This window comes from Aegilops tauschii, chromosome 4 (genome assembly GCF_002575655.3).
Source record: "Aegilops tauschii subsp. strangulata cultivar AL8/78 chromosome 4, Aet v6.0, whole genome shotgun sequence".
In the NCBI taxonomy this organism is placed as follows: domain Eukaryota; kingdom Viridiplantae; phylum Streptophyta; class Magnoliopsida; order Poales; family Poaceae; genus Aegilops; species Aegilops tauschii.
Genome location: NC_053038.3, coordinates 457,840,306 through 457,912,394, shown reverse-complemented (window position 1 = coordinate 457,912,394; position 72,089 = coordinate 457,840,306). Strand labels below are relative to the sequence as shown.

The 72,089-nt window shown below is 44.9% G+C and overlaps 1 protein-coding gene and 1 long non-coding RNA gene across 34 annotated transcripts; both read right to left on the bottom strand.

Moving 5' to 3' along the window:
* Positions 1-38,589: 38,589 nt before the first annotated feature.
* On the bottom strand, positions 38,590-42,101 carry LOC120963087 (uncharacterized). Of its 7 annotated transcripts, none has more exons than XR_012182414.1 (7): positions 41,992-42,101; positions 40,989-41,114; positions 40,685-40,788; positions 40,479-40,593; positions 39,929-40,043; positions 39,003-39,577; positions 38,590-38,915 (listed from the first exon to the last, which is right to left on the bottom strand). It is a non-coding gene; the product is annotated as an uncharacterized lncRNA (long non-coding RNA). The 7 variants fall into 7 exon arrangements; XR_012182415.1 differs by having other exon boundaries at positions 40,479-40,590; XR_012182411.1 differs by lacking the exon at positions 41,992-42,101 and having other exon boundaries at positions 40,989-41,244.
* A 612-nt stretch (positions 42,102-42,713) lies between these two features.
* On the bottom strand, positions 42,714-51,180 carry LOC109732524 (protein FAR1-RELATED SEQUENCE 5). 27 transcript variants are annotated; one of them, XM_073496929.1, is made up of 14 exons: positions 50,731-51,179; positions 50,436-50,657; positions 49,939-50,036; positions 49,627-49,764; positions 49,390-49,431; positions 49,230-49,322; positions 49,027-49,115; positions 48,707-48,892; positions 48,564-48,621; positions 46,215-46,302; positions 45,997-46,127; positions 44,061-45,784; positions 43,513-43,986; positions 42,714-43,085 (listed from the first exon to the last, which is right to left on the bottom strand). In XM_073496929.1, exons 12-13 carry the CDS (start codon positions 45,731-45,733, stop codon positions 43,515-43,517), a joined length of 2,145 nt encoding a protein of 714 aa, XP_073353030.1. In that variant the 5' UTR covers positions 45,734-45,784; positions 45,997-46,127; positions 46,215-46,302; positions 48,564-48,621; positions 48,707-48,892; positions 49,027-49,115; positions 49,230-49,322; positions 49,390-49,431; positions 49,627-49,764; positions 49,939-50,036; positions 50,436-50,657; positions 50,731-51,179; the 3' UTR covers positions 42,714-43,085; positions 43,513-43,514. The 27 variants fall into 27 exon arrangements, with proteins under 27 accessions (XP_073353030.1, XP_073353032.1, XP_073353012.1 ...); XM_073496931.1 differs by lacking the exon at positions 49,390-49,431 and having other exon boundaries at positions 42,714-43,081; positions 46,931-48,621; positions 49,230-49,336; XM_073496911.1 differs by having other exon boundaries at positions 46,931-48,621; positions 48,707-48,913; positions 49,230-49,764.
* Positions 51,181-72,089: the final 20,909 nt, after the last annotated feature.

Sequence of the window (72,089 nt, the reverse complement as noted above, 5' to 3'; positions counted from 1 at the left end):
TGGCAGAAAACAGCATCAGGTAGCAATGTTCAGAGCATGTAATCAACATGCTACAAGAACTTAACATAGCAAAACAAGGCATGGCAGTATTCTACTAAATGCATATGACAAAAGTCCCTTACTGACAATAAGCCAAAAAGGACCAGAAGATATGATGGCAAGCATGTAAACATAGCAAGTTTCGTTATCAGGTTTCATACTTAGCAGAAAACAGAGCATGGCAGAAACAATAATATGAGGGCATCTTTGAGAGCTTGATGCACTCACTACAAAGCAATGCATGACAAAAAAAGCATACCTACAGCAAGATGGCATGTTTATGAAGCTATCCATGGCAAGAACAAAATCATAGCATATATGGATCAACTACAACAAGCTTGGCAAAAATGAATATCATGTTAAGAATCTGCCAGAAATATTTTATAGCAAAAGTAGAGCAAGATTGAGTCATTCTATGGCACTCCATAATTGCACACAAGGGCAGGAATGGATCAATTACAATAATATCTACAAAAGATCCTTACTGAACATCTCCAAAATATGCATGGATCTCACTGTAGCATCAAGTTTACATGGCAACAAAATAACAGCAGACAAGGACTTAGAGAAATCATTAAGTCCCTGAAATCAGAAACATTACGTAGCCTACTTTGCATGCTTGTGCTAGTCACCACAGAGATCAAACAAATACATGGAATACACCCTTGGGAATATGGCATGGCATAAAACAAAACACATGTAGAGCTCATGCCCATAAGATGCACAGATTAAATGATATAAAAATGACAAATCTCCAAGTTCTGATAAGAACCAGAAGATAACAGCAACGAGCCCTCTTGCAACAGAGATTTGGGCATCAAGATGACCTCTAATGAAGATGGTGCAATTGAACGAAATGTAGAGCATCACGAGACGAACAATTTGACATATTACACGCGCGAAACGGAGCTACATGCAAGGAGTTATGCACTGTTGAACATGGGTACTTGCTGTAAAAATTCCAAGACTTAGAAAATATACGGGTCTCGGGAAAAGTCAACGCCGGTGGCTCACCAGATCGGATCGAGCGAGAGGAGGTCGGGCTCGCCGGATCCTCGGCCGGAGGAAGAGGAGAAGGGCGCTGGGGCTCGGGGGGAGAGGAGGAAGGAGGGCGGCGGCGTCGTGGAGGACCGGAGGCGGCGGCGAGGCGGCGCCGGCCGGCGGGCGGCGGAGAGGCCGTGGCGGCGCGGGCGAGGACGGCGGGGCCGGCCGGCGGCGGGGCGGCGCAGCGCCGGCGCGGAGGAGCTGCGGGGAGGCTTGGGCGCGGGGCGGGCCGCGCGGGTCCGCTACGGGCCCGGCGGGCCGGCAGTAGGTGGCGGCGGAGCGGGACAGGTGGCACGACGCCAGTGGCTGCGGCCGGCGGCGGCGATATGTCCGGTGACGTACGGACGTGTCCGGCGGCGGCGGGGAAAACGCTAGGGTTTCATCTGTGATCTATTTCGGGAGGGGAGGCAATTATATAGGTAGAGGGAGCTAGGAGAGTCCAAATGAGGTGCGGTTTTCGCCCACACGATCGTGATCGAACGACCTACAGCATGGAAGAGAGTTTGGTAGGTTTTGGGCTGGTTTTTGATGGGGTTTTTGTTGGAACACACAGAAGGCATCTGCGGTTAACCGTTGGAGTACCAAACAACCTCCAAATGGAACGAAACTTGACCGGTGGTCTCCGGGTGGTATACTAAGGCCACTTGACAAGCCTCGGTCCATTCCGAGAACATTTGACACCCGCACACGAAAGAAAACAAGAGGGGTGCGCCGGAGGAGATGGGAGCGTCGGATTGCGAAATGGACAACGGGGAAAATGCTCGGATGCATGAGACAAACACGTATGCAAACGCAATGCACATGATGACATGATATGAAATGCATGACATGAACAAAATGCAAAACGAAAGACAAAACTCGACCACAAGGGAAATATCATAACACATGGCCGAAAATGGCAAGAGTCGGAGTTACAAATATGGCAAGTTACATCCGGGGTGTTACAGCTGGCCCACTAGTACCTGATTAAGTTCTACGGGCCTTTGACTGGGCTGGCCTTTTTAACCTATATGGGCCTCTGTTGGGCCCAACCACGTGTCGACGTATCATAGGCATGTCTCCTCTAATGGACGGGCGACATCTGGCCCACTGACGAGCTGACAGGTGTTCCATTCGGCCAATCAGAATTTTACACGTGGAAATTTCCCATTGGTCAGGGCTTTTAACGGGTTATCGGATCCAAAATCCGACCCGATAGCTTAACGGCGTTCCGTTACGGTGGATGCCACGTGTCGGTCACCCTTGATGAAAGCACTTCTGTGACGCGCGATTTATTGTCATGGAAGTGGACACTTTCGTGATGATAATTTTGGTAATGTCATGGAACACTTCTACGACAGCACAGGTATGACTATCTTGATTGTGTCATAAATTTGTCATGGATGTACATGCATGACAAAAAACGCGACCTACTGTGACAAACACGTATCATCACGGAAGTGTATTTTTTTGTAGTGTTACAACCGGAAACGATTTGGCTTCTATAATTGTATTTTTTAGCACAACTGTACGTATAACCGTATTTGATCACTTGCCAGTCGCACATGACCTCATTTTGACGAGCGTGTGTGCCAAGAGGGCATATCCCCGACGGTTTCTGGGTCGTGTGGGAAGGACCTCCCCTATCGCAGTCACTCACTAGGCGACGGTTCAGAAAGTCGTCACGGGAAGGGGTTAAAAACCGTTTGTATAGCACCTCGCTGTACCAGTGTTTTCTCCTATATCTCTCGAACTACTCTGTCTTGCTCATATCCACTAGTCGTCGCCGACATTTTGTTCTTGTTCTCGACCCCAATATCCTCCGTTGTCGCGGTGTCGTTCGCCCCCACGGTCACCGCCGACCTTTTCTTTTGCCACGTTCGACCCCGGCCTTCTCATCCGTCATGGAGGGGGTCCATAGCGATGGCCATACTACTTCCCTCCTCCCCGTCGTGCGCCGGGGAAGCTTTAACGATGGACGACGGGGACAACTATGATCAGCACCGGTGTTCTTTTTTTGTTGCTGAGATTTGATTTTGCTGGAACCAGCGTTTCTTTTTACTGGAACTAGCTAATTCATTTGCTACAAATAGACTGTTGGAGTTTTCTGCCAATGAGATTTTTGCTGGAAACATCAGTAATTTTTTTTGGAACCAACAAATCTTTTTGCTTCAATCTAGTACTTCGGAAGTTGATTTTTGCTGGAACCATCAATAAATTTCGCTTCAACCAGCATTATGTTTTGTTGAAACCAGCTAGTCTTTTTGCTACAATATTTTTTCTTTGAAGTTTGTTCTTGTGGCTTGTTTATTGCAACCGGTGTTATATTTAGCTAGAACCAGCAAATGTTTTGCTTCAACTGACCATTTGGAGGTTTTTGTAATAAAGCTTCAACCTGGCACAGTAAAAACCAAAAAAGCTTCAACCGTTGTCTGAAAAAGCTTCAACTGTATATGTGAAAAGATTCAACTGGCGCTTGAGAAATCTTCAATCGAGCACAGTGAAAAGGAAAAAAGCTTCTAGTGACATGGAAACAAGCTTCAATTGATGGCAGGGCGGTGCTGCATCGGCGTGCTACGATGGCGTCGGGTGGCGGCGGGGTTGCTATGGGACGGCGGCGAGGGGCGAGTCGGCGGCAGGGGTGGAGGTGAGCAGGTGTGGGGGCAAGTGGGACATGCGTGCAGGGAGTGGGTCAGGCGGGGAGGAAATGTGGGGGAGTTCGTGGGAGCAAGGAAGGATACGACCGATTTCAGTGCGAACCGTTTTTCTGACGCGAGCGTGCGCGTGATCCAACAGTCGTTGCGGTTCTGTGCGGGTCAGATCCAACAGCCCGCAGGCGACCGGCCGAGTGTTTGGGCTGGCGCACTGGTGTAGATCACTGCCCTATGTTTTTCGGGAAATTCCTGCATGTGCTTAGCGCTTGTCAGTTGGGCCGGCCCATTTGCTCGCCACCACGAAATCTGGACTATTACGTATACGACCCATCATGCGTATAATTTGGTCAAAGGTCTCCATCGGGTATCATGGGAGCGTGATATCACATGTGGTCCGAGTTTCTCTGATGATGACCGTACTAAAATCACATCCATCATGTGGTCGATATGGCATTCCAGAAATCGGATCAAACATGGGGATGCAGGTCGGGACCCCATGGCTACCATTCGAGCAACGAAGGAGGCGATAGCTCTCCTTCACCTCCCACATCAGGCGGCTTCAGTCTTGCCAGGTTTCACATGGCGACCAGCTGATACGGGTGTTGTCAAAGTCACCACCACTAGTAGAAAAAGGCCCATTTGTCCCGGTTTATAAGGCCCATTTGTCCCCATTCGGGAACCGGGACTAAAGGGTCGGTACTAAAGCCCTATACCTTTAGTCCCGGTTCTTATACCAACCGGGACAGATGGGGCTCCACGTGGCCGCTGCGGCTTACCCTGGCTTATACCAACCGGGACCAATAAGCTACCACGCGTCAGCAGTTCAGGGGCTAGGGTTTTTTTCTGAAGGGGGGGGGGGGGTTGGGGTTTTGGGGGGTTTTGTAGGGTTAATTTAGGTGTTTCATATATTGTGTTAGCTAGGTAATTAATAGAGAGAAGTGTCCTCTCTTATCTCCGTGGTTGTTCAACGCTACGTACTATACGTATAGAGAGGACTCGACACGCTAGCTAGTAAGCAAATGAAGGAAACCATTAAGTACAGAAGATCGTCATGAACATATGTATACAGAGAGAAGTGATATCGACCTCTCCTTCTCTGAGAGATTGGTCAAACAACAAGTTTTCGTATATCTATCCGACGCTACTGGCTACATATATACAATATAAGATCTCTTACAATATAATCTCCTAATTATATATGAACTCATGTTCCACATGGTATTCTCCGTCTTTATTGATCACGTGGTCAAGAAAGAATCCCGCCAATTCCAGGACATCATGGATAGATAAGTGACCAAATTAATAGAAGTTCATCATCACATTAAAACCAAAGTACATACATAGTTCTCATTGAACAACATATAGCTCCCCAGAGCATCTAATTAAACCATACATTGAAACTATGTAAAACATTTCAATGCAACATCAAATGCGATCATAATTGCAACCAAGGTAACAATTGATCCAATGGCATAATGATACCAAGCCTCGGCATGAATGGCATATTTTGTAATCTTTCTAATCTTCAAACGCATTGCGTCCATCTTGATCTTGTGATCATCGACGACATCCGCAACATGCAACTCCAATATCATCTTCTCCTCCTCAATTTTTTTCCTTCAAGTAATTGTTTTCTTCTTCAACTAAATTTAACCTCTCGACAATAGGGTCGGTTGAATTTCCGGTTCACATACCTCCTAGATAAATAAAATCTATGTCACGTTAGTCGGCATAATTGTCATAAACAATAAATGAATCAAATAGTTATAAAAGATAATATATACCACATCCGAATCATAGACAGGACGAGGGCCGACGGGGGCGGATACCAAAACCATCGCACTATATAATAACAAGCAATAATAAAATTAAGAAAAATAGACAAGTATCTATCTAAAGTAAGTATTTTTTCTTTCAGAAAGAAGATAAGCACAAGAGGCTCACCACGGTGGTGCCGGCGACGAGATCGGCACGGGTGATCGACGGCGGTGAAGACGGGGACGGGACGTGATGGGCCGCTAAACCTAGACAAATCTCGGGGAAAATGGAGCTTGGAGGTCGAGCTTCGAGAGGAGAAAGATTAACTAGTGTGGCTCGAGCATTTCATCGAACACCTCATGTGTATAGGAGGTGAGCTAGAGCACCACAAAGCACTCCCCTCGCCGGCCAGAAAAAGCAGAGCAGTGTGGAGTGCTCTACTGCGGCGATGGGGTATGTATATAGGAAAATCATTGGTCCCGGTTCGTGGCTGGAACTGGGACTAATGTCCCCCCTTCTGTGCCCATTCTAGCCACGAACCGGGACCAATGGCTGTGGGCCAGGAGCAAGGGCCATTGGTCCCGGTTCGTGCCTGGAACTGGGACAAATGGGTCCAAACGAACCGGGACCAATGCCCCACGAGGCCCGGCCGGCCCCCTAGGCACATGAACCGGGACATATGCCCCCATGGGTCCCGATTCGTGACTGAACCGGGACTAATGGGCTGGCCAGGCTGTTGGGGAACATAGTAATTTCAAAAATTTCCTACGCACACACAGGATCATGGTGATGCATAGCAACGAGAGGGGAGAGTGTGTCCACGTACCCTCGTAGACCTAAAGCGGAAGCGTTAGCACAGCACGGTTGATGTAGTCGTACGTCTTCACGATCCGACCGATCTGAGTACCGAACGTACGGCACCTCCGAGTTTAGCACACGTTCAGCTCGATGACGTCCCTCGAACTCCGATCCAGCCGAGCTTTGAGGGAGAGTTCCGTCAGCACGACGGCGTGGTGACGGTGATGATGATGCTACCGACGCAGGGCTTCGCCTAAGCACCGCTACGATATGATCGAGGTGGAATATGGTGGAGGGGGCACCGCACACGGCTAAGAGATCAAGAGATCAATTGTTGTGTCTAGAGGTGCCCCCTGCCCCCGTATATTAAGGAGTGGACGAGGGGGAGGGGGCCGGCCTCCCTAGGAGTGCCCCATGAGGAGTCCTACTCCCACTGGGAGTAGGACTACCCCCTTCCAAGTGGGAGTAGGAGAGGAGAGGGAAGGGGAGAGAGGGGGAAAGGAAAGGGGGGCGCCGCCCCACCTCCTTGTCCAATTCGAACTGGAGGGGAAGGGGGCGCGCGGCTGCCCTTGGCCGCCCCTCCTCTTCTCCAATAGGGCCCAATAGGCCCATTAGTCTCCCCGGGGGGTTCCGGTAACCCCCCCCCCCCCCCCCCCGGTACTCTGGTATATGTCCGAAACTCCCCGAAACCATTTCGGTGTGCGAACATAGTCGTCAAATATATCGATCTTTACGTCTCGACCATTTCGAGACTCCTCGTCATGTCCATGATCATATCCGGGACTCTGAACTACCTTCGGTACATCAAAACACAAAACTCATAATACCGATCGTCATCTAACTTTAAGCATGCGGACCCTACGGGTTCGAGAACTATGTAGACATGACCGAGACACGTCTCTGGTCAATAACCAATACCGGAACCTGGATGCTCATATTGGCTCCTACATATTCTACGAAGATCTTTATCGGTCAAACCGCATAACAACATACGTTGTTCCCTTTTTTTGAATATTTACTGTGAGGCAAAGCCCCACAGCCCTTTATTAAAGAAAGCACAACTGTACAAACAAATTACAGACTATACAAGGAAAAAAGAAAAGAGTCTACCTATGGCTAAACATCCCTACCTGCTTTACAACAAAGAATCAACCCAAGCCAAGAGTTTTGGTTTAATACAATCCTTCATCCTATGAGCAAGCAAAGAAATATCATGGATGAATTTACACCTCCAAGCACTGAAAGTAGCTCTCTCAGCTCTGAAGGTTCTGCCATTTCTTAAAATCCAAACATTCCAGGCTGCAGTTAGCATAACTTCAAAGAAGAAAGGGTGCCTGAAGCTGGACCTAGCATGCATGATACATTGCAGTATATCTGAGCCTCCAGACCAATCAATGCCCAAGTAACTCCAGACTCTACAGCTGAAGGTGCAGTTAAAAAACAGATGGATTCTATCCTCATACACCAGCTCACTGCAAATGAGACAGAGATTGTCATCCTGGCTTGAGCGCCAGTGTCTCCTAACCAGCATATCCTTGGTGTTTAGTCTGTCAAAGAATAACAGCCACCCGAACACCTTGATCTTCATAGTGCACCTACTCTACCACAGCCATTTGCAGGGTTCTATTGTAGGTAGGTGTGTACGTTGTTCCCTTTGTCATTGGTATGTTACTTGCCCGAGATTCGATCGTCGGTATCTCAATACCTAGTTCAATCTCGTTACCGGCAAGTCTCTTTACTCGTTCCGTAATACATCATCTCGCAACTAACTCATTAGTCACAATGCTTGCAAGGCTTATAGTGATGTGCATTACCGAGAGGGCCCAGAGATACCTCTCCGACAATCGGAGTGACAAATCCTAATCTCGAAATATGCCAACCCAACAAGTACCTTCGGAGACACCTGTAGAGCACCTTTACAATCACCCAGTTACGTTGTGACGTTTGGTAGCACATAAAGTGTTCCTCCGGTAAACGGGATTTGCATAATCTCATAGTCATAGGAACATGTATAAGTCATGAAGAAAGCAATAGCAGCATACTAAACGATCAAGTGCTAAGCTAACGGAATGGGTCAAGTCAATCACATCATTCTCCTAATGATGTGATCCCGTTAATCAAATGACAACTCATGTCTATGGCTAGGAAACATAATCATCTTTGATCAACGAGCTAGTCAAGTAGAGGCATACTAGTGACACTCTGTTTGTCTATGTATTCACACAAGTATTATGTTTCCGGTTAATACAATTCTAGCATGAATAATAAACATTTATCATGATATGAGGAAATAAATAATAACTTTATTATTGCCTCTAGGGCATATTTCCTTCAGTCTCCCACTTGCACTAGAGTCAATAATCTAGATTACACAGTAATGATCCTTACACCCATGGAGTTTTGGTGCTGATCATGTTTTGCTCGTGGAAGAGGCTTAGTCAACGGGTCTGCAACATTCAGATCCGTATGTATCTTGCAAATCTCTATGTCTCCCACCTGGACTTGGTCCCGGATGGAATTGAAGCGTCTCTTGATGTGCTTGGTCCTCTTGTGAAATCTGGATTCCTTTGCCAAGGCAATTGCACAAGTATTGTCACAAAAGATTTTCATTGGACCCGATGCACTAGGTATGACACCTAGATCAGATATGAACTCCTTCATCCAGACTCCTTCATTTGCTGCTTCTGAAGCAGCTATGTACTCCGCTTCACACGTAGATCCCGCCATGACGCTTTGTTTAGAACTGCACCAACTGACAGCTCCATCGTTCAATGTAAACACGTATCCGGTTTGCGGTTTAGAATCGTCCGGATCAGTGTCAAAGCTTGCATCGACGTAACCATTTACGACTAGCTCTTTGTCACCTCCATGAACGAGAAACATATCCTTAGTCCTTTTCAGGTATTTCAGGATGTTCTTGACCGCTGTCCAGTGATCCACTCCTGGATTACTTTGGTACCTCCCTGCTAGGCTTATAGCAAGACACACATCAGGTCTGGTACACAGTATTGCATACATGATAGAGCCTATGGCTGAAGCATAGGGAACATCTTTTCATTTTCTCTCTATCTTCTGCAGTGGTCGGGCATTGAGTCTCACTCAACTTCACACCTTGTAACACAGGTAAGAACCCTTTCTTTGCTTGATCCATTTTGAACTTCTTCAAAACTTTGTCAAGGTATGTGCTTTGTGAAAGTCCTATCAAGCGTCTTGGTCTATCTCTATAGATCTTGATTCCTAATATGTAAGCAGCTTCACCGAGGTCTTTCATTCGAAAATTTTTATTCAAGTATCCTTTTATGCTATCCAGAAATTCTATATCATTTCCAATCAGTAATATGCCATCCACATATAATATCAGAAATGCTACAGAGCTCCCACTTACTTTCTTGTAAATACAGGCTTCTCCAAAAGTCTATATAAAACCATATGCTTTGATCACACTATCAAAACGTTTATTCCAACTCCGAGAGGCTTGCACCAGTACATAAATGGATCGCTGGAGCTTGCACACTTTGTTAGCTCCCTTTGGATCGACAAAACCTTCTGGTTACATCCTATACAACTCTTCTTCCAGAAATCCATTCAGGAATGCAGTTTTGACATCCATTTGCCAAATTTCATAATCATAAAATGCAGCAATTGCTAACATGATTCAGACAGACTTAAGCATCGCTACGGGTGAGAAAGTCTCATCGTAGTCAATCCCTTGAACTTGTCGAAAACCTTTTGCAACAAGTCGAGCTTTATAGGTAGTAACATTACCGTCAACGTCAGTCTTCTTCTTGAAGATCCATTTATTCTCAATGGCTTGCCGATCATCCGGCAAGTCAACCAAAGTCCACACTTTGTTCTCATACATGGATCGCATCTCAGATTTCATGGCCTCAAGTCATTTTGCGGAATCTGGGCTCACCATCGCTTCTTCATAGTTCGTAAGTTCACCTTGGTCAAGTAACATGACCTCCAGAATAGGATTACCGTACCACTCTGGTGCGGATCTTACTCTGGTTGACCTACGAGGTTCAGTAGTAACTTGATCTGAAGTTTCATGATCGATATCATTAGCTTCCTCACTAATTGGTGTAGGTGTCACAGGAACCGGTTTCTGTGATGAACTACTTTCCAATAAGGGAGCAGGTACAATTGCCTCATCAAGTTCTACTTTCCTCCCACTCACTTCTTTCAAGAGAAACTCCTTCTCTAGAAAGGATCCATTATTGGCAACAAATTTCTTGCCTTCGGATCTGTGATAGAAGGTGTACCCAACAGTTTCCTTTGGGTATCCTATGAAGATGCATTTCTCCGATTTGGGTTCGAGCTTATCAGGTTGAAGCTTTTTCACATAAGCATCGCAGCCCCAAACTTTAAGAAACGACAACTTTGGTTTCTTGCCAAACCACAGTTCATAAGGCGTCATCTCAACGGATTTCGATGGTGCCCTATTTAACGTGAATGCAGCCGTCTCTAAAGCATAACCCCAAAACGATAGTAGTAAATCAGTAAGAGACATCATAGACCGCACCATATCTAGTAAAGTATGATTACGACGTTCGGACACACCATTACGCTGTGGTGTTCCGGGTGGCGTGAGTTGCGAAACTATTCCGCATTGTTTCAAATGTAGACCAAACTCGTAACTCAAATATTCTCCTCCACGATCAGATCGTAGAAACTTTATTTTCTTGTTATGATGATTTTCCACTTCACTCTGAAATTCTTTGAACTTTTCAAATGTTTTAGACTTATGTTTCATTAAGTAGATATACCCATATCTGCTCAAATCATCTGTGAAGGTGAGAAAATAACGATACCCGCCGCGAGCCTCAACATTCATTGAACCACATACATCAGTATGTATGATCTCCAACAAATTAGTTTCTCGCTTCATAGTTCCGGAGAATGGCGTTTTAGTCATCTTGCCCATGAGGCATGGTTCGCAAGTACCAAGTGATTCATAATCAAGTGATTACGAAAGTCCATCAGTATGGAGTTTCTTCATGCGCTTTACACCAATATGACCCAAACGGCAGTTGTGACGCCCGGATAATTAGGCTACAGTAATGCCACGTTAACGATGCCATGTCACCCCGGTTACTGTTGATAAACTCGTGTTAGTTCAAGACGATTCAAATTCAAATTTAAAATATAGGCAAACAATAAATGTTTTCAAACATAAAAACTAAAATGTTCTTATTGTGGCAAATAATTCATAGGATATATTGGTGGAGAAATGACACCTTTATAAAATATTTAAATACTATTAGATGAATAAAACAGTAGCTAAAACCAATAATTAAATTCCTTTTATAATATATAAAATATTAAACTAATTTGTTTGGGTGCCCAAGTTATTGTGGCAGAGGTATATTTAGTAATGCAATTTGGGTGTTAATTACATATTTCACAAAAAAAGTAAATATATTGGGAAATAAAATAAAAACAGTAAAAGAATAATAAACAAAAAAAAGAGTAAAAACAGAAAAGAGAACAGACTCCGGCCCAACTGGGCCATCTCCCAGCCAGGCCGGCCCATCCCGGCCTACACATACCCCCCACCGAACCGAACCCTAGCCCCGCACCCCCCCCCCACGATCCCCATCTCTCCCCTCGTTCCCCTCCACCCAGCGCTGCCACACACGACACACACACACACGCATCTTGCCAGGGAGAGGGGCGCCCCTGTTCGTTCCCCTCCTCTCGGCGCGCCCGCGCCCGAGGACGGCCGCCGCCCGCCGGCGCCGAGGGCCGCCTCCCCGGCCTCCTCCTCGCAGCTCCCTTCCTCTCCCGCCTTCCTCGTCGGCTCCGTCCCCGCGGCTCCTCTTCCTCCACATGACGGCCTCCCTCAACCCGCACCTCTACTTCGCCCTCGCGCCTGCCGGCCCGTCCAGCTGCCGGACCTCGCCGGCAGGGTCCCTCCGGCTCCCCTGGGCCCCCTACACGTTGCGATGTCAGCCTCCCCTTCGCCTTGCCTCCACCGTGCGTGCTATTGCGGATCGACCTCCGCCGAGTTCGGACCCCGCCGCTGGCCACCTTTCCCCGCGTCTCCCCGCTCGCATGCCTCACCGTGGTCGCCTGCCCGCCCGCGGCCTGTGCCTTGCCCCCGCGCGCATCGCCGCCCTGGGCGCGTCCTACTCCGCGCCACCGCACCGCCCGCAACCCCCCTGCGCCCGCGCGGCCCGCGCGCACGCCACCGCGCCTCCCTTCGCTCCGGCTGGCCTTGCCGCGCCGCCTCGCTCCGGCCACGGTCGCCGCGCTAGGCCTCGCGCCGGCCCCCTTCACCACTGGCCGCAGCGCCCTATCGGGTGGGCTGGTGCCCACGCCCGCTAGCGATCAAACCCGCCAAGGCCCCTAGGGCCAATGACATGTGGGGCCCAGCCCACAGAACGTTTATATAAAAAAAGAATTAAATAAATAAATAAAATAAAAATAAAAATAATTAATTAGTTAATTAACCCTGTTTAGATTAATCTAATTTAATTAATTAGTTTAATTAATTAGTTAACCCTAATTACCCTAATCAGTCTATGACATGTGGGACCCACGTGTCAGATGACTGCTGATGTCAGCATGATGTCATACTGATGTCATCGCAACACTGTTTTGGATAATGTTGAATTAAATAATTAATTAAAATTCAGAAAATGATTAAATCTTTAGAAAATCATATAAAATAATCCGTAACTCGGATGAAAATACTTTCTACATGAAAGTTGCTCAGAACGACGAGACGAATCCGAATACGTAGTCCGTTCGTCCGCCACGCGTCCCTAGCATAGTGAACCTGCAACATTTCACCTCCGGTTCAACTGTCCGAAAACGTGAAACACCAGGGATACTTTCCCGGATGTTTCCCCCTTCACCTGTATCACCTCATACCGCGTTAGAACACGTCTAGCTCTGCCTGTTGTCCTGTTTTGCACTTGCTTGCTATGTATTTACTGTTTCTCCCCCCTCTTCTCTTCGGTAGACCCCGTGACGATGCTGATGCCCCTGTGGTCGACTACGTCACCGACGACCCCTCCTTCTTGTCTGAGCAACCAGGCAAGCCCCCCCCCTTGATCACCAGATATCGCCTATTCTTCTCTATACTGCTTGCATTAGAGTAGTGTAGCATGTTACTGCTTTCGGTTAATCCTATACTGATGCATAGCCTGCCATTGTTGCTACAGTTGTTACCCTTACCTGCTATCATACTGCTTAGTATAGGATGCTAGTGTTCCATCAGTGGCCCTACACTCTTGTCCGTCTGCCATGCTATACTACTGGGCCGTGATCACTTCGGGAGGTGATCACGGGTATATACTATATACTTTATATACATGACACATGTGGTGACTAAAGTCGGGTCGGCTCGTTGAGTACCCGCAAGTGATGCTGATGAGGGGGCTGAAAGGACAGGTGGCTCCATCCCGGTAGAGGTGGGCCTGGGTTCCTGACGGCCCCCGACTGTTACTTTATGGCGGAGCGACAGGGCAGGTTGAGACCGCCTAGGTGAGAGGTGGGCCTGGCCCTGGACGGCGTCCGCGGTTACTTCGACATAACACGCTTAACGAGTTCTTGGTATTTGATCTGAGTCTGGCCATTTGGTCTATACGCACTAACCATCTACGCGGGAGTAGTTATGGGTATCCCGGCGTCGTGGTATCAGCCGAAGCTCTTTTTGACGTCAGCGACTGAGTGGCGCGCGCCGCATTGGACCGTAAGCTCGCTTGTATTAAGGGGGCTAGGTCTGCTTCCGGCCGCGTACGCAACGTGCAGGTGTGCATAGGGCGATGGGCCCAGACCCCTGCGCGCATAGGGTTAGACCGACGTGCTGACCTCGCTGTTGTGCTTAGGTGGGGCTGCGACGTGTTGATCTTACGAGGCCGGGCATGGCCCAGAAAACTGTGTCCGGCCAAATGGGATCGAGCGTGTTGGGTTATGTGGTGCACCCCTGCAGGGAAGTTTATCTATTCGAATAGCCGTGTCCCTCGGTAAAAGGATGACCCGGAGTTGTACCTTGACCTTATGACAACTAGAACCGGATACTTAATAAAATACACCCTTCCAAGTGCCAGATACAACCCGGTGATCGCTCTCTAACAGGGCGACAAGGAGGGGATCGCCGGGTAGGATTATGCTATACGATGCTACTTGGAGGACTTCAATCTACTCTCTTCTACATGCTGCAAGATGGAGGTTGCCAGAAGCATAGTCTTCGACAGGACTAGCTATCCCCCTTATTCTGGCATTCTGCAGTTCAGTCCACTGATATGGCCCTTTACACATATACCCATGCATATGTAGTGTAGCTCCTTGCTTGCGAGTACTTTGGATGAGTACTCACGGTTGCTTTTCTCCCTCTTTTCCCCTTTCTATACCTGTTTGTCGCAACCAGATGCTGGAGTCCAGGAGCTAGAGATCCCGAGGATGATTCTACGTGGAGTTCGGCTTCGAGGAGTAGTTAGGAGGTCCCAGGCAGGAGGCCTTGCCTTTTCGATCGTTGCTACTTTTGTGCTAGCCTTCTTAAGGCAAACTTGTTTAACTTATGTCTGTACCCAGATATTGTGGCTTCCGCTGACTCGTATATGATCGAGCACTTGTATTCGAGCCCTCGAGATCCCTGGCTTGTATTATGATGCTTGTATGACTTATTTATGTTTTAGAGTTGTGTTGTGATATCTTCCCGTGAGTCCCTGATCTTGGTCGTACACATTTGCGTGCATGATTAGTGTACGGTCAAATCGGGGGCGTCACAAGTTGGTATCAGAGCCGACTGCCTGTAGGAATCCCCTTTCCAACTCCTTGGCCGAAGTCGAGTCTAGTCAGTAAAAAACTTTTACTAACATGGCTGTGTGGCTTACGGGCCCACGTCGCCATTGGGTGGTATTAGGATCTTTTACTCCTTGCCTATACTCTGGAACTCTGATCTCTCTTCTATTCGGGTTAAGTGAATTTTGCTAAATCTAACATTAGGATCTCGTTATCACTTTCACCCGGAGAGCCCCTTATTACTGATGATCGTCTGCTGCACGTGAAGACCCTGAAGATACTCTCCGCTGATAACCCGAGAACTTGTGTTCATCGCTTTTGCAATTCCCTTTCATCGATAAACTCCTATGGATAACCACGTATACTCGCCACTCATACAATGTTTCCCAGTTGATCTTGTTATTACAAGATACCCCGAAATTCTCCCTGTTGTTCCGAGAATCCTTTGAGCTTACTGCCTTGCTGTTCTTTGTCACCTGAATACCCCTACGGATAATCCTCGTACTTACCGAGTATCCGCTCATCCCCAGTTGATTCAAGTATTTCACAAAAGTGTTCAAAATATCATTCGATCTTCCGAAAATCTTCAGGAGCCTTTTTGCTCTTGAAATTCTTGCTTATTTGCATTATGATTAATCTTAAGTCTCGTAATCTTATTGGCATCTCTTGTCATTATCATTTTGAGTCCGTTGATTCAATATGTTGCGAATTCTCGCAGTCCTCAATCAGATCCTAGAATTCTTCCTTCTGGCTCAAACGTCATTTTAAACATGAGCTGGTATCGACCAATCAAATTGTCGTCGTTTGTACCTCTAAGCTTACTCAAGTTATCCATCCTTAATCAGAGCATTTGCTTCTGATCCTTTGATTTGGAAACTATAATTCCTTTACATGTGAGCTTTGAATTAGGTAGTTGCTTCTATAATCCAATGCCTTCACATTGTTTTTTCCTCTGGTTGTGTGGCGATACTCACATCAGCTCCGCTATGGACCGTCGGATCCTTTGTTGGAATATCATCCGACAGTATCTTTCGTATGCAAAAACCTCGAGAAGTTCTTTCCTTAATACACATTGCCTTCAGTAAATTGTATCATCTGCTTTTGAACAATGCTCTTCTTTCGAGCTTGTAATATTTACTTCGAAGTTTGTGGTATATGTTCCTAAGATGCCCTGATGGGTTGAACCTATGCCTTCCTTAATCTGTGTGAACCCGAAAGTTTTCCAAGGTTCATACTCCTCTGGTAATTCACCAGGTAGGTCTTCGCACTCAAATTATTTTTAATAGAGCAGTGAATGAAAGGTTATGCATTGCAGAAGTGGGAGTCGACCTTGAACTTTGTGTTCATGCCCATGGACACGATGTAGATCTTATCATTAAAAGCTTCTCTTAAATTAATTATTACCTTGGTATAAGTTCATCTTATATCTGGGATCTGGCCTTTTGCAATCGAGGTTCCGACCATGTTCTCCTTTAAACACCATTTCTCGTGCAAGTTTAAGCACTTGACTTCTGTAGAGCAATACCCAATCCAACCTCTATTTTAATCTATCGTCGAGTATTACCCCCCTGGTATCTCGAGATTATCACGGAACTGCATAACTTCTTATGAGTTCTCCATCAAGTATTACATTCTCATTGAATCCAATTGTTCACGGGCTCCGAGTTATTAAACACTCAAGGAAATCGATAACTGAATCGAGTCCGCATCACGATTAAACAACTCTTAGTAATCTCCTTTGCTTACGAGTTCGTACTTGATCACGTCATCCCTAGCCTGCTCAGCTATGTCATTATCGTGCCGATTTTAACTGTGCTACCTGGTCCTTCCCAGCGCACAAATTTTGACAGTGAGCTAATCTTACGTCGATTTTCCTTGCCATATCATTTAGCCTTGAACAACAAACTTTATTTCGCATTTGTGTCGTACCCCTGGTTCCAATAACCTTTTGCTTCATCATTCCCTTGACTTGATGTCATCGCCAATCGATTACATCTTCATGAATTCTCTCGACAAATGTGTCGTGATCATCATCAGCATTCCGAGCTCTTCCAGGATATCAATGGAATTCATGATGAGAAAGACCATCCTTGCCCTCGATGATTAGTATTATCATCGACCACTCTACTACCTTTCCTCCAACACAAACTTGTTATTGTTTTGTGTTATACCTTGAGTTCCTTGCAATCCAGCAATTGTTCTTCTTTACACTGGAGTATTACCATCTTTTATGTCAAGAATGTCGTGAGAGTTTCACCACCTCTTAAGAAATTCTTGATACAGTGATGCTTCTCACCATCATCATTCTTCTCTTGGTCCCCGTGTTGAGTGAACTCTGTTATGAGAATTTAATATCTCTAGCAACCTTGTTACTTCAGAGTTAATGGACAATAATTCCAATGTAGTGTGCCGGTTGCTAAATTTCCATTCCGACGTTGGTCGTGCAACCCAGCCCATATTTCGGGTGCCCCTTTCAACCAATGTTTAATTGTGTATGTTTTCCTCGAGCATACCTCATTATATCATTTGATCTGACAAATGTTATCTCCTTGTTCACATAAGTGTAGAAATCCCACTTTTTGGAAATCTCGAGGAATTGTCGCTGAGTCCATCAGCCACCCCCTCATCCTCTCCTTGGTTTAATGATGAACTCTTGTTTCGGAACTCGCTTCCATAGTTCAATTCTCGAGAATCTTACAATGTCATCTCGACAATTTGTGTTGCACCTTTCTTCTCAGGCATCCTGAGTCTGAGTTATCCTGACACCAATCAGATCTGAATCTCGGTCAGATATGATGGTTGGAACATATTTCCAAGAGTTATAACATTGGTCCTTATAAGACCCGGTAAGGTGATGCCATGCTTAACACACCTGTCCGGGGGACCTATTGTTATAGTTTCCTTTTTAGCAAGGTTAGCCATTCTTCCATGAGGAAATTGTAAGACTTATTCTATAAGTTGTTCCTGATGGATCCTTTTTGTTTCCAAAGTCTGATCTTCACCTGTTGACCATGTCAATGCTATCTCGAAGAATGTCTATGGTACTCCGATCTTCAATAAAAACATTTGTAGCCCAAAGCTAATTGTTTCCTGCTCAATTATCCAGACACCGTTGTATGGGTAATGACATGAAATTTCTCTCCCCTTACCTAAAGGGTTTTCTACATTATATCCTGTCATGGATATCATGCTCTGCTTGACCTTGGGAAGGTTATACCCTTGAAATATGTGTTTAAACACATTTTCCTTTCCATTGTTCTGTTTACTCTGATAATCATATTTTCCTTTCCATTGTTTTGTTTAACCTTTCTTGTAATCTGACTTAGCTGAGCAGAGATAATTCCCTGCTTAGTTGAGCACCTCGTTGTACCACTCTCTCAGTAGACCATGTTACTATTGTTGATGACATTCCGGTAGCCACCGATGGACGAGAACCTTGGCTATTGGTCCGCCTCGTTCAACGAGCAGGAAAATGGTTCTCTTCGTCCCTTGCCCTTGGTACCGACGTTGTTGCCGACATAATCGACAAGCTACCCTCTAACATGCCTTGCTATCATGATCATGCAAGATGTCACCGCCCTTCCTACTTTTAACCCACATGGTGGGCCCATAACCGACAGTTCCAGAGGATCGAAACCTGACTCTCCTATACACCCTGTTGTCGAAGTTATTCCGCGAGCTTGACTTCGTATGTGATTCACGGGCCACCTGCCTAGTGATCTATTCGGGTACCAGACACAATACTTTCCCATTTGCTCTGAACCCCTGTCACATCTCGTATCAGGCAACGAACGGTTGTCTATGCGCTTGAAACTTCTGTTTTGCACCTTCTTACTTGCTCTCGATAATGTCTTAAGTTTCAATTCGAGGGTTACCTCCCGCCACCTTCCCTGATGTTATCTACTAGATAAGCAAACATTGTAGCGGCCCATTTATCCGTAATGCCCCTTATCCTTCCGTAAGTACGATGGAGTTCCCGAAGAAAGGACGACGACTTCATCATGATGCCTTGGAATAAAGAATTGAAGACATCAACCAAAGGATTAACTTCTTCGAGAAGATCCGTTAGAATATCGTAACCAGAACTTTCCCCCTTACTCCCCTCTTAAATCTCGAGACGAGATTTCTTGTAGTGGAGGAGAATTGTGACGCCCGGATAATTAGGCTACAGTAATCCCACGTTAACGATGCCATGTCACCCCGGTTACTGTTGATAAACTCGCGTTAGTTCAAGACGATTCAAATTCAAATTTAAAATATAGGCAAACAATAAATGTTTTCAAACATAAAAACTAAAATGTTCTTATTATGGCAAATAATTCATAGGATATATTGGTGGAGAAATGACACCTTTATAAAATATTTAAATACTATTAGATGAATAAAACAGTAGCTAAAACCAATAATTAAATTCCTTTTATAATATATAAAATATTAAGCTAATTTGTTTGGGTGCCCAAGTTATTGTGGCAGAGGTATATTTAGTAATGCAATTTGGGTGTTAATTACATATTTTACAACAAAGTAAATATATTGGGAAATAAAATAAAAACAGTAAAAGAATAATAAACAAAAAAAAGAGTAAAAACAGAAAAGAGAACAGACTCCGGCCCAACTGGGCCATCTCCCAGCCAGGCCGGCCCACCCCGGCCTACACATACCCCCCACCGAACCGAACCCTAGCCCCGCACCCCCCCACGATCCCCATCTCTCCCCTCGTTCCCCTCCACCCAGCGCCGCCACACACGACACACACACACGCATCTTGCCAGGGAGAGGGGCGCCCCTGTTCGTTCCCCTCCTCTCGGCGCGCCCGCGCCCGAGGACGGCCGCTGCCCGCCGGCGCCGAGGGCCGCCTCCCCGGCCTCCTCCTCGCAGCTCCCTTCCTCTCGCGCCTTCCTCGTCGGCTCCGTCCCCGCAGCTCCTCTTCCTCCGCATGACGGCCTCCCTCAACCCGCACCTCTACTTCGCCCTCGCGCCTGTCGGCCCGTCCAGCCGCCGGACCTCGCCGGCAGGGTCCCTCCGGCTCCCCTGGGCCCCCTACACGTTGCGATGTGAGCCTCCCCTTCGCCTTGCCTCCACCGTGCGTCTATTGCGGATCGACCTCCGCTGAGTTCGGACCCCGCCGCTGGCCACCTTTCCCCGCGTCTCCCCGCTCGCATGCCTCACCGTGGTCGCCCCTGCCCGCCCGCGACCTGTGCCTCGCCCCCGCGTGCATCGACGCCCCGGGCGCGTCCTACTCCGCGCCACCGCACCGCGCGCAACCCCCCTGCGCCCGCGCGGCCCGCGCGCACGCCGCCGCGCCTCCCTTCGCTCCGGCTGGCCTTGCCGCGCCGCCTCGCTCCGGCCACGGTCGCCGCGCTGGGCCTCGCGCCGGCCCCCTTCACCACTGGCCGCAGCGCCCTATCGGGTGGGCTGGTGCCCACGCCCGCTAGCGATCAAACCCGCCAAGGCCCCTAGGGCCAATGACATGTGGGGCCCAGCCCACAGAACGTTTATATAAAAAAGAATTAAAAAAATAAATAAAAATAAAACTAATTAATTAATTAGTTAATTAACCATGTTTAGATTAATCTAATTTAATTAATTAGTTTAATTAATTAGTTAACCCTAATTACCCTAATCAGTCTATGACATGTGGGACCCACGTGTCAGATGACTGCTCACGTCAGCATGATGTCATGCTGATGTCATCGCAACACTGTTTTGGATAATGTTGAATTAAATAATTAATTAAAATTCAGAAAATGATTAAATCTTTAGAAAATCATATAAAATAATCCGTAACTCGGATGAAAATACTTTCTACATGAAAGTTGCTCAGAACGACGAGACGAATCCGAATACGCAGTCCGTTCGTCCGCCACGCGTCCCTAGCATAGTGAACCTGCAACATTTCACCTTCGGTTCATCTGTCCGAAAACGTGAAACACCGGGGATACTTTCCCGGATGTTTCCCCCCTTCACCGGGATCACCTCATACCGCGTTAGAACACGTCTAGCTCTGCCTGTTGTCCTGTTATGCACTTGCTTGCTATGTATTTACTGTTTCTCCCCCCTCTTCTCTTCGGTAGACCCCGTGACGATGCTGATGCCCCTGTGGTCGACTACGTCACCGACGACCCCTCCTTGTCTGAGCAACCAGGAAAGCCCCCCCTTGATCACCAGATATCGCCTATTCTTCTCTATACTGCTTGCATTAGAGTAGTGTAGCATGTTACTGCTTTCGGTTAATCCTATACTGATGCATAGGCTGCCATTGTTGCTACAGTTGTTACCCTTACCTGCTATCCTACTGCTTAGTATAGGATGCTAGTGTTCCACCAGGGGCCCTACACTCTTGTCCGTCTGCCATGCTATACTACTGGGCCGTGATCACTTCGGGAGGTGATCACGGGTATATACTATATACTTTATATACATGACACATGTGGTGACTAAAGTCGGGTCGGCTCGTTGAGTACCCGCAAGTGATGCTGATGAGGGGGCTGAAAGGACAGGTGGCTCCATCCCGGTAGAGGTGGGCCTGGGTTCCTGACGGCCCCCGACTGTTACTTTATGGCGGAGCGACAGGGCAGGTTGAGACCGCCTAGGTGAGAGGTGGGCCTGGCCCTGGACGGCGTCCGCGGTTACTTCGACATAACACGCTTAACGAGTTCTTGGTATTTGATCTGAGTCTGGCCATTTGGTCTATACGCACTAACCATCTACGCGGGAGTAGTTATGGGTATCCCGGCGTCGTGGTATCAGCCGAAGCTCTTTTTGACGTCAGCAACTGAGTGGCGCGCGCCGCATTGGACCGTAAGCTCGCTTGTATTAAGGGGGCTAGGTCTGCTTTCGGCCGCGTACGCAACATGCAGGTGTGCATAGGGCGATGGGCCCAGACCCCTGCGCGCATAGGGTTAGACCGACGTGCTGACCTCGCTGTTGTGCTTAGGTGGGGCTGCGACGTGTTGATCTTACGAGGCCGGGCATGGCCCAGAAAACTGTGTCCGGCCAAATGGGATCGAGCGTGTTGGGTTATGTGGTGCACCCCTGCAGGGAAGTTTATCTATTCGAATAGCCGTGTCCCTCGGTAAAAGGACGACCCGGAGTTGTACCTTGACCTTATGACAACTAGAACCGGATACTTAATAAAATACACCCTTCCAAGTGCCAGATACAACCCGGTGATCGCTCTCTAACAGGGCGACGAGGAGGGGATCGCCGGGTAGGATTATGCTATACGATGCTACTTGGAGGACTTCAATCTACTCTCTTCTACATGCTGCAAGATGGAGGTTGCCAGAAGCATAGTCTTCGACAGGACTAGCTATCCCCCCTTATTCTGGCATTCTGCAGTTCAGTCCACTGATATGGCCCTTTACACATATACCCATGCATATGTAGTGTAGCTCCTTGCTTGCGAGTACTTTGGATGAGTACTCACGGTTGCTTTTCTCCCTCTTTTCCCCTTTCTATACCTGTTTGTCGCAACCAGATGCTGGAGTCCAGGAGCTAGAGATCCCGAGGATGATTCTACGTGGAGTTCGGCTTCGAGGAGTAGTTAGGAGGTCCCAGGAAGGAGGCCTTGCCTTTTCGATCGTTGCTACTTTTGTGCTAGCCTTCTTAAGGCAAACTTGTTTAACTTATGTCTGTACTCAGATATTGTGGCTTCCGCTGACTCGTCTATGATCGAGCACTTGTATTCGAGCCCTCGAGGCCCCTGGCTTGTATTATGATGCTTGTATGACTTATTTATGTTTTAGAGTTGTGTTGTGATATCTTCCCGTGAGTCCCTGATCTTGGTCGTACACATTTGCGTGCATGATTAGTGTACGGTCAAATCGGGGGCGTCACAGCAGTGCCACAAATAAGTTGCACTATCATTATCAACCCTGCATCTTTTAGCTTCAACATTATGAATATGTGTGTCACTACTATCGAGATTCAACAAAAATAGACCACTCTTCAAGGGTGCATAACCATAAAAGATATTACTCATATAAATAGAACAACCATTATTCTCATATTTAAATGAATAACCGCCTCGCATCAAACAAGATCCAGATATAATGTTCATGCTCAACGCTGGCACCAAATAACAATTATTCAGGTCTAAAACTAATCCCGAAGGTAGATGTAGAGGTAGCGTGCCGACGGCGATCACATCGACTTTGGAACCATTTCCCACGCGCATCGTCACCTCATCCTTAGCCAGTCTTCGCTTAATCAGTAGTCCATGTTTCGAGTTGCAAATATTAGCAACAGAACCAGTATCAAATACCCAGGTGCTACTGCGAGCTCTAGTAAGGTACACATCAATAACATGCATATCACATATACATTTGTTCACCTTGCCATCCTTCTTATCCGCCAAATACTTGGGGCAGTTCCGCTTCCAGTGTCCAGTCTGCTTGTAGTAGAAGCACTCAGTCTCAGGCTTAGGTCCAGACTTGGGTTTCTTCTCTTGAGCAGCAACTTGTTTGATGTTCTTCTTGAAGTTCCCCTTCTTCTTCCCTTTTCCCTTTTTCTTGAAACTGGTGGTCTTGTTGACCATCAACACTTGATGCTCCTTTTTGATTTCTACCTCCGCAGCCTTTAGCATTGCGAAGAGCTCGGGAATTGTCTTATCCATCCCTTGCATATTATAGTTCATCACGAAGCTCTTGTAGCTTGGTGGCAGTGATTGAAGAATTCTATCAATGACACTATCATCCGGAAGATTAACTCCCAGTTGAATCAAGTGATTGTTATACCCAGACATTTTGAGTATATGTTCACTGACAGAACTATTCTCCTCCATCTTGGAGCTGTAGAACTTATTGGAGACTTCATATCTCTCAATCCAGGCATTTTCTTGAAATATTAACTTCAACTCCTGGAACATCTCATATGCTCCATGACGTTCAAAACGTCGTTGAAGTCCCGGTTCTAAGCCGTAAAGCATGGCACACTGAACTATTGAGTAGTCATCAGCTTTGCTCTGCCAGACGTTCTTAACATCGTCAGTTGCATCTGTAGCAGACCTGGCACGCAGCGGTGCTTCCAGGACGTAATTCTTCTGTGCAGCAATGAGGATAATCCTCAAGTTACGGACCCAGTCCGTGTAATTGCTACCATCATCTTTCAACTTTGCTTTCTCAAGGAACGCATTAAAATTCAACGGAACGACAACACGGGCCATCTATCTACAATCAACATAGACAAGCAAAATATTATCAGGTACTAAGTTCATGATAAATTTAAGTTCAATTAATCATATTACTTAAGAACTCCCACTTAGATAGACATCCCTCTAATCATCTAAGTGATCACATGATCCAAATCAACTAAACCATGTCCGATCATCACGTGAGATGGAGTAGTTTTCAATGGTGAACATCACTATGTTGATCATATCTACTATATGATTCATGCTCGACCTTTCGGTCTCAGTGTTCTGAGGCCATATCTGCATATGCTAGACTCGTCAAGTTTAACCCGAGTATTTCGCGCGTGCAAAACTGGCTTGCACCGGTTGTAGATGAACGTAGAGCTTATCACACCCGATCATCACGTGGTGTCTCGGCACGACGAACTTTGGCAACGGTGCATACTCAGGGAGAACACTTTTATCTTAAAATTTAGTGAGAGATCATCTTATAATGCTACCGTCAATCAAAGCAAAATAAGATGCAGAAAGGATAAACATCACAGGCAATCAATATAAATGATATGATAAGGCCATTATCATCTTGTGCTTGTGATATCCATCTCCGAAGCACCGTCATGATCACCATCGTCACCTGCGCGACACCTTGATCTTCATCGTAGCATCGTTGTCGTCTCGCCAACTATTGCTTCTACAACTATCGCTACCGCTTAGTGATAAAGTAAAGCATTACAGGGCGATTGCATTTCATACAATAAAGCGACAACCATATGGCTCCTGCCAGTTGCCGATAACTTGGTTACAAAACATGATCATCTCATCTTTACCTAATAATAAAGGAAATTGGGTTTCTTTCGTCCGTCATGGCATTTTTCAGAAAAGTCCTTCTATTTCAGAGAATTCAACCCGCAGTCCTGTTTTAAGTTAAAACGAATCGTTATTTTTGTATTTTACAGAAAACTCCCTGTCTTTTCTTGAAATCAACTCGCCGTCCGGATTTAAGTCACACCCGAACCGTTATTTTACATTTTTCGAAAACCCCCTGATGTTTTAGGTAATTCATCCGCGAATCATATTTAAGTCAAACAAATGCTTTTTAAATCATCCATATCTTTTAAACTGTAACTCCGATTTGAACATGTTATATATGAAATTTGATTAGAAAAATATGTAGAATATGAACATGAGATTATTTTTACCTGTTAAGTATTTTTAAATATTATTTTGAAATATATTTGAGTCAAACCAAATGATTTTCTAAATTATCTGTATCTTTTAAACCGCAAGATTCTTTTTTTTTCATACCGGCGGCGATCCGGATTGCAAATAAACACCCCACTATAACCATATACGGAAAAGAAAACATCGATAACTACACATGCATACCTCTGAAAAATGTCGCAGGGGAAAACAATAGATTTCTCATCGCGAGAGTGAGAGAAAGCGAGCGAGAGAGAGAGAAAGAGAGAGAGGGAGAGAGAGAGGAAGAGGGAGGAGAGAGGGAGAGAGGGACGCCTTAGGATTAACCATATTCAACACACTTTTTGTTGTTGTTTTGTGTGAACACCGAGGCCATCGCCGGCGAGGGTGAGAAGGAGGATAAGCGGCAACACAAATATGATGCCTCGCAAAAATAAAGGAGATGGACCTATTGTGGTCTTGAGTGATGGTTGTTGAGTTTAGAGCGTGTGTTATGTTTTCTCTCCCGTTGCAACGCACGGGCTCTTTTGCTAGTACAATAAAATATAGCATCATGCCTTGACCATATCACATCACAACATGCCCTGCAAAAACAAGTTAGATGTCCTCTACTTTGTTGTTGCAAGTTTTACGTGGCTGCTACGGGCTGAGCAAGAACCGTTCTTACCTACGCATCAAAACCAAAACAATAGTTCATCAAGTTAGTGCTGTTTTAACCTTCTCAAGGACCGGGCGTAGCCACACTCGGTTCAACTAAAGTTGGAGAAACTGACACCCGCCAGCCACCTGTGTGCAAAGCACGTCGGTAGAACCAGTCTCGCGTAAGCGTACGTGTAATGTCGGTCCGGGCCGCTTCATCCAACAATACCGCCGAACCAAAGTATGACATGCTGGTAAGCAGTATGACTTGTATCGCCCACAACTCACTTGTGTTCTACTCGTGCATATAACATCTACGCATAAAACCAGGCTCGGATGCCACTGTTGGGGAACATAGTAATTTCAAAAAATTTCCTACGCACACACAGGATCATGGTGATGCATAGCAACGAGAGGGGAGAGTGTGTCCACGTACCCTCGTAGACCGAAAGCAGAAGCGTTAGCACAACGCGGTTGATGTAGTCGTACGTCTTCATGATCCGACTGACCCGAGTACCAAACGTACGGCACCTCCGAGTTCAGCACACGTTCAGCTCGATGACGTCCCTCGAACTCCGATCCAGCCGAGCTTTGAGGGAGAGTTCTGTGAGCACGACGGCGTGGTGATGGTGATGATGATGCTACCGACGCAGGGCTTCGCCTAAGCACCGCTACGATATGATCGAGGTGGAATATGGTGGAGGGGGGCACCGCACACGGCTAAGAGATCAATTGTTGTGTCTAGAGGTGCCCCTGCCCCCCCCCCATATAAAGGAGTGGAGGAGGGGGAGGGGACCGGCCTCCCTAGGCGCGCCCCATGAGGAGTCCTACTCCCACCGGGAGTAGGACTCCCCCCTTCCAAGTGGGAGTAGGAGAGGAGAGGGAAGGAGAGAGGGGGAAAGGTAAGGGGGCGCCGCCCCCCTCCTTGTCCAATTCGGACTGGGGGGAAGGGGCCGCATGGCTGCCCTTGGCCGCCTCTCCTCTTCTCCAATAGGGCCAAATAGGCCCATTAGTCTCCCCGGGGGGTTCGGTAACCCCCCGGTACTCCGGTATATGTCTGAAACTCCCCGAAACTATTCCGGCGTCCGAACATAGTCGTCCAATATATCGATCTTTACGTCTCGACCATTTCGAGACTCCTCGTCATGTCCGTGATCATATCCGGGACTCCAAACTACCTTCGGTGCATCAAAACACAAAACTCATAATACCGATCGTCATCTAACTTTAAGCGTGCGGACCCGACGGGTTCGAGAACTATGTAGACATGACCGAGACACGTCTCCGGTCAATAACCAATAGTGGAACCTGGATGCTCATATTGGCTCCTACATATTCTACGAAGATCTTTATCGGTCAAACCGCATAACAACATACGTTGTTCCCTTTGTCATCGGTATGTTACTTGCCCGAGATTCGATTGTCGGTATCTTAATACCTAGTTCAATCTCGTTACCGGCAAGTCTCTTTACTCGTTCTGTAATACATCATCTCGCAACTAACTCATTAGTCACAATGCTTGCAAGGCTTATAGTGATGGGCATTACCGAGAGGGCCCAGAGATACCTCTCCGACAATCAGAGTGACAAATCCTAATCTCGAAATATGCCAACCCAACAAGTACCTTCGGAGACACCTGTACACCTTTACAATCACCCAGTTACGTTGTGACATTTGGTAGCATACAGAGTGTTCCTCCGGTAAACGGGAGTTGCATAATCTCATAGTCATAGGAACATGTATAAGTCATGAAGAAAGCAATAGCAACATACTAAACGATCAAGTGCTAAGCTAACGGAAAGGGTCAAGTCAATCACATCATTCTCCTAATGATGTGATCCCGTTAATCAAATGACAACTCATGTCTATGGCTAGGAAACATAACCATCTTTGATCAATGAGCTAGTCAAGTAGAGGCATACTAGTGACACTCTCTTTGTCTATGTATTCACACAAGTATTATGTTTCCGGTTAATACAATTCTAGCATGAATAATAAACATTTATCATGATATGAGGAAATAAATAATAACTTTATTATTGCCTCTAGGGCATATTTCCTTCACAGGCCCCAACCAAAGCCCTGTTTTCTACTAGTGCACGGATGTGGTGCTACAATTGGCAGATGGACAAGGTGGTGCAGGCGGCGTCGCTCGTTCGTCTACGGCCTTGCTGGTTCATGGTGCAAACCTTATATGGGGGTGTCGGACCCCCTGATAATGGATGATTTTTCACTGCGGGACGGAGTTCGTTTTGCTATGCTTCGAGGTTTTCAGCATGTGATAATGGAAGTCGACTGCCTGGAGCCGGTGAAACTCTCGAAAACTCGCCACAATTCTTGACCTATTGTGGCTCCCATCCTTTTAGAAATATAAGAACTTAGTAGCTTTTTCTCTTTCTTTGATATTCAGCATGTAAAACAGGTCAGCAAACATCCCGGCCCATCTCTGTGCTAAGCATGCATGCGCTTTGAATGTGACCGAAAGCTGGCTGAGACCCCTAGCTTCCTTGTGATCAGTCTCCTGGATGATTGTGCTGGGAATGCTCTTGTCTAAATAAAGCTCACTGAGTTGGCTGAAAAAAAAACGTTTTGTGAGGGGGTTGGACCCAAGCAAGACTCATGTTACATTACTTGATTGAGACTTGATTACTTGTCAATCGACTGAAACTTTGTTAAATCCAGAAAGCGGTAGGCGGACGACCGCATTCCAACCCCCAATGAGGCCACTTATAAACCATGGTGCGCATGTCCACCGCCCGAACCTCACCGCTATGCTGGCGCTCGATCCAGAAGGTTACCAGTCGAAGCAGCATCCGCCTCCTGAACTCGGTGAGAATCTCGTAGCCCTTGCATGTGATGGTCTCGAGGAGGCAGAACTCATCGTTGCCCATGTAAGTGTGGCTCGCGGCAAGGTGCTTCTTCCACCTATTGTTGTACACCCTGTCCTCGACGGTTGTCCAGGCCGGGCATCCACAGCGGCCGTCCTCGGATGAGATGACATTGCACACGGCAATGTACCCTTTTTGGTGTGAGCAGAGCCCGACCCACGCATCCAGATCGCGCACGAAGTAGGCCTCGCCGTGGAAAGGCAGGAGCCAACGCCCGTGATGCGTCCAGGCGAGGCAGCCGGTGTCGAAGGAGAAGGTGCCCCTGTCCGCGATGGAGAGGAAGATGGTGGATGCGTCGGGATGCACCGCTTGGGACGAGACAAGGATGCATTTTAGATGGTCTTGTATCTCTAAATATTTGTACTGAAGCTCATGGTAATTCAGTACTTGTGTCGATATTTTAGTAGGAGATTTCATTTTATCTCTGAATATTTGTATCCCTGAATATTTGTATTGAAGCTCATGTGTTGGATGAATTCTTGTATCTCTGAATATTTGTAATGAAGCTTATTGGTACTTGTGCCGACATTTTGCTAGGAGATTATCATCTTATCTCTTTAGTATTTGTGCCGAAGCTCATGTGTTGGATGAATTTTAGATGGCCTTGTATCTCTGAATATTTCTACTGAAGCTCATGGGCACTTGTGCCGATATCTTGCTAGGAGATTATCATTTTATCTCTGAATATTTGCACTGAAGCTCATTTGTTGGATGCATTTTATATTGCCTTGTATCTCTTAATAATTGTGCAAGAAAATTATTTCTTATGGCAAACCATTCCTTTTTCTATACCTGTACCTAATACCTAATACCTAATAATATTATAAAGGAAGGAAGATTTCATAGTTCTCCTTCCGTCACTTTTTTATATCCGTCGATTTTGTGATAATCATAAAGATTGACGGCCGAGATTTAAAAGAAGTATTATTAAGGTTTTGTCTTCCCATCGTCCAGTCCCGATTTCATGTGTTACTAGAACATGGTAGGCGCGCGTTGCTGCGCCCGTCCATTATTTCAATAGAATGATAGGAAATTTCGTACATATATAATGGCAGGAAACACACTTTGCCAAAAAAAATTAAGGACAAACTCTGAACTGCATATAATCAAATAACACCTTACCATAATTTCGAATTCATTCAACAGCCAGGTTGAACTATCAGTGTCACTAAAATGGTACAAGTTGACAATTTTACATCAACAAACACATCATCCAGTGTCGCAGTCATATACTTCAATAGTTTGTAATGTTTCAACAGATCAGACACATTGTTGGCCATATCCAACTGAGAGAATACAAACATGGACCCTCTTTGTAAGAAAACATATACTATGAATCAAACATACCATTTTACCAATATGGGACTGCAGAAAAGAAAAGCACCTGGGTATAATCAGAAATGGATGATTGCTCGCGTACAAGAAAAAACATGAAATTGTACAATCATTGCCCATTTGATTACAATCATGTTATTTAGACCTAGCGGGCATCAACCCCTATCCGTAGAAGTTCAACGCGATCTCCATCGTGGGCTATGCGGCCAAGTACAGCAGCTTGCGTGTTGGTGAACATCTGCTGACTGTCACTGAAAGCTAGGCTGATATTGATTCTTTCAATGTGAAAGTAACTATAGTTAGCACTCTCAAAGTTTCCTGCTCGGTCATGAGCAAGAGAGTTTCCTCATCCAGACTCTTGTTTTATGATCTCTATGGTGATGGGGTGAAGGTTCAGATCATGGCTGGGGCCAGGTATCAGTTACACCGGTTGGATCAAGATGACGAAATTGGCATAGGTGTTGCATCTTTATTTTCATCATAGTACCTTTTTCTGTATTATTTGTCTTCCATCACCAAAATACATGAAGTGAATTTTAGGTTTAATCTCTGTTCATGGCTCAGAGCTGGCCGATACTGAATTCCACAAATGCCACAGTGTTGTGAAGCAAGGGGATATTGTTGGTATACCTGGATATCCAGGTTAGTAAACTTGTGTGCTTGTCCAATTTAGCAGTTCCTCGCTGACGATTACATCTTCTCTGTCTGAAAGTCGAACAATGTTAGAGAAGCCAGCACTGGTTAGCAACTGGAGGTTCTTTTCTGTTCTTCTTTGGTACTTCTGCGCTAATCTTTGTACTCTACTCCTAATCTTCAATGCATAGCGGTTATAGTAAAAAAAGTCCGAACAATGTTAGCGAAATCCTTGAAATTAATCAGACATAAATTATAATAGGTTAAATTTTGGAAGCAATGTCATAGGGATGTATCAAAAGATTACCCCGCCACATTTCAAAGTATTTCTATATGATACCTAGCAAGTTGCAAGTTGGTAATTAATTTTTTTTAGAACTTTCAGCTAATCATACACTCCCTTCGGTCCAATAAGTATCGTGGTTTTAGTTCAAATTTAAACTAAAGCTACAACACTTATTATTAATCGGAGGGAGTAATAATTTCATAGTATCTATTGTAAATAAAAACTCAACTGAATGTATTTGTTGTAAATATACACTTCGACAGAGTATATAAATCCCTGGGGTACCAATCATAACTCCTGCTTGATACACAAACCTGAAGCTATAGTTGATATGAATGTATTTTGTTCATAATAGAGTATATAAGGTTTGCGGTAACCTTGTATTACATCGATAATATATTTTTTGTTCACTGAAACTATAGTTGATATGTATGAATGGGGAATAATGTTACCACAAACCTGATTATATGCCTTTTCTTTCAACTATTTTCCTGGCATAGTAACACTTTTTTCGACATGCATATCAGGTAGGAGTATCAGGGGAAAACTTAGCATATTTGCCAGAAATTTAATATTGCTCTCCCCATGCCTCCATATGTTACCCAACCAGAGAACTTGGCGTTGCACTGATGTTGCTGGAAAGGTGAGATAAGATAGTAAACAGATATTCCTGATCCATAATATGTTGCCATATTTGTATTAGTAACACCTAGAAAACACAAAAAATTACAACACCACTGCTGTTGTTATTGCTGTTGCTGTTGCGGAGATAGTTCAAAAAACGTTCTTGTTATTAACTTTTTTTCACAATTTTTTTAAAAAATACATCATTTTCTAAAAAATGTTCCCATATGATTGAAAATGTTCGCTTTTCAAAAAAGTCTATAAGTTCACAAAATGTTCACGTTTTCAAATTATGTTTGGGAGTTTCAAAAATCTACCCATTTCAAAATTTGTTCACCAATTTAAAAAAATGTTCATGTTTTCAAATTTTGTTGCGAGTTTCTATAAATGTGTCCATTTCAAGAATTGTTCACAAATTCTAAAAAATGTTCATGTTTCAATTTTTGTTCGGGGGTTTCAAAAAATGTACGCAGGTTTTAAAATATGTTCATGTTTTCAATTTTTTTGCGAGTTTCCATAAATTTTTCCATTTAAAGAATTGTTCACAAATTCTAAAAAATGTCATGTTTCAATTTTTGTTCGGGAGTTTCAAAAAATGTACGGATGTTTTAAATTTTTTTCATGTTTTTAAATTTTGCTGCGAGTTTCCATCAATGTTTCCATTTAAAGAATTGTTCACAAATTCTAGAAAATTAGGTGGCGCTTTCGAAATATGTTCACGAATAATGTTGGGAATTTCACTTTCGAAATATGTTCACGAATAAAAAAAGGCATGTTTCCTGAATTGAGAAACAATTCATGGAATTTCAAAAAATGTTCGCATTTTGACAAATTTGTATTTGATTTAAAAAATCGCTTTGTTATTTTTTTTCTTGTTTTGTCAAAAAATGTTCGCATTTTCAAAAATTTGTTTTTCATTTAAATTATCCCTTTGAAATTTGTTCTTTTTTTCGAAAAATGATTGGGTTTCACAAAACGTTCGACTTTTTATAAATTTGTTCAGAAATTAGAAAAAATTCGTGTTTTTTTACTTTTTCCAAAAAGAAAATCACGTTTGTGGCTTATAGTTCATATACACGCGCTGCCATTTTAGACACGTAATCAAAGTAATGATGGTGGCTAGGGACGCTGTTCACCAGAAAGAGGACCTCAGTTTAATCGCTCACACAGAGTTGTGTTGCTAATTTGCCGCTGTGGTTTACTGCTTTTACTGTCGCGTTGCCAATATGAGACTAGAACCTGCGTGTCGCAGTGGGTAGCACTGTACGCAACCCACTTCGCCGTCGCGTGATCGAATCCGAGTGCCCGCGCGCTCCTTTTTCTTCTTTTTTTCACGTCGCTAACGCCTGCCACCCCGTGCACTGGAAATGGGCCAGCCCAGGTGAGTCGCCATGTGCGAAACGCCAACTCTTTGCCGCAACGAGCGGCGTATAGGAGGTCCCGGATCGCTGCCCCTGCTGCTTCTTTTTATTAGGGCTCCCTTCGAACCCAGCTGATGGGCCGTGCTCGGCCTGACCACTTGCTAGAAGGACTGCCTGGACCAATCAACCGGAGGGCTCCAAAAAGGCCAACGGAGCAGCTGCCCCTAGGACAGCAAGCCCAGGTCGTTACACACGCATCCAACGAACCAAAATAGCCGGATCGGGACAATGGACGGCTTAAAAACCTGATGGAGTGAGAAGGCACCGTTTAGGTTCGGTTTTACTGTCCTTAATAACGGGCCAGCTGCTCCGGTGTGGTCTAATCCATTGCAAGTGTTGAAATTAACAGTTTTGCTCAATCATTGTACGCTATCCTATTCAGATAGTATAGAAATTAATCATGATTAGGACTTGTACGGAAATTCAATTTGACTCCCGAGAGGCCAAAAATAATTTTTCAAGTAAAAAAATCAAGACAAACAATTTATGTGATCTTAGTCACATCAAAATGCTATCTGCAAAATTTGAGGTAGGTAGGCTAAGCATTTTGGCCTTAAAAAAACAAATTGAAGACTAAATGTCACATCAATTTTGTTTTTTCGCCGACGAAACACTGCCGCCCCATTTCGCATAAAATTTGTCAACCATGCTTGCGAAACTAACTCGAACATCTACAAAGTTTCAGAATTTTTTTAAAAAATTATACTTTTAAATTTACTGTTCATCCGGGAGCATACGCTCTTGGAGCCAAAACGCCAGAGGTTAAGTCCACGTATTCACTGTAATCATGTACCCCACTGAGAAATAAAAAAATTAGTCAGACCGACTGCCTTTGTGTGCGTAAGTGAGTTGCTACGGCCTGAATCGATCAAGTCGATTGGCTAATTAGGTTAGATATGTACTCCCTTCGTTCTGAATTACTTGTCTCAGAAATGGATGTATCTAGACGTATTTTAGTTTTAGATACATCCATTTCCGAGACAAGTAATTCCGAACGGAGGGAGTACATGACTAGTGTATACTACTTCAGCTCTTGCGACAGAAACCAAGATATCCAGCGTGCGCTGTTCACAGTGGCGGAACCAAGGGCGAGCAGGGGCCTGCCCACCCCCCCCCCCCCCCCCTCATCGATCGAGCGAACACGGCACATCGTGTATGGGATCAGCGATTGAAACGTATGTATACATGTATTCGGCCCCCTCTATCTTTTTTTAGAGTTGCCAACACTTTATTTGTCTAGCTGGGCATTAAGCGGGATACACGAAGGGTCATGGGGTTGAATAAGCCACAGATGGCGACCCTGATCAAGTAATAAGGAGTGTTTGGCAAGGTTGTGTGCATCAGTATTTGATGCTCTACCTTCAAAAAAGAAGTTACAAGAATTGAAAGAGGATCTACGCCTACCAATCTCCTTGATGATTGTCATATAAGCTCCGCCCTGTCCTCCTTGAATGTCATCAACTACTGTTTTACAGTCACTTGCCACCACAAAATTCTGAAGTGAAAGGTCTTCTGCAAGTGCAAGTGCTTCTCGGCAAGCTATGGCTTCAACAACTGAAGGATCGGTAACTCCTGAAATCACCAAAGCCGACGAGCCCAAGTACAAGCCCGTACTATCTCGACACACTGCCGCAGCTGCTGCTGTTCCTGTGTTAGAGAGTCCCGCATCTACACTAATTTTCATGTGCCCGCTCGGAGGTGGCGTCCAACCCGAAACTGGCTGGGCTGGCACCCGAACTGATGGCCTCAGCATCGTCCTACGAGACAGCTCATTAATGGTATCCAACTCTGTTATGAAGTGTTTCACAAACTTGTGCGTTGCCATTGGACTTTGATAGATTTCCTCATGAATCGCCTTGCGCCTAGCTGTCCAAATTGCCCATAAGGTGACCGCCATCTCCACGAACTGTACATGTGATAAAGTTTCCCGAGCATGAAATAACCAAAGTTTGGCAGTAGGTTCCCTAATATCAGCCATCACTTCCACTGTCTCCTCATCAGCCAAAGCCCAAACACAACGAGCCATCGAACACTCCAGTAAAGAGTGCCTCCATGAATCCATGCTACCGCACATTTGGCAATTATCAACGATATTCATATTTCTGTGCTTCCTCACATCCTCTGTCGGCAAAGACTGCCTAGCGTGTCTCCAGATGAATGTTTTAATTTTTGAAGGGACCTTGATATTCCAGAGTGAACACCATCCCTTTTCCTCTTGTGCCGGATTTGAGTCAGATGCCCGCCCTTCAAGCAAGTCCTCTCCTCTTCTCTTTGTTTCTGCTAGTAGTCTATATGCTGATTTCATCGAGAAAAGACCTTTCTTTTCATACTGCCATGCCCAAAAATCTGCCATAGGAGTGGTGCACAACGGTATGTTCTTGATCGCCTGAACATCAACTGGCAAAAAGTACTGCTGCAGAAGATTGGCTCGCCATGACACAGTTGTGTTGTTGATCAGGTCCGCCACCAGAGATGGAGGATTCGGTGACAAGCATGCAATTGGTTTCATTGAAGTGCCCCTGGGAATCCAATTTTGAGACCATATATGCGTGGAACTCCCGTCACCTATCCTACGAATCAAACCTTGCGCTAGCATATCTCTCCCTTCAATCAAAGAACGCCAAACCTGAGAAGGATGAGAGCCCACTCCAGCATCCAAAATGCTCGTCATTGGATAATAAATTGCCTTGAGTAGCTTTGCACAGAGGGAGTCAGGCATAGTCAGCAAACACCATGCCTGTCGGGCTAATAATGCTAGATTAAAAAGTTCAAGATCTCGGAACCCCAGTCCTCCATCCTTTTTTGGTTGCGTCATTGTATGCCAAGAGACCCAATGCGGCTTCCGCTTGCCCTCTTTGCTCCCCCAAAAGAATTGGCATATAAGCTTGTTTAAGTGTTCACACAGCCCCCTTGGGAGCTTAAAACATGACATGGAAAATACTGGGACTGCTTGCGCCACTGATTTGATTAAAATTTCTTTACTCGCTGCAGATATTGCTTTCTCAATCCACCCCTTCACCTTAATCCAAAGCCTATCCTTAAGATATTTGAAAACCCCTGTTTTACTAGTTCCAATATCAGATGGCATGACTAGATTTTTTCATTAAGAGTTTCAGCATGCACATTGAGTATACCCTTGACCTCCTGCCTGGTAGACTCTGGACATCCTTTACTGAAAAAGACAGAGGACTTACTGCTATTGATCCTTTGACCTGACGCTTCATAGTAAGAATTCAGTAAGTTTGACACCTCCCTCGCCCCTGCACCATTTGCCTTGAAAAACAACAGGCTATCATCAGCAAATAAAAGGTGGTTAACCGGAGGCGTTGAAGGAGCCACATGAATTCCACCAATTTGCGATGACTGATCTCTGGATTTGAGGAGGCCTGAAAGGCCCTCCGCTGCCAACAAGAAAAGGTAGGGCGATATTGGGTCTCCCTGCCGAATACCCCTGGTAGGTTTAAAATCATCAAGTTTTTTCCCATTGAATAAAACAGAGAAAGAGACTGATTTGACCATAATCATAACCCTGTATACCCACAACTCTGAGAAACCCATCTTGAGCATGATAGCCTCCAAATAATCCCACTCCACTCTGTCATATGCCTTCATCATATCCAGCTTCAATGCACAACTCCTATGCTTCAAAGCTTTATTTCGTTTCATAAAATGCAGGCATTCATAGGCCATAATTATGTTATCCGTAATCATGCGCCCCGGAACAAAAGCCGACTGCTCCGGTGATATAATCTCCGGCAGTATCTCCTTGAGACGGTTAGCAACAACTTTTGAGACAATTTTGTACAGTACATTGCATAAACTAATTGGGGCGAAACTGGGTAAGGGAAGTTGGAGATTTCACCTTTGGTATGAGGACTAGGTATGTATTCGGCCCCCTCTATCTGGCTGTCTTTCATCGTGACGTGGAAGAGAAAATAGGCCCATGTTTTTTTGCCATGTGGAAAGCCCATTAGGCACCGGCAGCGGCCGATTGGCTCTCATCTGGGCTCTGCGTTCTACCTTAACCGTAACTAGTAGAACGCCCGTGCGTTGCCACGGGCCTTTCAAATTTTCCTACTTACATATATAAATATAATGCATGTAATTTTGTGCATGTATAGGAAAACATAGCCCGCAACCATTGAAAAGCAATTGAAATCCACTTCACGTGCAATATATTTTGATTAAAAAATGTATTTAAATTATGTATACGTATAGATAATGATTCAACTAAGAATATGTTACAAACTAAGATCTATTTGATGTGCTTAAGATATTCCCGTCATTCTCGTACGCCGAAATACGCACACAACCTGGCCACCTCCTAAATGTAGCCGCCACCGGAGCTCGGGTTTCTTATGCCTCCCATAGGAGCCGCCACCGCTCTGCGGCGTCCTCTGTGGCCTTAGGGCCATGGAGGCGCGGTGGATCCCCGCTCGTGCCAATGGGAGGGCTTCGTTTTTTCATGTTTTTTAGTTTTATTAGGGTTTGTATCCTACTCAGAGAGGCAAGGACGAGGTAGCTCTCTGAAAATGGAATAAGGTTCTCTCCGCCTACTAATGTGACTGTTGTTGAGGGTCCAATGCTAAACAAAGAAATATTTCCTCGGAATGGCAGAATGTCTTCTTTAAAAAATAGGTTAGTCCCATCTGCTATAGCTTGAAGCAGGCCCGGGAGCCAGCAGGACTAATACGTTGTTGTATTGACGCAGATATTTCTTTTTCTAAGCATACAATTATGAGTACAGCTAGGTTTTATTAGCGGAGAAGAAGCAGTAAATTGGGGCTTATATTGGGACCGATGTTACGAGCTTCTGGAATACAATGGAATCTTCATAAAGTAGATCCTTATGATTCTTACAACCAATATGATTGGAAAGTCCGATGGCAAAAAGAAGGGGATTCGTTAGCTCGCTATTTAGTATGTTGGTGAAATGAGAAAATCCATCAAATTAATTCAACAAGCTGTAGAAAAAATATATTCCCAGAGCCCCTGTTCTGGCGGTGTTTCTAACATTGTCGGATGGCATGTGGAGGTTTGTCTTCAATGGATCTCGTGGGATTCAATCGTCGTTTGTCTTTGATGGGTCCACGTTGAAAAAGTATTCATTCATGAGTGGTCGTGTGTCCACAGGTTAGATCCTTCCAATCTACGTTTCTCTTTGTCGCCGGTGATTCCTGTTCTGGTGCATATACTTTAGGAAGGCATAAGCCACAAAACCATGAGATATATAGAAAGGTGTGACAACTCATACTTGTTGCCTGGGCTACAATGCATATACTTTAGGAAGTATCTCTGGTCCAAACTCATAATCCAATTATGCCCCTTAATCACATATTATGTGTCTTAGGACCTATTATAGGTTTTCTCATGTGGGTGCTCGCTGGTGACCGACATCTTATCATGAGATCATAGCATTCTTCTCTTTACTTTTAAATTTTGGTTTCCATTTCTTTCTTTTTCCTGTACAAGTGTCATGCTCTCACCCTTCCTCTATCAATGAAAACACACCTCTCATGTGTACTTACACTCAGCCGAATTCCATCTAGCAATGCTCTTGTCCCATTCTCATGAATGAACGATTCCTATCAGTCAATGGTATACAATCCATCAGAAACTTCAAGAAAACAACCATGCTCCATACAGCTCAAGATGTTGGCCTTTTTACTTCTCTGGCGACCAGCCAACATTACTTTCTGCCTTCCAATGTGCATGCATACAATGGAACAACTGAAAATATGAAAGAAATAGATTGTAAGACACAGATATATTCAACCTATAATCTGTTGTGTATTTCGGATTTGGATGACCATTTACCCATAATAACAGACGAATGATTGATTGCAAAAGAGCTATGGAGGAAACTTCACAAGCACCGTACTCATTAATTCCACTCAGAAGCCTTTTCTGGGAGAATTTCACAACTTTATAAGACATCTTTAAAAACCAGCCATCAGTAAATAGATCTCTCAATCCAGAAATGGTATGCACATATTAAACATTTCACTCCATTCGGGTCCATATTATGTTGAAACAAGTCCAAAGGCTTGTCATTTTCATTGAATAAGACGAAGATTTTAAGAATCACTCTCGCGGCATTATATTACACAAATATTTCGTCCGGCAAGGCACCCCGATGATGCCTCCGCTTTGATGTGTCACAAGAACAAGGACCGGAGTCGCATTGTTGCGGAACACCCGAGCATTTCGCTCATTCCAGATTTCCCAAGAGATATGAATAAGGGAAACAAGCGACCTTCGAGATTGCGACCTTCCTTAAGTGTTGCTGCGCCACCACTCCTTGACGGAAACCATGCCTCCCCAGTCCGTAGGATGAACATCATGTAAACCAAGCCATGGTTTGACCATTGCCCAAACTCTGGCTGCATATTCTGTATAAAAGGATCAAGTAGACATGGAAGTATGCTCATATATCGTTGAATCCTGTAAAACATTTAAAAGGTAAACCGCCACATTTTAACAGCACTCTGTTTCTTAAATAAGTGATATTTTACTTGCCAGTTTGCAAGGTACAAATTGAAACATAAATTATAGTAAAAACATAATCATAAAGTCATAAATAAATTTATAGAATCCCTCTATCAATATTCCTGTAAAATTTATTGTGTTCAATGCTATGAAGAATAGCAACTTGGATTTCCACGAGGACAAGTATATATAGTTATATACACATGCAGGTCTGCGCTTTCAAATTTAGCGAAGCATGAGCCAAAATAACTTACGGAGTGGTGCGTTTTTGTCGCTTGTTGGTGTTCTATGTGTCCCGACCACACTGGCCCTCAATTCCTGCAGGAGTGCTGAAGACCGGGAGGAGGCGATTCTGCCAAGCATGACCTACTGCCCAAGCATATGTCATTTATTTATGGAGAAGAGGGTATTACATACAATTTTTTTGCGAGGAAGTTCAGTTTAATGGAAAAAATATATACCCTAGACAAGTAGACATGGAAGGATGCTCATATATCGTTGAATCCTGTAAAACATTTAAAAGGTAATCCGCCACATTTTAACAGCACTCTATTTCTTAAATAAGTGATATTTTACTTGCCAGTTTGCAAGGTACAAATTGAAACATAAACTATAGTAAAAACATAATCATAAAGTCATAAATAAATTTATAGAATCCCTCTATCAATATTCCTGTAAAATTTATTGTGTTTAATGCTATGAAGAATAGCAACTTGGATTTCCACGAGGACAAGTATATATAGTTATATACACATGCAGGTCTGCGCTTTCAAATTTAGCAAAGCATGAGCCAAAATAACTTACGGAGTGGTGCGTTTTTTTCGCTTGTTGGTGTTCTATGTGTCCCGACCACACTGGCGCTCAATTCCTGCAGGAGTGCTGAAGACCGGGAGGAGGCGATTCTGCCATGCATGACCTACTGCCCAAGCATATGTCATTTATTTATGGAGAAGAGGGTATTACATACAATTTTTTTGCGAGGCAATTCAGTTTAATGGAAAAAAATATACCCTAGACAAGATGTTGCAATGGAAAATGCCTCACATAATAAATTATGTTCTATAATGAGAACACAATCCAATCCTTGATGAGAAGACATTTTTTCAATGATTCCCTTGTACCATCAACAAATCAATTTGAAGAACAGAAGAAATATATTATTGTGAGAGTGCATATTGAAAGAAAAACGTGTACCAACTGGTAAAAATAATTACCCATTTAAATGGACTAAGAAAGAAGCATCGAGGCCTCTGGAGATTGGAGTCAGCATACTGAAGAGGAAATGCAGGAAATGGAATACCCCGCTGGCCTCACCGAATAATAAGTCCCTCGGTTCATTGATTCATCACCTTGAGGTAAATATCGTAGCACGGTCTGCTCCTCTTCTTTGAATCATTATTTTATGTTTGAAAACATAGCCTTTAGCCATAGTCTGTAGTACTGTGCCAGCCCATTGAGACCAACACGACACATAGTCAAATGTTATAGTACGCAACTGAGGATACAGGAGGAAAATGAAAGGACTTTGCACTTGTGCATTGGCAAAAACCTTCCAAGGCATAAGCCACAAAACCATGAGATATATAGAAAGGTGTGACAACTCTCGAGTGTAGTACACTGAATTTCGAAAAACACTGAAAAAACATGATAAAACAAAATCCAAAAATTCTGAAATTTTGAGACAAAAATAATTATCAAATGCTTGAGCTTCTTGCAAAATTTGAGCGAAAAATAACATCCGAGGAACTCTCACCATAAAAAACAAAATCACTGCTCAAACAGTGCATAAAACTTTTAAGCAGGACTTATTGATCTTTCATGTTACTCTACCTGGAAAGGGTAAGAACAAACGCACCGCAAACGCAAGAAAAGCAGTCCACAGCCCCTATTCACTCCTAAATTAGGAATCGACATGATAGTATAAGTAGGCCAAAAGTATGTGTTCTTGTCTCAAAAAGAATAAACATCCAGTAGCTATAGCAAGGAAAGGGGAAAAGGTATCATCAGATAATTCTTTGGGCCAAATAGCAGAATCTTACTTTGATTCATGAAATTACACTGCTAGGTGCTTGCAGAAGAAACAATGGCATGAGGAAAGATTTGTGTATGCATGTGCCTTTAGCAAGCAATAGCAAGAGGCAAAAGAATAATAATAAATAAATGCTAAAATAATAATCGTTGAGAGGGGGGGAGGGGTTACACTGTATTTCACAATAATCCATTCATTTTATGATAAAACCAAATATGCAGCAGAATAAAAAATTCTACAAGGTGAGTAGTAGTAGATGAGTTTTCGAAGAATGGATAACTTTCCTACCACAAGGACTGCCCAAAAACAGTGCTAAAATATTATGAAGCATTTCATCAAGCATTCCTGTTCAGGTCCTAGGTATTGTAAAATCCCTTCTTGCCATGTATGTATTCCTATACACATACAGCCTAAAATGCGGTAGTTAACAAAAGTCAAGACACTACAAAAATATATTAAAAAAAACTTCATCAGAATAGTCTCGGTATTCAATTGCTATGTTCTGATGACATCTGGGTCATTGTATGTTGAAATCGCAAACTGACAATAATTACACCATATGTCCACTAAATAAGTAACTGTAAGAACTGCCCGTTCATACATCTCCATCTGTCCATATTCACAAGGATTTCGCTGTCATAGATGTAGAGTATTTACTGGGGGGACTACAATAGAATCTGAGCATCCTGTGCAAAAATAGAAAAAGCATGCTGGACCATTAGATTGGAGATGAATGGTACAGATCTAGGTGGAGGGATCTGAAGCACTTAATGTACGTTTTACAGAGAACCCCCTGTCAATAGTTAGATATGAAGTAGCACATTTGCAGTATAGACCTCGAGTCTTCATGAATTATGAGCCTTTTTAGCTATGCACAGTGTTGACGCCCATCTCGTATTAGTTTGATACAAAATATTTATAAATATTTACTTCACAAAAATGATACACTTTAAGTGTCTATTTTGGTCTTTGAGACATCACTAATTTTTCAAGAGAGTTGAACATCTTGGTTACTAAAAAGCATCAATTTGTATCACAAATATTTCAGCACATTAAGCCATCCCAGATCAAGCAGAAGTACATATACATGTCAAAATGGGAAGTATCCGAATGCATGAGCAACTTAAGGACCGAAATTAGTATTTGAGTACATGGGAACATAACACAAGAGGCATACATAGATCATTTTTAGTACATGGCCGGCAGGACGAAATGTTAAGGACTGAAATTATCACTGCCCAACATGCATCTTGATAGTACATGAGAGAAAGATCTATCATTTTGCCTCCTGTTTTAGTGCTTCCTAGTAATCAAGCTTCATCTGCTGTGAGAGATGACAACCTCCATGGACTCTTATACATTTATCAGTTCAATCTACCTAGCTAAGAACACAAAATAAATATGTGTCAGTTAGAAAACAAATACGAAATAGCAGGAGATGCCTAACAGAGACGGTACTATATTCAGATTCGATAGCAGGAGATGCAGATTATATTCGAATTCTATAGCTATAAACACAGAATTTGGCATGCATTATATTATACCTTGTAATAAAAATAAAACTACAACAGCACATGAAAAATATAAAACGAACAAGATGGCATATATGCTCAAGTCAGGGAAGAATGATTGATACTAAATCACATACATACATCCTTGCTTTAGCGATAACAGAGGTCAGTCAAAATGGAATGTATAGATATCTTGGTTAAATGATCTATGTAAGCCAGATCATTTCAGTCGGCCTGGTTGAGCAGTCATAGCAAGACAAAAGAAGTGGTAGTCTTGGAAGCAAGACGGAAAACAAACCTCTACTGTTGTGCCGTTTGTTTCTTGGAGCATGTTCCTGCATCATGGAACACCAGTTCCTTACAAATGTTGCATTTGCGCGCGACTTTTTGATGGATTCCAGGCCTTCTGCTCTTCTCACCAGATCCACTCTTCACACCATCCCTGTGTCCCTTTATTCTAGAGCATGTGCCCCTTCCATTGACATCAGTAGGTGTGAGGATGGTAACATGCTTTGGAATGGCGCTCCCAATAAACGACTCCTGATTTTCTTGTGTGCTACATGCTACGTCCGGTACGAGCTGGGCTAAATCCAACTCAACATTGCACAAACTAGTGTGGAGCAATTCAATTCCTTCCATGGACCCTTTAGCATTCTGTATAAGATCTTCTAGCTTGTTCCTGACAGCAGCTATCTTCCTTTTCACGGCCATGTCTACTTGGTCAATGAACTTCTCTTCAAGCACATTTCCTTCCCCATCCAATACAATGTCCCTAGAAAAAAAATCATCATGTGGGTCAAGGTAAAGAAGCGTTAATGAGCCTACATCTAAATGAAAGAAATATACCTTTTGCAATTTTTCTGCCACCGCTTAAGAACACATGAGCTCGGTAATTCATTTATCTTGGCACCCCTCAATACTCGGATAATATGGCGGCATATAATTCCTGTTGACTTGAAAAGCTTACAATTACATTTAGCAGTCATGGTTTTTGTGTCATAACAAACTTCTCTAATCTTCTTATATTGATCGCTAATAGAGATGATTTTAATCCCCTCGCCATTTGCCATCTCCTGAACATCACATTCATCTCTCGCAGCAAGCACCTGAGCCTGGAACAATTCAAAGATCTCATGTGTGAATAAGGCCCTAGCTTGTCTCTCTATATCCCATGATGTTAACAATTCAGTTGTTGTGTATTGGCTTGTGTTATCAGCAATCAACTCATTCTGCCTCTGACATTTCAAAGCAGTGTCAAACCTTAGCCAAAATTCAACAAATGTGAGCCTGCGACAGATGAAGCGCTTAAAAAACGAGTTTGCACTCTCTGATATCGAAGTTGTCCTAAGAAGACCAGCTAGTGGAATGTTCATGAAATAAGCTGGTATCCATGTCGCACGAAGCATGTACTTTTTAGCAAACCACTCATGGTCCTCCAACTTAAACTCTGTGATGAAAGACTTCCATCTATCCTCAAACTCAGCTGGTGTTTCAGAATTCCACACACAATGTTTCAGCCTATCATAGAATGCAAGATCATTCTTCAATTCAGGATGTACCTTTCCAGGAACCTTCTCCATAATGTGCCACATACACAATCGATGTGCAGTGTTTCGTAGAATTTTACCAATAGCATTCTTCATCCTAAGACACTCATCAGTTATTATCAGCCTGGGTGCAATCCCACCCATTGCTCTAAGAAACGCCGTGAACAACCAAGCATACGAGTCTGTTGTCTCATGTAGTAGAAACCCCGCCCCAAAAAATACACTTTGCATATGATGGTTAACTCCAGTGAAGGGTGCAAAGATGTATTCATATTGGTTAGTGTTGTAAGTCGAATCAAAAGATACCACATCATTGAAATGACCATAAATTTTCCTACTAGATGCATCTGCCCAAAACAAACGGACCAATGTACCAACGTCGTCAACTTCGTACTCATAGAAAAAAGCAGGATTCAAGGCCTTCAATCTACCAAATTGGTCCACTAGCATTTGAGCATCACAATTTTTAATTTTGTTTTTCAGTACACCATAGTGATTCTGTAGGTCCTTCTTTGTGCACCCAACATGCTCAAAACCACCTGCATCAACATGAAGGAACCTATATGCTAAAGCGGTGCCAATGCTAGCTCTCTGGCAGTCATAAAGTGTTGTCTTCACCCTCTCACTAACTTGACGATTAGATCTAATCAAATGTTGTTGGCTAGGAGGCACAAAAGGGTGATTGTGATATTCAGTGAGTGAGGCGATCCTATATTTTCCATCACTTTCACGAGTGACATAGATATAAGCTTCACATCCACATCTTGTCAATTTCACCTTTCTCCTTTTCTTAGCAGGGTCAATAGCAATCATACCTTTCTTGGTCCGAAAGCCTTCTTTTGCACACAAGAAGCGCTTCCACTGAAGCACATTATCCACGACTTTTTGCTGCCCAAGACGTACACCAAAGCCGACATTGTGTGCATATGTTTTGTAAAATTCCATCACCGAGCCAATGTCATCAAATATCATCCCTACTTTTGGCTTCAATTCCTCATCACACTATGGCTTATACAAAGAACCCTGCAACACAAATTTTAAGTTTAATACCATCGCCCCGGTGTCCCATTCGTGATACCATATTGATATGTAAAATACTACATGCTATTTATTTATGAGATCTCATTTTTCTATCACATCTAGTAGTATATTTTCAGGCAACTAAAATTCAACTACTATTAGCCAGATGCAATGCACAGTCAACAAGTATTGTAGGTTGTGAGCAGTATAGATACCTCTTGAGAAAATGATTGTTTCTTTTTTGGAGTACTGAAATCATCAATGAGAAGCATGGGGGAATTGATCTCTGGGAACGAGGTAGCATCGCTGAAATCTTGATTTTGAACGCTGTTTACCGATTCCACAGCTACAAACAATTTTTTCGCAAACAACACACAAGGGATTAACAGAATGTTAGGTACATCAACATACTTTCTTAGACCGATGTGCTCACCTGATAGTGCTGGTGCACATGCTGCGATCTTTGCACCCACGGGCTCTCCTAAAGGCGACATCGTGCTACTCCCCTCCATTACTGGATCCTGAGACGAGAATTGCAAAGTCAGAAATGATATCATCTTTTCTAGGTCAGACATTAGGCACACTGATCAAATAAAGAACACGACAGCTGCATATATCTTCGTTTAACCTGTATAAAGAACACAACATTGTTCAATTTTTCTGCCTAGTAGAATAATTCACTTTCTTTCCAGCATGTTTTGCTTGTCAAGCTATTTCTGAACCAAGATATTCAGGTGTTGAGACTAAAGCAACAGCTAAGTGAACTTGATCACACAACAGCAATAGAGTATATTCATGACTGATGGCATGTTCGTGCGAACTGTAATGTTGATGATTCACAATAATTACGCACAACCATTAACTAACATATCAAAGGAAAATTCGAAAATATTATAGGCATATGCTTGAGTAACCCAGAGTCAAGAACAGTAGCAATACACCATCAGATCTTCCAAATTAGAGTACCAAAATGCCTATAATAATAGTACCAATACACCATCAGATCTAAGTTATTAAAATGCATCATTCACTGAGAAAATTCGACATGAACAAAAAAAATTAGAATCAGAGAAATGCAGCATTAATCTACTTGATAGAAATTGGGATGTAGCAGAAATTACTAGGAAATAAAAGTTAACATCTACTTACTACAAAAATGAAGCACCTCCTCGCACTGCCGATCGGGAAGGAGCTGAGGAGACCACAACCGACTTGCCGCCGACGTGGGGGAGGAGGATGCGATCTATTACTGGAGCCTTAGAGAGAGAGGGAGAGGAGGTGACGAACCTATAACTATCGGACCTTCAGAACGGAGGTTGCGACGAGGACAGTGCGGAACGGAGGTTGGGGGCTGACGAGCTCCGATCTGGTCCGTCTCAAACGGGGCCGCCAGCCACACAACGGCAAGGAGCCATCAGGAGATCTGGAGGAGGGAGTACTTGTCTAGCTTGCAAAAGGGATCTGGGTCGCCGCCGCCGCCCTGGGGAAAAATCTGTTCGTGCGCTACCTCTGCCCAGGGGATTTGGGTATGAACGAGTAGGGGCATCGGGACCAAATTAGCTGTTGTGGACGGTCTTTTTTGCAAATTTTGCGCGCACAACGCCCCACCTGAATCTGGGCCACAAATCTTCCATCCAATGGTACAGATCCGTTTTTTCTATTTTTGCACCATAGCCTCAGATTCTATACTAGTTGCTCCCGTATTTACTATTTACAGTGATTAGGCACACGCACACACCCTAAAATCAGACACAAGGATCAACAAAAACACCTTATCTTCTTTTACTTCCATCACATTCCATTTCTTTTGACAAAAGCTAGCAAGTTCTTGCAGTTTCAATAACAAGCAGGTAGCTGAAACTCACATCAAACTAATGTTTCAACTATACAAATAAACAACTAAAAATGAAAAAATGGAGATGCGTAGCTTGTTCAAATAAAAAAAGTCACATAAACTAAATTTTCCTAATAAAACCTTCTTGGATAGCTTATTCTAATTAAAATGTTTAATATCACGTGAGCAACATGTTCCAGAATAATGATAATTAAATGAAAGCAATTGGCTAGTTAATAAGAAATATTAGAGCATTTAGATCACTACTTTAGTATTCTAAATGCTCCTATATTTCCTTACAGAGGATGTACATACAGTTGCAGGAAGGTAAGTGTGCATATACAGGACAAAAGAAGAAAATGTTCAAGGTCAGGGCTATGAGATTAACATACCAGCTCTATCAACTGTTATTTCTAATTCAGTAAATTTGGTACAAAGCTTTTATAAAGCATCCCTTAGGACAACAAGTATGAGTTGTCACACTAAATAACCCCCTTCATGGTACATGTGTTGCATATTTCATGGGCACCACAGAATGAGGGTCGAACAAACAAACCACTCACCCTGACACCCCGTCCGCCCGGGACCGGGACGAGATGGAATCATGAGATTTGATATCATCTCATTTCCTATCCATGTATACTCGCAAACCACTGCCGGTAGGATCGCACTGATTACTGCCAATTTGTTCCTTCACCCAAAACTTTGTCAAGTTTTTTTTAGTGATCAATACTCCCACCCTGGCCATAACTAAATAACTAACAAACGAGGTGCAAAACAGAGGATGGATTATTGAATCAACTTGCTAATGTAGTTCTTTTTTCAGTACGACCCTTGAGAGCATTTTATTCTTTCGAGTGAAACTTATAGACTTGACATGAGGGACCTGTACTTGACCTCTTGACACAACTAATATATTAAATAGCTTCAGAATAACCGGACACATACATGTGTTCATCTTTTCAGAGTCTCCACACATACATGTGTCCATCTGCTCTGTAGGATCCTGTGCAATACACAGATGTTTCCACTGTCATGCACGACACAACTTTAAAAGTGTTTGGCATGTATTATCTGAAAGTCAAACTTACGTCTACGCACATCCTGTAACATGTAAGTCGAAACCCAATGTATCCCAAGGTTTCGGCCTTGCAACATTGCATCTCCCATTTGATGTTGCTGCTGCCATGACATGATGCGCCTATAGCGAAATCTCACCGGGAATGCGGAATCCTCGTCCGTGAAAAATCGTCTCAAGGCTTTCTCCGGCATAGGAGCTGAGAGGAGAAACCTCGAAGCTTATGAGGGAAAGGGATCATGAGAAAGATGATCATAAAAGTTCTATGTTGAAAGGCCTGACTTGTAATTTAATTCTACAAGTTTCTGGGTACAGGAAATGGTGAGAAATTACCCATCCGCTATGCAGTTGGAGTAGCATCAGGTGTCATACGTTGTGCCATTCGCGTTCTTCACTGGCGCAAATTCCCCTTTGTGTAGCACCTGAATTTTCAGATATGCACCGATGAGTATCTCAAGGTTTTAAAGCTCACAAAAAACAGGAAAAGAAGAGGGAGCAGAAGATGCTATATTAGGGCAGAGTTTTGAAAGCCGAACCTCAAAAAGTGTCATGGACAGGGATTAAATGGATATGTCGAATATGAACTGCTCAAGCTTCAGGCCTATCGTACATCCATGAATCAAAGGTACCTAAATGCCAGGTGCTGCAACAGAACATGATTTATGCTGGAGCATGGCAATTGCCAAGTAAAATTACTTGCCATCACAAACTGTAGCTCTAGATGTAATTCCCATTCTCCTAGGAAAATTTAAGAAATACAAGCATTAAGAATCAAGTAGGTAAAATAGTAATGATCTACTGTTAAAACCAGATTAGTTTGAAAGAGACAAACACAGGAGTGGCCTCAAAAAACATTGGATTTGAAGGTGACGATGCTACTAATAATAGATCCATTCTGCTTGGATCTTCAAAATGTGAGGAAAGGAAACGTGCCTGAGTTTGCTTATATCACTCCAATAAATCACCTTTGTTCTCACCCCGCACTCCAAGATCCATCATCCATGATGCACGCCTGATTCTTTCTTCTTCTAGCAGCTGTGATTGATTCATCAATCAATCAATCCATTGCACCTGCAAATCTTGCTTAGTGAACTCATTGGTTTTATCTTCTTCTGTAATTAACAGTAAAGTAAATGGTACAAATATTATTGCTCAAGTTAATGCAGGTAAATGGTACGAAAGGGTTGCATATAGAGTCAAGCCAAAGAAAATGATCAACAACTCAAGAGGTAAATACTTCTTCACCTCGAAACATAATAGAGCCTTGCAAGTCAGTAACAATGTAATCTTGACTCTTCAGGGTAGAGACCATTGACGTTGCACAATCTGAATAAAAAAAGGAACTACAAAGAAAAATGCAGACTAAAGAGCTTAGAAGCTTATTAACTGCTTTTGATTCTTCTAACTAAAGGGATGAAGAAATCATTATGATTAAACAAACATGCATTTGACAGTGGCATAGTCAATGCTGACGCCAATTGCCGGAGGATATTCAGTTCAAAAGTACGTAGTTATTTATTAGTTTAGTACATTCGAAAGACGCAGGTTGCTCCCATCCTAGTGTGAAGTCCTGCTCATGCATGTAAAACGAATTTAAAGTAAGACATCAAGGCATCAGGCACTTCGCGTCACAACGTCACAGAAGTTTGCTCATCCTTAAGAATGTACTTTTATGAGAACAATGATGGACCAAAACAACTGCATGTTCAGAAGAAAAAAAGTAACATGGAAGACGAAGGTACCACGGTGAGGGGAAGAAGTGACACTGCTCGCGAGGATTTTGGGCATGGTAGGTCGGCGGCGGCTGAGCCGAGGAGCGTCGGAGGCCGCTGACGCTGCCACGCCTGAGCCCACATGCAAAATTTAAAATACGTAGTGCCTGTACTGTATTTCTCCCCTTCCATGGTGTTACTTCTTGCTCCACTATGTATATCAATTGCTTAACAGGCAAAGAAAGTGCGGCCCTGAAAAAACTGAAAGCCTAAGCCAAGAAAGTGCATCCAGTGGAGCGGAGATGCGAGGAGCTTGGGTCTTTACCAGGGAAGGGGTGTGACGAGGCACAATCAGATCGACCTTTCGCGCAGCCGGCCGCCACCCTCATTGCCGCACACGGAGGCTGCCTCCTCGCCGGATCGGGTCGGAGGCGTCCCAAGGGACTAGACGCACACGTTGCCCGCTGCCTCGATCTACCTCTCCCGGCGCAGCCCATCTCGACGAGATGTGGCCGTGGCGGATCTGGCCGCTGCCCCGCTGACTTGCTCGACTCGATCTGGGGCGTCCCCGCTTGAAGAACAGAAGGTGAGTGGAGGGCAGCGCCGGCGGGGAAGAGAGCGGCGTGGGCGGGGAAGACGGCAGCTCGGGGTGGGAGGGAAGAGGGCGGCGCCAGCGGGGAAGAGGGCGGCTCTGGGTGGAGCGGCGGCGGCGAAGGGAGACCTCGCTCGAGGGCTCGATCGGGCGATAGGTTTAGGTTTTTTTTGTCGCTGGTTAGTTTTCGTATGTCTTTTTTCGTTGGTTAACCATCGTACATCTTTTTTCGGTCGTACGTGCATGGGTGCAGGTTGGGGCCTCAGCACGAGGTTTTTTGGGTTCGTGATGGCTAAGTATGAGATGGGAGGAGGTACAAAAAACCCATGGGAGGTGGGACGAAAATTGACCGGCGGAGACTATCAACTGCTCTATTAGGAATAAAGATTAGCGTATATGTACGATTAGTCTGCATAAGATTAGCTGCCGCTGTTCCACCGCTCGCCTCTTCTCTCCTTGCCTGCTCTCGATCTGAATTTCTCTCGGTTAGATTCAGATAAAAACGCAGCGCCTCGTCTGCTAGACTGCTAGTACTTGTTTCAACTTGTCCATTCAGTGATCGCCTTTGCCGCTTGCTATTCTGGATTACTCACGCCTGGATCACGATCTCGGATGGCCGCTAACGATTACCATTCTGGAGTTCTCACACATGTATCACGATCTAGTGATCTTTCCAAATATCAATTTCTCAAGGTATATATATAAATCTACTCCCTCCGTTCCTAAATTTTTGAAAAGGGGCGCTTTATTACTTAAAAGGTTTAAGTATTACACCCGGCCTCTGCATAACTAAGATGCACACAGCTAATAAAGTCCTCACACCAAGCCAAAATAAAAGAAGAAGGCAATATACAAGGAATGAATTCTGTATAACGCTTAAACTGAAGGTGGCCCAATCCTAAGATCATGCTGCACACACGTGGATAAAAATATCCCTCGCCGTAGCCTCCAATCGTGTACACACCTCCGTAAACAGGTCTCGATTCTTCACTCGTTGTAGAGAGGACATAAACGAAGAATCCCGATACATCTGTAGATAACCCGCATAAGAGAAGTATTTTTATCATTAAAAACCTTATCATTTCTACATAGCCAAAGCGACCAAATCACGGCAAGCGCTCCCACCCTGAGAAGAATTCTAAACTTGTGATCAATCCCATGTAGCCAGTTGCCAAATATATTAGCAACACTACAAGGAGGATAAAAGCCAGAAGCTATTTAGATGTCTGACCATATAGAACGAACCAATTTACATTGAAAGAACAAATATTTTATTGTCTCATCATGCGGACAAAAGACACATTGTGTACTTCCATGCCAATTCCTCTTAATAAGGTTATCTTTTGTAAGAATGACTCCGCGACGAAGATATCATGCAAAGATTTTATTCTTAAGAAGTATCTTCATCTTCCAGATCTTCTTATTATTATCAACTGGCACGTCAGACAAGATCAAAACTCTATACATAGAATCCACTGAGAATTTTCCATTTCCATGTAGGTTCCAACGAAATACATTAGAGCCCTTGTGACAACTGTACCGTGGCTAACCGCTGGAGTAGTATGTTCCACGATTGGAGTCTAGGTCCAATTAAATCCCTTCTGAACGTCACATTTGGCGGAAATGATTCCAAAGCCTTGGCGATAGTATCACCATTGTGACGCACAATATTGTATAGAGCTGGATATTGTTCTCGGAGTGTAGCATTACCTAGCCACTTATCCTCCCAGAATCTAATTTCCGATCCATCCTTAATCGAGAAGGAACCATAGCGGAAGAAATATTTCTTTGTTGCCATTAGTCCCGCCCAAAAATGGGAGTCCCCAGGCTTCCAGTATACTTGTGATACCGCCTTTGAACCCACATATTTTCTCCTTAGGAGGGTTTGCCATACACCATCTTCCGTCAATAACTTAAACAACCATTTGCCGAGAAGGGTCATATTCTTAACCTCTAGGTCATGAATGCCCAACCCGCCTTGGTCCTTGGGACGGCAAACCACACTCCATTTAGCCAGCCGATATTTCTTTCTCTCGCTATCTCCTTGCCAAAAGAATCTCGATCGGAAGTAATCCAATCTATGTAATACTCCTTTCGGCAACTGGAAGAACGAAATCATATATAGTACCATATTACTTAGTACTGAATTTATGAGGACCAACCTTCCACCCAGAGATAGCAGTTTACCTTTCCAACTGCTAAGTCTTTTTTGTAGTCTCTCCTCGACGTGTTTCCATTCAGCATTTGTGAGTCTCCGATAATGCATCGGTATCCCCAAATAAGTGATTGGAAACTGGCCCAACTCGCATCCGAACAGGTCAGCATACAAGTGAGCCTCGTCTTGAGCCTCACCAAAACAAAACAATTCACTTTTATGGAAATTGATCTTAAGCCCTGAGAGTTGCTCGAATGCTGATAAAATTAATTCCAGATTTCTTGCTTTCTCGAGGTCATGATCCATAAAGAGAATTGTATCGTCAGCATATTGAAGGATGGAGAGACCACCATCAACTAGATGATTCACCACCCCATCAATTTGGCCATCAACCTTGGCATGCTCAATCATGACCGCTAGCATGTCTACCACTATATGGAATAGCATGGGAGATGCTGGGTCACCTTGTCGCAATCCTTTCTTCGTTTGGAAATAGTTACCAATGTCATCATTGACTTTAATGGCAACACTACCTCCAGTCACAAAGCTATGGATCATTGCGCACCACTCTGCAAAAAATCCTTTCATTCTGAGAGTCTGTTGAAGAAAAGACCACTTGACTTTGTCATAAGCTTTTTCAAAGTCGATTTTAAGAACTACCTGATTAAGTTTTTTTCGATGCAATTCATGGACTGTTTCATGAAGGACAACCACCCGATCTAGGATGTTTCTGCCTTGCATGAAAGCAATGTGAGAAGGAGAACCTGATGTTCAGCAACCGAATGTAGTCTAATCGTCGCAACCTTGGTGAATATTTTAAAACTGACATTAAGGAGGCAGATTGGCCGATACTGTTGTATCCTTTCAGCCTCATTAACCTTAGGTAATAAAATAATTTCACCGAAGTTTAAGCGAAACAGCTCTAGTTGGCCAACGTGAAGGCAACCAAACAAGAGTAGGAGATCATGTTTGATGACATCCCAAAAGTTCTGGTAGAACTCAGCGGGAAAACCATCTGGACCTGGTGCTTTGTTGTGCTCCATTAGGAAAACCGCCTTTCTAACTTCCTCCTCGGAAAATGGAGCTGTTAGAAGGCTATTTTCCGCATCAGAAACTTGCGGGATGTCATCTATTCGAGACTCATCCATCGAGAAGTTTCCTTCCTCAGGGGTTCCGAACAGATTTTTGTAATAATTAGTTATATAAGACTTAAGTTGCTCATGCCCTTCAATCGTGCCCTCCTCTTGATGTAGGGAATGAATGAGTTTTTTCCGGTGTCTACCATTGGCGACACCATGGAAATATCTCGTATTCGAATCACCTTTCAGGATAAACTGAGAGTTCGAATGTTGGTACCACTTAAGTTCCTCATCGCGTAGCATGTGAGCTAACTGGGCATTCGATTGACTCTTGATCTCTATTTCATGCTCAGAGAGAGGTCTAATCTCAGCCAAAGCTTCTAAATCATCAATAATAGATGAAAGACGAAGCTTTTCTTTTTTGAGGATACCCGCAGTGTGCCTAGCCCAACCACCAAGGAACTTACGTAAAGCACGCATTTTGTTGTTCCATTTGCGAATTGGGGTAAGTCCGGCAATTGGTTTATCCCACACCTCTTTGACCATGTCATGGAATCCATCCCGATGTAACCAACCAAGTTCGAACTTGAACTTGCGTCTGTACTGCGGTCGTGGCAATCCAGTAGATAAGAGGATGGGTGCATGGTCTGAGATAGCCTCTATACGAGGTAGAGCGCAAACAGAGACCATAGGGAATCTGGATTCCCAGTCGGTATCCATTAATACGCGATCTAGTTTCTCATATGTCGGCTCCGGGAGACTGTTCGCCCAAGTGAACTGTCTTCCAGTCATGGAAACCTCTCGCAAATCTAGACTGTCTATGACAGCGTTGAAAAGGAAAGACCAATGATTATCAAACCTACCACGGCTTTTCTCATTTGAAAATCGTAGCAAATTAAAATCCCCACCAATAAGAATGGGGTAGGGATTATCTTTCGCAAGATTAACCAATTCACGGAGAAAAGCAGCCTTGACTCATCCTGGGCTGCCCCATACACGGCGACAAGGGACCATGTGAAGTTGTCAGCTTTGTTTCGGATATGGAGTTTAATGTGAAACTCACCCTCCGAAGAAGCCAGAACATCCATAGTCCCTGTGTTAACGCCAAGTAAAATGCCCCCAGAACAACCTCGAGGTGGCCGTGAAATCCAATTATAGTCTATCCCGCCAGAAAGACGGTTAAGAAGACTTACTGAGAAATCACGTCTCCCCGTTTCAGATAAAGCCAAAAAGTCTAAATTATACTCCCTATTACATTCCGCAATGAATAGATGTTTAGCCAAGTCACCAAGACCTCTGCTATTAAAGAACATGCCATTCATCAGGAAACAATAGGAGATTTAGAAACTTTCTCCCTCTTAGAGGGTTTATGACCTCTTTTCGAACGGTCGGACTTGGATTTACGACCGGAAGCTGTAAGCTCAATCAATGAACTAAGCCCGGGCTGCTCCAAGCCGACGTCCGAAACCTCCCCTACTACATGAGCGAGTAGCTGACCATCTGATGTGGCATGCAGCTCCTCGTCATCCAGATGTGAGATGAAAGATTTGCTCGAAACTCGTGGTTTAACCTTTAATCGGTCATATTCCAAATGTTTCAAAGCGTTTGCAGAAACAGAAATATCATTCTCATTATTTCCTAGACTAACACCCACTTTATTCAACTTAAAAACTATGGATGTAATAGAAAAGGATAAAAATGATTTGAGTGATGACGAAGTACCTTGGTTGTCGAGGTTCTGTGTTGCTTTACGCCGCATAGCCTTGGTCAAAGAGTCCTCGTCAGTGGCCGTCCTACCATCATCGGCCACCAAATGGCGGCCGCTCCGGCGTGTCGGTGTCACCTCCGATGAAGAAAGTCGCGCAAGCACCGCTGCCGGAGGAGGGGAGGAGGGTGGAGTAGCAATCCCCTCCCCGGCAGTCTCGATCGCCGGTTCACACGACTCCGCCAGTAAAGATGGTGTGTCCGTACACGGGACCACGGGAGGAGCCTGGGTAGGAGAGGTGGACACGTCTGGCTCCATCTGATGTTGAGGAGCAGCTGCAGACGCGTCCGGCTCCATTGGAGTCCGACAAGTAGCAACCGAGTTTGCAGCAGTGCATGGCTGCACTCCTGTCGATGCACTGCATGGCATAATACCCGAGGTAACCGTACATGGCTGCACATTCGTGAGTAGACCTTCACGTCCCAGCCCTCATGTAGTATGCATGCGCTGCTCCAACTGCGATGCTTGCTCTGTAGTATGCATGCGCTGCACCAACTGCGCTGCTTGCTGGGTGACCTCATCCCCAGCCTCTGGATGCCAGCTCTTCAAACGCGCAACGGGGCACCCCGCAGTACCACCGGCTCCCTACACCTGCTTGGGTACAGCCAGCTTGGACGGCGCCGTCCGTGTCACCGACGGCGGCTGCGACGCCACCTCAACAGCTCTCTGTATATTATCAGAAGAGTCCGTGCTCCCCGCCGAGCTTCCGGTGGCCGGCATCACCTGAAGGGCAGCGGAGGTCGACGTAGCTGCCCGAGAAGGCAACGGCGGCTGCGATGCATATACCGCCCGCGGCGCAGGGGGCAATGGTGATTCCTGTCGGTGCACTCGTGGGGATTTCTGGACACCTCCACGTAATGTGCAGTTGGTTCGAAAATCCACGGCAAGCTCCATGCCCCTCGGCGCCTGCGATGAGGGGTTAAACGGAGTAACCTCCAAGAGCACAGAACCACCTCCCGTCGCACCACCGGAACCCACACTTGACAGACCCCGTTGTTGAACATGAGACACATTAATGTTATTCGCCGGAGCAGAACTAGACGACGGATGGTTGGATAGGTGTTCTGAGGTGTCCATCTCATCATCCTTTTCCTTGGCGCCGCTCTCATCATCGGCATCATCACCCTTGTGTTTCCAAATATATGGGACAAAGTCAGGATCCAGAATGTATCCTGCTGGCTCCCTCCTGAACGTGAAGGCGTAGCCCTTGAGCTTAACCAACACATCTGTTGCAACAAAAGGCCCCGCGGCATCCTTGTCTTTAGACAAAATCTCAGAGTTGGTCATAGCCACGAGAATCCGGACAACACCACGGCGTCGAAGGCTAATGAGATCCACATCTAAGGTCTTGCCCATCAAAGTACCAACGGCCCATAGCCCCCAAAAATGGCGCACTGTATGAGGAACACCCTCGACATGGAGCCAAATCTGTTGAAGCTCTAGCTTATGTGGGACCTCCTGTGATCTCCATGCCGTGACAGTCATCTGGGCATTAACCGACGGCACGTTCATCTGAATTCCGTCGACCCTGTCCAAATCCTCGAAGGACGGAAAGCTAACAAGGTAAGCATCGGACCCATGTTGAATAGCCTCCCACTTCCACTGATCATGTACCGGGCATCTCCTGGCAATCTGGCTCTCGACAACGCTAGCCGGTACCATCAATCCACTAACGTGAACACGAGCGATCGGTGTCTGTGTTGGCGCCAAATGATCCTTCACCACATTGTCAGGCAGTTGGGCAAAATAAGTCTCCTCGGCGCCAACTCCCGAGACAAAAGCATTGGGCTTAGGGAATTTCAGAATCGGGCAACGTAACGTTGGATGAGCGGTTTTGTCCATTTTATCACAAAAATAACAGTAATGCTGCACTTTGCAATCCTTCGCAGCATGCGTATCCACCGCGCACTTCCAGCATCGGACCCCTTTCTTGGTCTTGCTCTTGGGCACCGTAGGATCCATCTGCACATCAGACACGGGTTCTCCCAGTGGAGCGACATCGACAACAGTAGTCCTCTGTGGCAGCTGTGGCACGTGAGGATTCTGCGGCTGCACAACCTGCTGATAATGTCCCTGCTGATATGACTGCACCTGCTGCTGCGGTACGGGTTGATGCGGGAACTGCTGTTGAATCTGCAAATGCGGAGGGGGTGGGTAGAAACCATGCTGTGAAGCTCCACCGGCAAACTGTTGCTCTTGCGGCTTCTTCTTCTTTTTCCGTTTCTGAACCGGCTGTGCCACCACCCCTCCCGGATGAAACTGTGGAGGGACTGACACCCCGGTTGGCGGAGCCCCGTACATGGGAGCTGACCCTCCGGCAACGGCCGGACCATATGGCGAGATGTACTGCCCAGCATGGCCAAGTCCAGGGGGCTGGTTCCCACCATAGCTATAGACCGGCATAGGCCCTCGTTGAAGTTGAAGTGCTGGACCGGAGAAGCCCGACATCTGAGCCGGAGGACGCGAAGGAGCGGAGGCCGACCCTGCAACCGGAGGAGCACGAGGATTCGTCCCCCCCGTGGCAGAGGCACCACACGCCGAAGGAGGCACGCCCGCCATGGGGCGCTGAGGCGCCGCCGTGACCGCCGCGTAGGAACGGACAGCTCCGGCGCAGGGAGAAAGTTCTGCAGCGGTTTGCGGCGTCGGCGAGATCGAAGACTTGGAGGCGGCGATCGGAGACTGCGTGACAGAAGACGAAGACGACGGCGCTGTGGGCAATGGCGTGGCGTTAATCGACAGCGACTGCGTAGGGCATCTCCAAAGAGCCCACATACGCCTTCTAAGAAAGGCCCACGAGAATTCCAGGCCCTGGACCTTCTGTGCATGCATGGGCCCATTCCCCGAGGTCCAAGGACTTTGAATCTCCGTGGAAATCGCCACTGAACCCGACGCCCGATCTACGTCTAATCCCGGCGATCCTTCCGGCACCGGCGAGCCTCTCCGACCTGCCGAGGGTGAATCCCTCTTGGCCGCGTCGATGAACATCCCAAGCACTGGAGGAGGCGTTACTCTGCGCGGCGGCAGGGGACCTCGCCAGGATCCCATACGCGGCGGACGGGCCACCCTCAGCCTGATTGGCGACGTCGAGGTCTTCCGGCCGGGGAGCTCCATAGGCACCGGATCCGACAGCTCCACCGATCCATCGAGAACCGATCCCACCACATCCATGGCGTTATCCTGCTCCCTGCGCAACAGCCCCGCTGAACCTTCTAAAATCTATGCCTCCCCCGGCGGCGAAAGGTGATCTATACTCCCAGAACCTCGACGCCGGCGTTGGAAAACCAGCATCATTCCAGAAGTCTTGGACGATTTCTGCCTCGGTCTTCTTCCTCCGGCGAACTACCGTGCTCCATTCACCTCCTCCGACGTCCTCCCCCAGCACCTCTAGTGCTAGCTGGACGCCTACAGCCGGCACCTCCTCCACATCCGAGGACTCACAGTCTGATCCCAGGCAGGAGTACCTGGATCCAGAGGATCCCTCCGCTGTTGGCGAGGCCGCCGTCCCTGTGGAGATAGGCCGGGGCGCCAGAGTTAATCACCGGCCCCGGATTGCCTCCCCCATCCCCGAGCTCAACAACAGCAAGTTACATGGCACAATGATACAATGCGGTGAGGTCCCATTCCTAAATATAAGTCTTTCTAGAGATTCCAGTATGGACTACATACGGATATACATAGTCATGTTTTAGAGTGTAGATTCACTCATTTTACTCTGTATGTAGTCTTTAATAGAATCTCTAAAAAAACTTATATTTAGGAACGGAGGTAGTATTTTGTTTGATATGTTCATGCTTTAGTAATTGTGGTCAGAAGAGAAATACACATTTAATTTATCATTTTTATGTTAGCTATGCTTTTCTATTTAAAAAATGAAAAGAAGGTATAGAAAAACAAAACTTTCTACACAACTTACTTCAATCCTTAACCCATGCACTGAAAGTCCAGGTTCAGCTCGAATGAGATTATTAACTTCTACACTTCTTGTATGTGGCTAAATTTAAATCAATGCTTGTCAAACATGTATCTATTACCACTAGTAGAAAACAGGGTTTTGATTCGGCCAGAAAAGAGCATTAATCCCGGTTGCATTACGAACCGGGACTAATGTGAACATTAGTCCCGGTTCAAGCGGCTAGGGCACCGTACAGGCATTAGTCCCGGTTCAAATGGGACCTTTAGTCCCGGTTGGTGCCACGAACCGGGACTAAAGGGTGCGATGCCCATTAGTACCGGTTCGTGGCACCAACCGGTACTAAAGGTTAGACCTTTAGACCTTTAGTCCCGGTTCGAGCCACCAACCGGTACTAAAGTTCCCATTTTCAAACTCTACCCCCCCGGATCGCCTTTTCAGTTTTGTAAAAAGCAAAAGAAAATGATAAAAACTTCAAAAATTAAAATCCTTCCAGATGTAGTTATGTTACTACATGTACTAGTTAGGAAAATTTAAAAACTTAAATTTAGACATGTTTTGCAAAAAGTGTAGGGAAAATGTAAAACGGCTATAACTTTTGCATACGATGTCAGAAAAAAAACGTATAATATATCAAAATGTCCAGCACGAAAATCCGCATCCGATTTTGACGGCCTACGGCCTGTTTGCAAAATTTTAGAATCCTCAAATTCTAAAAGGAAAAAAAAGTTATGCTCAAATTTCTGTTTTTTTGAATTTTTGTTAAATCTGGTCAAACTATGGTCAAACTACTTATTCCATAAGTATTAGTGTTACTAAATAATTATTCAAGAATACTAGTGTTACTAAATAATTATTTCAGTTTTTTTGAATTTTGGTCAAATCTGGTCAAACTATGGTCAAACAATGGTCAAACTAATTATTCAAGAAATATTAGTGTTACTAAATAATTATTTTAGTTTTTTGAATTTTGGTCAAATCTGGTCAAACTGTGGTCAAACTACTTATTCAAGAAATATTAGTGTTACTAAATAATTATTGTTTTTTAGAACAATAGTTTCAAACTCAAACAGTGAAATGTGTGACTTCATGCTCAAGCTCCTGAGGGTTAATAGGATTGACATCTTACTATTGTTTGGAAAACAACAAGTGCAGACTTGGAAACGAGGGAGAATAGAACCCGGAAGTTAAGCGTGCTCAGGCTGGAGTAGTGAGAGGATGGGTGACCGTCCGGGAAGTTAGATGATTTGGAATGATGAGGGGTGGTGATTAGAGATTAGAGGTTAAATTAAGCAGTGATGAGGGTTGATTAGAGATTAGAGGTTAAAATAATTCAGAAATTTAAAAATCAAAAAAAAAAATTCAATTTTTTTTCAAAAAAACATAAAATTTCCTTTAGTACCGGTTGGTGTTACCAACCGAGACTAAAGGTGGACCTCCAGGCAGCGGCCACGTGTAGGGCCTTTAGTCCCGGTTCGTGTAAGAACCGGGACTAAAGGGGAAGGCTTTAGTAACGATCCTTTAGTCCCGGTTCCAGAACCGGGACTAAAGACCCTTATCAACCGGAACTAAAGACCCTTTTTCTACTAGTGTACAATATGTATACTTGTTAGAAACAAAACATGTAGCATTATAGCGAGTGTTGTCTCTTTGGCCTCCCCTATGCTCAAATCCTGACTCCCTGACTCCGCCCCTGGCTGTTTATAGTCGTTGTCGCGTGTCACCGTCTGTGAATGTACTTTGTCGGGATTGGACCAACAAATAGCAGCAGTACGATACGGACCAAGGCGCTGCGGTGCACCATCGTGCTAGCAGCAGCAGAGGGGCACGACCACGGCCGTGCGCCGGAGCACGTGGCGGACGAGGGTCAGCTGTGACTACGTATTGTCCATAAATTAAGCAGCGATGAGGGTTGATTAGAGATTAGAGGTTAAAATAATTCAGAAATTTAAAAATCAAAAAAAAAATTCAATTTTTTTTCAAAAAAACATAAAATTTTCTTTAGTACCGGTTGGTGTTACCAACCGGGACTAAAGGTGGACCTCCAGGCAGCGGCCACGTGGAGGGCCTTTAGTCCCGGTTCGTGTAAGAACCGGGACTAAAGGGGAAGGCTTTAGTAACGATCCTTTAGTCTCGGTTCCAGAACCGGGACTAAAGACCCTTATCGACCGGAACTAAAGACCCTTTTTCTACTAGTGTACAATATGTATACTTGTTAGAAACAAAACATGTAGCATTATAGCGAGTGTTGTCTCTTTGGCCTCCCCTATGCTCAAATCCTGACTCCCTGACTCCGCCCCTGGCTGTTTATAGTCGTTGTCGCGTGTCACCGTCTGTGAATGTACTTTGTCGGGACTGGACCAACAAATAGCAGCAGTACGATACGGACCAAGGCGCTGCGGTGCACCATCGTGCTAGCAGCTGCAGAGGGGCACGACCACGGCCGTGCGCCGGAGCACGTGGCGGACGAGGGTCAGCTGTGACTACGTATTGTCCACAAACTAGCTCGTATGTGGGGTTCTTGCTCCTTTGCTTTCCCTATATACGTGATATACTCATCTACTCGTATATAAAACTCCAGGTGAATCAACCATGCATCCAAGTTGAAATACTGTTGCGAACCAACATGCTGTTGGATGGTTACGTGAACAATGGTATTATCAGTTTATTAAGGTTCGAGTTCTGGTACTTGCATTTATCCTGAATTTGTTTTAGAATTTCTGATGAAAATCTCAATGGGGGGAAGACGTTCCCGTCGATTAGGAGGCGTCTAGGGTGCGCATATGTGTATTCATAGGGGTGAGCGCTTGTGTCTATACTGACGTTTAAAAAAGTCAAAATACGATTAGTGCCCATTCAAGTCTCGGACTCGCACAGAGTTTTTGGTTGTTTGAGCGGCCGGTGGAAACGGATACGAGCATTCCTCCTACCACACGCTCATTGAGTCAAAAAAATTAGCCAAACACTTGGACTTTATTAAAAAAAATTGCGGGGACTTTGACTTAACTTTCAATCTATTCATCCTTTATCAGCATGGCAGTATGAAGAATATAAATTTTTTAAAAATTATAATTACATCTGTGGGCAAACTAGCGGCGACTAAAAGCACTGGAGAGCATATATCATCGCCCTTTCCTCATTGAAGCTGGACAAACATTGTCATAGTAGATAGTCGGAAAGTCTTGCTAAGGACCCAAAGTACAAAGGCACCGCGACAACATCTGCCGCCGATGAAGAGAAACATAGATGAAAGGATCAAATCCAGAAAGCGGTAGGTGAACGACTGCATTCCATCTCCCAGTGAGGAGACTTGTAAAGCATGGTGCGCATGTCCACCGCCCGAACCTCGCCGCTGTGCTAGCGCTCGACCTGGAAGGTTGCCAGTCGAAGCAGCATCCTCGTCCCGAACTCGGTGAAAATGTCGTAGCCCTTGCGCGTGATGGTCTCGAGGAGGCAGAACTTAGCGTTGCCCATGTAAGTGAGGCTCGCGGCAAGGTGCCTCTTCCATCTATTGTTGTACACCCTGTCCTCTACGGTTGGCCAGGTCAGGCACCCACAGCGGCCGTCGTCGGGTGAGATGACATTGCACACGGCGATGTACTCTTTCTGGTGTGAGCAGAGCCCGACCCACGCATCCAGCTCGCGCACGAAGTAGGCCTCGCCATGGAAAGGCAGGAGCCAGCTCCCGTGACGTGTCCAGGCAAGGCGGCGGTGTCGAAGGAGAAGGTGCCTCTGTTCGCGACGGAGAGGAAGATGGTGGATCCGTCGGGGTGCACCGCTTGGGACGAGAAAAGGATGGGCAGCTTGATCGGCGGCGGGCGGAGGGACTCCCACCGCCATTCACTCCAGCCACGGCGGGGCGCCGGTCCAAGTTTCTCCATCGAGGGAACAAAGTTGTAGTTGAAGTGGTCGTAGTCGATCTCGAGGGCGTAGATGTCGACGCCGACAGTTAGGAACTCCGCGAGCTCCTTTGGAGCGAGCAGCGGAGGGCATACGACTACCTGCGACGTCGCGCTGTCGTACACCATGCTCCTGCGGCCGGCGTCCGCGTCCTTGTAGAAAGCGAAGATCTTGTTGTGGACGCACACGAACTGGTCGCACTGGTGGCGGTCGGGCGGTCGGGCCGGTTGGAAGGCATCGACGTTCAGGTTGTACACCGTGCATCCCCGCGGATAATCATGCACGATTAGATGGAGGCGTCCCCGACGAGGCCGCTCGGATGTGCTGCTTCGTCCTCCGATCGCCGACGCTTCCCCATCCTGGCGCGGCGTGCAAAAGCTAGTGGCGACCTGTTCTCGTTCCTCTTTAATCTCTCTCGGTTGGTCCACAACCTAGCTCCTTTTGCTCTCTCTCTATATACGTACATAATATACTCATCTAGAGTATATATGAAACGTGTCGGGACCCCGATCTAGCATGTAACACATCATATCACTTTGCGGCCTCACGCACGGTATCCCCACGGGTGCCACCTTACCTGGCCCAGGACTGTTTGCGTCTTTTGGCTCACGTATATTATAGTATCACTAGCATTCATATGACAGAGAACCTGGGCCGACATGACTAGTCGTAAACCCAAGGTGGCACTAACTTATAGGGACAGGCATACATGACCCAGCAATGAACGTGTCGATCATCAACGTATGAACCCAAGTCGTAGCAAGCTACAAGGACTTAAAGGAACAACACGTGACATTTCCCCGAAGGAACAGACACATGAATGAAGAAGGACACATGCCGACCAGCCTAAGTGTTCCGGAGCAGTAGCAAGCTATCATGGCTCAGTGGAAGCACTAGGAGACATTTCGCCATAAGAGAGGCTACCAAGAATAAACAACTAGGTTGTCGGATCCCGCACATACCATGCATTTCAAAATCATACACACAATATACTCGATATGTGTAAATACAACATGACATCACAACAAAACTCTACGACTCAAAGTATTTATTCAGGAGGCTCCGAAGAGTCATACATAGTAAGAATTACAATCATGGGTCACATGACCCAACATACAGAGCATACAAGCAACGGAAGCTTAACATGTCTGAGTACAGACAACTACAAATGAAAAATGCTAAGAAGCCTGACTATCTACCAGACCCACCCAAGGGTACAAGATCATAGCTGAGGTAACAAGCTAAACGTGGAAGTCCACGCGGAACTACTAGTGAGATTGAAGTTTCTCTGCAAAAACATAAATTAAGCAAACGCGAGTACAAATGTACCCAGCAAGACTTACATCAGAACTAGCTACATATGCATCAGTATCAACAAAGGGGTGGAGGAGTTTAACTGCAGCAAGCCAGCTTTGACTCAGTGGCTATCCTCTACTATGACTGCTGGTAACTCTTTTGAGGTGGCGCACACGAGTCCACATATTCACCATATCAATACACCACTATGGATCCTCTCCCGTCTCCCTACGAGAAGGCCATCCATAGCACTCACGCTTATTTTGCGCATTTTAGAGTATCCACTTTCACTTGTCTATGAACATGCATAAGCAACCCAGTAGTCCATTACCGCGGACGCGGCTATTCGAATAGATCATGTTAACCCAGCAGGGGTGTACTTCTTCACACACGCTCTCGTCACTTACCACCATGTACACGTCGTGTATCTCGACAACCTTCAAGCGGAAGCCTGGCGAGGGAGTCGGCCACGACCTGACTAACCACGCAAGTCTCTAGGCCAGGTTTATCGCCTATTCAGGTTCCATCTGCAGGGAGTCCGGCCGAGGTTTCCACTACGGCCCCAAACGATGTGTACAGGGTTCCCAAGCCCACCAAACGGGCGACGCTTGGTACACCTGGCCACGGTGCCTAGTCTGTCCCAAGCCCACCTGTACCGGGTGCCACTTGGTAGACAACTAACACAACCTACAAAAACCAGAAACTAGTTGCAACTCCTGGACAGAGATCGAGGCGATTAATAAGCCGAGAGGGGTCGAGTTATCGGAACCCAATGTGTGGTAGTAACTGTCTTGGATCACAGACACATAACTCAGTTCCCGAGGATGGTCCCAATGAGACAACCCACCATGTACTCCTACATGGCCTCTCATCGCTACCTTTACCAAATCGTGTTCACACACTTAGCTCTCAACAGTAGGACATGTTCACCACATTCCAATTCATTCCTGATGAATCAGACCTGACACAACTCTAAGGAATAGCAGGCATGACAAGCAAGCATGAATGAGTAGGCACATCATGGCTCAAACAACTCCTACTCATGCTAGTGGGTTTCAACTATTTACTATGGCAAAGACAGATCATGCAAAGGAATGGGGTTCAACTACCGCAACATGTAACAGTTGAAACACTGTTGTCCTAATGCAGTAAAAGAAAGCAAGAGCGAGAGAGTGGGATTGTATCGGAATGCTCAATGAGGGTTTGCTTGCCTGGCACTTCTGAAGATAGTAATAGCTCTTTATTGGTGTCATCGGACTCATCGTTGGAACAACGTCTACTGAGAGGGGACAACACTGGCAAACAGAAAAGGAACACAATCAATGCAATGCAACAATATGATGCATGACTGTGACATGGCAATATGCTGTTGATTTGAGCTAATGCAGCTAGCAACGTTTAAATGAAGTTGGTTTGAACCCAGGGTTCAAATTAAAACTCCGTATGTGAGAATTCAAATGCCATTTATATGCTTTGTCCTAAACAGTGAACAAAAGTTGTTCTAACATGCATGAAAATGCCATAAACATATTCTTTGGATTTTCTGATAAATTTTCATAGATAAATTATTTCATTCTGAGCTATGGTTAATTTTCTATAAATTTTTTAAGTTTAGGGTATTTTTTGAAATTTCCTAGATTATTTTTAATCTAGAAAATGGTTAACTGCGTCAGCATTGTGTAAGCATGATGTCAGCAAGTCAACGGAGCCGTTCCTGGTCAAATCAGACCAGTGGGTCCAGCACGCCAGTGTCACAGTGCTGGTTAGGGTCAATGACTTGTGGGCCCAGTTAACGACAACGTCAGCACGGTCAAAGCTGACGCGTGGGGCCACTGTGGTTAATTAAAACTAAACAGGAACTGTACCTTAGTTAATTAGGCAGTGGGGTCCAGCTGTCAGTGTCACTAGATGTTAATTAACTGGGCTGTTAGCGGCTAATGACTTTGCCACGTCAGCACGCCGAAGTTGAACGCCGGCGAGCACACAAACGCGGTGGCGACGCTTGGGAACGTGCTACGAGCAGTGGTTTGCCGCGCTGAGGGCACCAGGGCATAGCCCTTGCTCGCCCGCATCGAGCGACGGTGAAGCTGGACGCAGGGGTCACCGGAATCGACGACGATGATGAGGTTGGCGGCGGCCGTGGTTCGGGCATGCTCGAGAACGGTGATGTGGTGCACCGTAGGACAAACAGGTGGTGGTTTTCGGCTCCTGGGAGGGTGCGGAGCATGGTGCCTCGCTCGGTTTCGAGCCCCGGTGGCTGCAGCGACGGCGTGGAGTTTGCAGGCACAGTGGGGGTTAGAGCTAGAGCACGCGTGCGAGTGTGGGGATAGGGGGAGGAGCAAGAGGGGCTCATGGCAGTTCGTATGAAGGAGACGGCGAGCTCGGGGGCGACCTGACGGCGACGTATGGGCGACGGCGATCTCGGTAAACCGAGGTAGAAGACGACGATGGTGACGGCTCCACAGGGCTTCCGACGTCTCGTGGCTTGAAGGAGAGGACGAGGAAGACGCGGCGAAGCTCTTGGAACACGACGACGAGGCGAGGCGATGGCTCTGGTTGCGGCAACAGCGAGCGGCGCGATGGGCGTGTTCGGGCGGCTATGCGTGAGAGAGACAGAGGAGGGGAAAGAGAGCAACGAGTGAGGGAGATGAGAGAGAGGGAGCCAGGGGGTGTTGTGGCGACATCCAGGGAGTCGGCGAAGCAACAGGCAGGCAGGAGGTGACCAAGCACGACGTTGGCACTCGCCACCGAGCTGCTTCGTGCGCTGGCAGGAGGAAAGAAGACGGGCGTGCCCCTAGTGGGCTGGGCCACTGCAGTGGTGGGCCGGCCTCTTTGGTGGGCTGCACAGGTGAGGCCGAGTAAGTGCCAGGTAGTGTTTCTGTTTCCCTTATTCTTTCCTTTTTCTATTTATTTTGATCTGTTTTGATTTAGTAATAATACTAAACCATTTTTAAAACTTCTAAAATTATTTGTGGGCAAATTTAGAATTATTCCAACAGGCCTCATTTAGTTTCAGAATTATCCGAGCACTTAAAAATAGTTATAGCATTTAAATGCCCAAATTCAAATACTTTATGATTTAATTCAAAAATCCAAGATCACCTAGAAAAATGTAAACCATTTTGGCAGAGGTCTGCAACCAACCAAAAAATGATGAACTTTTGTGAAGGGCATTTTGGGTTCATTGAAACAATTTTCAGTTGAACCTGGTATTTTCAGGGGGTGCTGGGGTTTGGAGATCCCTATTTCAAGTTCAAGAAAAAATTAAACATGATGCATGGTTGCTAATGCAACTAATTACAAACAATTCTGGGGCTATGACAAAACGACCAGGTGAATCAACCATCCAAGTCGAAATATGGTCAGTGCCGATCCAAGTCTCGGACTCGGGAGGAAACGAGATTTTTTGAGAAAACGGCCCCATTAGATTTGTTTGCAACCGCGACGGCGTAATGGCCCACTTGCCTCGTCTATGTTGTAAACCATCCATCCAACGCGTCGCTCGCTCGGATCGAAAAGGGAAACGCAAACACGTTTAAGACAAAGACCAACCAGAAATGGGCATTTTTTTAGAAGAACAGGGAGGCTCCTCCCCGGTTCCATTATATGAATGAAACCACAAAGTCATTTCGGGATACATCAGCTCACTGAGAGGAGCAGTTCAAGGAAGAACTAAGTGAAGGAAATTTCATCAAGCATGCAGATATAAATCGACAGGAACACAACATGCACATAGTGCAAGCAAGCACGCCATTAGATGCAGAGCAGTTCCTGGGAGGCTTTGCGAGACTTCGGCGGGGGCGCAGTCGCAGCTTGAGGCGACCAGGTTGCCGTCAGGGTTGAGATCGGGCTCGAGAATGCTGTTGCTCCGGTCTCTCGCTTCTTGGATGGAGAGGCACAGCCCAGCGCGTCGTCCGTGATCTTCAGCTTGATCCATGGACCCACCAAAGGAGCTTCGGGGTGCCCCATCATCAACCACTGATCAGTAGCGGCCGTCTCAGGAAGTTTGCAAGATGTGTTGAGAAGGCCTCCAGCCTTTCTGCAGTCTCGCCCGAGGACAGTACCGTCCAGTTCTTGATAGTCCTTAAGATCAACCTCAACACCTGCTTAATCGAGACCCATAAGGTGTTATTGAAAATAATGGAGTTCCAATATTTCCAAACACATCAAAGTACGGTAGTGCTAACAGTGTTCAGAGCTGAATGTTTTTATTAGCGATCCAGAATTTAGCAACTGATTCAAAGTCAGCTCCTATGTTCACCCCAAAATGACTTGTGATCAATGGCCAAATTTTCCTAGCCACAACACATTCAAAGAACAGGTGTGTACATGTTTCAACCTCAGAGCAGAAGACACAATCAAGAGGTTTGATAATCTGTCTTTTTCTGAGATTGTCTCTACTCATCAGTTTATTGTTAGCAAAGAGCCATAAAAACATGAATTTTAGGGGGTGTTCTAAGTTTCCACACTGATGGGATGAAAACGGGTTGCACGCCTCTGAAAGTGATCATGATAGAGGGAGCTAGTGGAATAGACCCCTTTGTTTTCCAGCTGCCAAACGAGGGCATCCGTGTCATTAGTAAGAACCAAACTACCAGCTACCTCGGTCAACTGATACCATTGCTCCATGAGCTTGTCATCAAAGTTTCTTCTAAAGTTAAGTTTTAGTTGATGACCATCCCACACCTCACTTACACTCTTCATTTGTTCGTTGCAAATGGAGTAAATAGGCCAGAATTGCATAGCTAGGGGGGAGGTACCAAACCAGGTGTCCTCCGAGAATCTAACCTTATCTCCTAACCCAATCTTCCATCTGTAACCAAATTTCAGAGCTTGGGTAATGGTTTTAATCCCCTTCCAAAACCTAGAGGCACTGGGTGACAAGTTAGGTGCAAACATACTTATCCTACCAGCCATGTACTTGTGGTCTATGATCAACTTCCAATGCTTCCGTTCTCCTTCATAATATCTTTTCACCCACGATCCTAACAAACAGAGGTTAATGTCATGAAGATTTGGGATCCCCAGACCCCAAAATTCTTTCTTCATACACACCAACCTCTAGTTAGCTAGATGGAGCTTCCTATGCCCTTCAAAGTCATTCCACAAACAGTTGGCCATTTGGGAATTAATCATTTCAATAGCCCATTTAGGGAATTTGAAGAAGGAAAGCAGATAAATGGGAATGCTTGCAAGAAAAGCTTGGATCAAAATGAGCATGCCTTTATATGAGAGGAGTGTATACCTCTCCAACCAACAATCCTTTTCATGATCTTATCTATTAGAGGTTGGATGTCCTCTTTCCTAAGTTTGTCATGGTGCAGAGGAATCCCAAGATAATTGCTGGAAAAACTCCCCCCTATACATTCCAGGGCAGAAAGAAAACGGATGAACTCATCATCCATCATATTAATGGGAATGAGCTCACTCTTAGAGTAGTTAATCCTCATCCCAGACACTTGCTCAAAACAAGTTAGGATACTTTTAAGGTTTGAAGCATGGGCAAGATCATTGTCTAAAAAAAGCAGGGTGTCATCAGCATATTATAGACAGATAATTCCTCCCGGGCAAACTTCAGTGCAAAGACCAGCAATCAAGTCTCTAGTAGCTGCCTTGGACAGCATTTTAGTGAGGACATCTACTACTAGGTTAAATATAAGTGGGGAGATGGGGTCTCCTTGCCTGAGCCCTTTCCTAGAGATGAAGAAGTCACTTTCCATATTGTTAATTTTAACTCCCACCGAGCCATTATGAGTTATCTGGCGAATCCATCTAATCCATTTACTACCAAAGCCCCTTTTCTCTAGCAGGTCTAAAAGAAAGCTAATATCTACTTTATCAAACACCTTTTCATAGTCAAGTTTTAAGACCAAGCCCTGTTTCTTCCCAGAGTAAACTGAGTGCACTACCACATGTGCAGTAACCACACTCTCCAGAATATATCTACCCTTGAGAAAGGCAGGCTGATTGCTAGCTATTAATCTCTGAAGGATCTCAGCCAATCTATTTGTAAGCACCTTAGTAAAAATCTTGAAGCTACAGTTGATCAAACTGATAGGTCTGAACTTCTTCATAGAAGTAGCTTCAGGCTCTTTAGGAATTAGAGTAAGCATGGCAAAATTAAGTCTATGAGTATCTAGTTCTCCTTTATGGAAATCATTAAAAATCAGATCAACTTTAATCACCTCCCAGAACTGCTGGTAGAAGAAAAAGGGATCCCATCTGGCACAGGAGCACCATCAAGGTATGAGTCAAAGACTGCTCTCTTGACTTCTTCTTCAGTAAAGGGTGCTTCAAGTGCCTGATTCTCGGCAGAGGTGACTTGCTCCTCTCCTGAGAAGAAGTCAGGCTTAATTTTAAAGCCACTACTATTATCTTTTTTAAACAAATTTTTATAGAAATCCCCAGCAACATTAAGCATGTCCTTAATGTCATAGACAGGCCCATCAGGCCCATCTAAGGAGTGGATGAGGGTTTTCCTCCTCCTCTGGTTAGCCACTTCATGAAAATAAGTAGTATTTCTGTCCTCTTCCTTGATATCTCAATCTCTAGATCTTTGCTTAGCTTTTGTTTCTTCCTGATGCTAGATATTTGAGGTTTAGCATCAATGAATTTCATTCTAGCAAATTCTGCCTCAGAAAGGTCACAGGATTCAGCTCTAATATCTAAGATATCAAATTCTTCTACTAGAATTTTCTTATACCTTCTAAGGTTAGCTTCCTCATTGGAGTTCCAACCTTTGGTAACTCTTCTATGGTTTCTAATTTTAATCTGCCAGTTTTCCATACTAGAAGTAGCTCTATTGGGTTCTGACAAAATCTTATGGATTAGGTCAGCAAAATCAGCCCTAAGGAGCCACCATTTTTCCATTTTATAACTACTTTTCCTAGGTTGGACATCTACCCCAGAGTCCCAGAGGAGAGGGGTATGGTCACTACCACATCTAGGAAGAGATCTACAAGAGGCCAAGGGAGAAAGGGAGTCCAT

Coding starts and splice junctions, on each gene's coding strand:
- LOC109732524 (XM_020291769.4), bottom strand. CDS start 45,733: ATGATATTTGATGACATTGGCTCGGTGATGGAATTTTACAAAACATAT. Junction 43,987..44,060: donor TGGCAGAAAAATTGCAAAAG/GTATATTTCTTT, acceptor TTTTTTTTCTAG/GGACATTGTATTGGATGGGG.